This window comes from Cheilinus undulatus, linkage group 8 (assembly GCF_018320785.1).
Source record: "Cheilinus undulatus linkage group 8, ASM1832078v1, whole genome shotgun sequence".
In the NCBI taxonomy this organism is placed as follows: domain Eukaryota; kingdom Metazoa; phylum Chordata; class Actinopteri; order Labriformes; family Labridae; genus Cheilinus; species Cheilinus undulatus.
The window spans coordinates 50,064,098-50,136,186 of NC_054872.1; the positions used below are offsets into that span (position 1 = coordinate 50,064,098).

At 40.7% G+C, this 72,089-nt stretch overlaps 1 long non-coding RNA gene across 1 annotated transcript; it reads left to right on the plus strand.

The window, feature by feature from the left end:
- Positions 1-625: 625 nt before the first annotated feature.
- LOC121514024 lies at positions 626-31,903 on the plus strand. The gene is made up of 4 exons (XR_005992245.1): positions 626-884; positions 5,332-5,591; positions 16,996-17,266; positions 30,201-31,903. It is a non-coding gene; the product is annotated as an uncharacterized LOC121514024 (long non-coding RNA).
- The last annotated feature ends 40,186 nt before the right edge of the window (positions 31,904-72,089 follow it).

Consider the following 72,089-nt stretch of genomic DNA (forward strand, 5'->3'; position numbering starts at 1 on the left):
AGAAAATTTTTTTTAACTGATTTTAAAACTGATTTGTTGTTGCAAGCTTGAAAAATGTGAGAGCTACACATTATTAAACCTTATTGATAACTTAAAGAGCAACCAGCCCTGAACTGTGGGGTCAGGGGTCTTTAATGGTTAAAACAGTCTTTTAAAATAGGGTACAAGAATGAAAGTGATCCCATTTGACTGCAGGGACTTCTTCTGATGTAGGAGTCCAGTGTAGGAGGAATTGAAGTGTGACAACCAACCCCAGTCTCCCCTATTACCACTAATTAGAACATTAATTATGAGCCCTCTCATCAGACTGTGATTGAGAGAATAAAAGTCAGTGTTTTCAGTTTAGTCCCGGGTAAAAATGAAGAAATGCACCACGTCCAGTGCGCATTAATTGGCGTGATTGTGATCCATGAGAGCAGAGAACTTGAGCATCCATCCACGCTGCTCCTCCACCACGTCCGCTTCATATCTGAGAGGGTGGAGACAAAAAAGCAGACCTGCATCGTGTCATAAAGGGGAGGGTCTTGGTGGCGGTATATGTTTTTAGAGCAGGCATGTTTAAGTTCATATTGCATCTGACAGCGAGGGATGGCGAGCGTGAGGGAGGACGCGGGGTAGAGAGAAGAGGAGGAGGAGGAGGTGGAGGGGAGAGAGAGAGAGAGGCGAGATCCACCTCCGCGCGAAATAATGGGGATGATAATAAAAACTGGGGGGAAAACCCGTCCGAGGGAAGCTGAATGGACGGAGCCAGAGAGACGTCACGGGCAGCCGCAGCCATGAAGACTGAGCGCTCCAGCCTCCAGCAGCTCACTCTGTCTCCATCTGCCGAGCCGCTCGCTGCTGCTGCTGGAGAGAGGACGCTGCAGAGACGCGCAGACGACGGCGTGAGTATGAAGCACAATCTGTGTTTTCTTAGGAGAAAAGGAGAGGTGAGGAGTGCGGGCGTAGAAATGTGAGGAAAAACGCGTTTGCGTCCGCGTTTGCTTAGCTGCACGTTTAACGGAGCAGGATGCGCGTGGATGTTACAGCAGCACGAGGGTGAATATCAAGTCCTCAGCTCCACATTTCATAACATTCCTGATTTTGTGTCTTTTTCTGTCTTGATGCTGTGAGAATGTAGAGTATGGATGCATATTTGATCCAGAACAGCGGCTGTTTAGACGTGGAAACATTACGCAGCACAAAAATGAACATTTGGCCTCTTATTTAAAGCTCTAGTTTAAATTTAAACCACAGTAAGGCTTGATTGGGTAACTTGGATTATTCATTTATAATAATTGAAGTGTAGCAGTGTGCATGCAGAGTGAAAGGTCACACATGAACATGCAGAAACAAACCTGCTCTCTGCCTCAGTGATGCCAGAAAGAAACTTGTAATTAGACGAGCTTCTGGCTCCTTTTTCAGGGAGAACTCTTTTTGTTTCTCTGCCTCAACGACGCATTGTGCACTTGCTTCTTATGCGCCATTCACGGAGCCACAAAGGCCAAAAAGGCGCTCCCAGACCTGAGTTTTCATTCCTCATTCACACACCTCCAGGCACTTAGCAGGGTCACTTCTAACCGGGTGCCAGTCTGGCACCAAAACCTGCCACCAATGTGACATGATCACCGTACAGGGGACAAAACCTGCCTTTTCTTTCTAGTCCAAATTAAGCCTCGCTGTGGCCATGTGGCTCAGATATGAGGATTACAGGCCTACAATGCATGCGTAATAAGACAAAGTGGTGGCGTTCACACCCATAGCTGGCGGATAAAGGGATCACAAGGCCAAAAAATATCCAGTCCACACGTGTGCGCGGACTACGAGGCCTGTGCCGAGAACACGTGTGCGCCCCGCGGACGCACCGGGGGAGAAATCTGTGACTGTTGGAGCTTTGAGGGCAGTTTTAAGCCAAAAAATAAAAAAAACTGGGATTATGCAACGTTTCACATGATGAACATGAGAGTGTATGGGGGTCAACGTATGAGGAGAGGATGGATGTGGAAATGGAAAGGGACGTGTGCAGAAGAAATAGGCTTATTTTAAATCTGGATTAAATATTCTTAAACTGGGTTACACAAATGTGGTGGTTATGTTTAATTTGATGCTTCAGCTAGTTTTAAAGAAAGGCAGACTTGTTTGTGCATTCGCAGTGTGTTTTAAAACGGCAATTTTCCTGCATTATTCCATAATGTTCCCGCATAAAAGGGGAATTTTTTACATTATGTTATTAGGACGACTTTATAAACGAACTAATCCTGCGCCTTTTCACAGCCATCATCACCTTTTTCTGTTTATGAAACATGTTTCATTGTGGGAGCAAAATGCGCTTCATTGACTGTCTTTACTCCTATGGAGGGCTTCAGCAAAATGCCAGTTGGGCCAATTTGGCCCCTCGGTGCTGCGAAGTCCATTTGAAGAATAAAATGATCGTCTCTTTATTCCAGGGTTCCCTGGAGAGACATTCAGCGGCCTCACAACACGTGACTATCTGTAGGTACCTGCTCCTATGTCACACCACTGAATGACCTGCAGAGGTGGAAATTTAGAGCTGGATTAAGGCGCATATATAGTTTATATTTGGATAGATAATAATCATAAAATAAGAATAGTTTATCCTCTTAATGTGCACTGATTTAAAGTCAGACAATTAAGTTTTAAACTGAAATACATTCACAAGAATGACTGTGCCTAAATCGACATAAATATAATAATAAACCAACCACAATCAAACTTAAAATCACGCTTGAATTTTGATTTAAATTTCAAGCAATTCATCCTGAACCTTTTGTTAATGATTTACACACGCCGTCATGTTCAGCTAATTCTCTGCTCACACACCAGTGTGGCTGTGAAGACTGTGTGTGTGTGTGTGTGTGTGTGTGTGTGTGGTGTGAGTGTATTCTTCAAACATGAACTCCGTGTTTCCGTGCCCAAAAATCCACAAATGAACCTTTTTATTTCAGTTTAAGGCGTGCGTAAAAGACTTCACGTCGTGCGTAAAAGTCGTGCGTAATTGTCTTAAAACACAGAATCCACTGTATAAAATGGCGTGGTTTAAATCATATGATAGGCAATGAGGCTTCATAATAGGAATCAATTTCTTCCTAATCAGCTCTGCACCTTGGAATAAATTATTTCCAATTAGAGGAGCCGGAGTTTTGACGTCATGCACACATTTGGCCAATAGCAAAGCCTTGCTGTTTTTGTTTGAACAGTGGAGAGAAAGAACCTGCAGCTCGCCTTAAAGTCTTTCTTTTTTTATTATTTAACTGGTGAGTGGAAGAAAATTACGAGTCTCTTTAAAACTTTCGTAAGAAAACTTTAAATCTCCAGAAGCAACAATTAAACTGAATTCATGGCGTGAATAATTTCCCGGGTTAAACGCATCATGAAAGGCGCACATTTTGGTGATTTAAACCCTGAAGAAACATATTGAAATTGTTTCAATTTATTAAAATTATATAAGAGCAGCAGAGTCGAGAATAAGGCTGTGTTAATGAAAGGGACTATTAATGATAATAGGGGGAATAAGTGCAATCTGCATGTAATTATCTTTCTCTTTATCCAGCTTTGAAATGGTGGAAATATAGATGATCTTAAAACGAGTCATAAAGCTCACAGCATAAGTCTGCAGCGATTAAAAATGTTAATGTGATACTGCAGCATTCCAAAGCAAAATTATATTATGATGAATTAGTCATAATACAAAGGGGGATAATTGTTTTCTTTGAAAAATGCAAGCTAAAAAATATTTTAGAGATTAGAGAACAACAATAACGATTTTTAAAATTTTGCTGGACATTATCCCACTTTAAAATAATTTAAAAAATAATAAAAATAAGAATCAAAAACATGGAAAATTATGGCAGGATTATTTATAATGAGAAATAAATAAAAAAACCTTTAAATAGTCTGCTGTGCACTTATTATAAATGATCTAACCTCCTTTTCCATCTCTTTTTTGAAAACTGCTGCTGTTTGCATGTTTGTGATCATGCATGTTGTATCCTGTTATAATTTATAAAAACATGAAAGTTCCTACATCAGGGCTGTGAACATGTGAGACAGCTTAAGGGCCTCGCTTTGTCCTTGTGGATCCAAACAAAGCACCTTGACGAAGATCTGTGCCACGGTGGCAGCCTTCTGAACACCTTTATTTAAAAAAAAAAGGAAAGCCAGCTTTAATTGAGACAGTAGAAGAAGACAAGGTGCTTACTGTAACCTGGAGAGAGAACAATGCCGGTGGGATTTTGCCAACATGGATGTAGCTGTCTTTGCTAACGTCTTGTCGTGTTCAGGTTTGGGGAAAGAGGCCGAGAATATTCCGCGCCTCGCCCCTCTCTCTCTTAATATCTCTCCATCTTCCCCTCTGCTTTCCGTTAGAAGAGCTTTTCTTGGTGGCGGTGGTGTTGGCGGGGGTGGAGCCTGCCACAACAGGGATCTGGGCACACAGAGCAGCTTTAATTAGAAGGGGCCTTGTGCCATGTGCTACCACGGCATGTGAGAGGTGTATGTGTGCAGCATTGTCTCCTGCACATGTGAAGAAGCGTTACATGTGTGATTCGCTGTGTTTTTCCTGACACATTTGGATGTTTTAGATATGCACTGAGGCTGACTGAGCATGTGTTTTTATTTGAGTGGACATGCAAGGAGATTTTGCCTTTACATGCATGTGCTAACATCCCAAAACTCCTGCTCTCTTTGCTTGAACTGTGTACTTTAACATCAGATAATGTAAATGAAGACAAACCAGCTTCTTTCATAGTCAAACAGTCAGGATCTTTTAATTTAAAAATGCATTTGGGCCGTTGTGGGGGGTGGCGTTTGAAGCCATCACCCTCCTATGGAGAGAGCCAGCGTGTGAGGGTGGATGCGCCATAGGAGCGGGCACTGGGCCGAGGAAGGGAAAGATGGCGCCACGGCTGGTTTGGACTGGTTTAGGAACTTATGTACATTTTTCTTTTTTCTATTGTACTGATTGTTTGACTTTGGGGAGTTTTTGCAAAAGAGGCATTACTCAAGGGCCAATCGAAGCCTTCTGTTTACAGAGAGAGGGTTCTGATTGGCCAAGTGGTTCAAGGCGGGGATAAGGGGCCACTCGGTGACGTCACAAAATGAATGGTTGGGACATTTAAGGGCCGCTTTAGGTTGAGTGAGGAAACAAGGCCCCAAGCCAGGAGAGCACACTCTTTGTTCAGAGCTGGCGTTGACTGCTGTTCGATTTTTGCTCAGTGTTTGCGTAGTTAACACGGTTTTTAACCCCTTCTTTGGTCGGTGTGTTATCACACAAGTATGTCAAATCTAAAAGACAGAGGCAGGTTTTATCAGTAACTTTCCATCTGCTTTTAGGTCAGAGCTCGGCCCATGTCACGCCGCCTGCAGCTTGAGAGGATGGGTAGCCTTAGGGGTTGGTTGTTATCTTTGGTTATCTAGCTGTATGAGTGATGTACATTCTTCATAAAGCTAGATAACCGAAAGTAACAAGAATCCCATTACACTCCTGAAAAGGCATCAAGACCCCAACTTCCTTCAAGAAAACGCAAGAGCTGGAACACGAGAGAAGAAAGCGGATGGATTTAGAAGGAGATTGGAGCCAAACTTTCAAAAAGGTAGGACCTGTGTGTGTCAAAGCCGTTAGATAGCGCTAATATTATTCTAAGGTATTGTCTATATGTGCAGTTTTAACCCATCACTAACAAGAAATGCAGGGCAACATAAAATAAACGGGACATGGCCATTCAGAATCCCCACGGCTCCCTGCAGCCAGTGGCAGTGATCCATAGCTGTACGGATGGTGCAACAGGATCACTTTTAATCTAATAAGCCCCATGATCCTTGTGTGTGGGGCTGCATGCAGGGGCTTAGCCATAGTATCACATGGCCAGGAGTGACAGGCTTGCAGAAAAAGACCCATGGGTGGACTTTGACAAGCAGTTTAACAAGTCGGTATTGGCTAATAAGTTTGGTAGCCGGTTTACTCAATGCTCTATTCATGTCCAGCTTTGGCACTCGCATCTTTGGCATTAAGAGAACATGCAATAGGGGAAGAATGTGGGCCCTTTATATCATAGGAGCTGCATACGGTGCTATGAATTATACATATGTTCTGACTTGGATGGGATTGTGTGAGTTAAGAATGCTCCCTCCGAGTTAATCCGGGCTCCCAACTCCCCGCCGGCACCTAAGACAAGAATTTGTTTGAGGCCAATTTTGTTAAGTTAGCCGTTGTTGATTTTTTTTCCCCCTCCTTCCCACCTACTCCTTTCTCCCTTTGCATGAAAAGATGTTTGATTTGGGGTCCTGGCTGTTGTTTGATTTGACGTGACAGTTGGCTTGGTCGTGAATGGGCCGTGGCAAAGCCTCCATTGCAGGAGGCGCTGCCATGTGGAAAGGCCTGATGGGATACCTCTGAATGCTGCTGTGTGCGCACAAGGCAAGGCGAGGGGGGGGAGTGGTCGAGGGGCAATCAAGCAGAAAGTGCCCCCAGTGACGAGATCCATGAGCAGGAGACGGAGAACAATCTGAGCCTGGAGGTTCTCTGCACCGGGCTCATGGTGAGGAGTAATTGGTCAATCAGATCTTCAACCTCGAGGCCTCTGATGGCTGATTGAAGGTGTGATTTCTTTTCTGCCCATCAAAGCTAGAGGGTCACTCCTGCTGGGAGAGGCCACTAAGGATTGTTCCCAAGGTCTCAAGGCTTTGGAGCTGCACGGCTAGCAGTGAACTCCAACTGGAATACATATTCCTCATGGCAGTTTGCTGTCCCAAACATCACCTTCGGCTTTGGATATATTCAGCAAATTTGACAAGGCTGAAGAGAGATTCCTAAAAGCTTGTGTGCCAACCTGAACTCACAATGTCAATCTTTTCAAGCCCTGCAGTTGTGCCTGCCTGCCTGCCTGCCTGCTGCATTGCAGGTGCAGAGTGTGACATTTGAGCCCTGGGCTAAGCTAGAAAAGAAGAGGGACGAGGGTTTTGACAGGAAGTGACAGACAGAGATGTCGTCTTCTTGGATCATAAGATTTTTGGTTCTGCGTTGTGCCATTGCTCCAAGCTTGACATGCATAGGAAGTTTAAGCATTAGGCAAATGCCTGGGGCCTTTTCCTCCGAGGGGCCTTAGATGTAGTCACTTCAGGTGTGCATCAAATATGAGATACACTGTACATCTAAGATTGCTTTCAATGATTAAGGTGTGTATTTTGACTCTAAATAGGGACAAGAGGGAATAAAATATCATCTAAACAAGGTTTTGACTATCCAAAAAGAGTCCAAAGGAGGACTCCTGACCTAAAAAAGAACCAAGATGTCTTCATGTCAAGCTAATGATAGGCATGTAGATCCCTGTAGACGTGAAACGGCATGCAATAAGTGAAAAAAAGTCGGAAATGGGGCAGAAGAATGATATTATGATGTGCTAAGTGTGAGTCATGTTGCTCTTTTAAGAGATACTGTTGGCTATTTGGGAATTTATCTCTCACATTGGAGTAAGTCTTTGACCTCTCTAGCTTTGGTACTGGAAAACAAATGCTCCAAAATATTCTGTCTGCTCACTGTGATTGCTTTTGGCCAAATGGTGAAGGGTCTTGTATTTGTCGTTGCCCACGGCCTCCAACTGACTAAAAACGGCCCTTTTGGCTCGGCTTTGTTCTGTAACAGTTAATGATACGTGAATGGTGCGCTTGTTTATCCATGCAGGTGCCAATTTAATATTTAACACGTGCAGGGTGTGCAGATTTTAGGTATGGTAAAGATACGTCAAACACTTTTGGCATTTTTTACATGTGCATTTGGGCAATATATCTATTTTTAAAGATATATCAATTCTATATAGGAAGGATATCATTGTTTATGGTGAGGCTGATTATGTCAGGCCTGCTTGGTAAAAATATTGATTACTGTAAGAACCATTAACAGCAATATTCTTACTCACCACAGTGTAATCAATATGGAAAGTTTCTTTTATTTATTCATTTGATACCACTGCAGTGCAATTAGAAATCCTGGATTCCCAACATTGGACTTTTTCTGTTTTAATGTTAGAAAACTGAGGTGAAAGTCCTGCACATGAGCTAAACTGTACAAAAACATTCCCATTATGTCCGTATATTTGGGTTAATAAAATGTTTCATACTCCCTAATACCACGTGTTTAAAAAAAGTTTTTAAAAATCTCCATTATTTTGGTATCAAAAAGGACAGAACTGCATGGTATTCAGTCAGAAGCTCATGCAGTTTCTTTCATAGAGAGAGCAATGTCTAAATTGCACAAATATGTTGGCAACATTTGGCAAAATGGGTGGAACTGGCATGGCGGGAGGCTTTTCTCACCAGCTCTGCCAACTTTGCCAAATGTTACCCATGTTTGCATGCAATTTAGTCATTTTTTAAGAGTTTGCATGCAATTTAGACATTGTGTAAGACAGTGATACTCAATGTGTGGCTCTTTTGTGATGATTTGTGGCTCTTTTATGTCTTAATTTGAAACATTATTTCCATTTTTGCCACTTCTTTTTGACACTAGTTCGCTTTTTGCAATTTTTGCCCCTTTTTTGCCCTTTTTGCCACTTAAGCTGCCTTTTGCAATTAATTATCACCCATTTACCATTTTATCACTCTTTGATGTGTTTTGCCAATTTTCCTACCTTTTCACTGATTTTCACTCACTTTTTTTGGCATGTTTTTGCCACTTTCTGCCCTTTTTTGCCACTTTTTTCTCCCCATTTTTGGCACGTATTTTTTGTCACTTCTCATCCATTTTTGACACTTTTATCTTGCTTTTTGCTTTTTCTTGCCTATTTTTGCCACTTCTCTCACATTTAAGCTGCTTTTTGCAGTAAAATTCCACTTAATTCCCATTTATCCACCTTTTTTTCTGATTTTTGCCCATTTGAGTCACTTTTAACTCATTTTTTGCCCCCTTTAGACCATTTTTGCCACTTCTAACTCATTTTGTTTGCCATGTCTCACCTATTTTTGCCACTTTCACCCCTTTTTTGCCACTTTTCCCTCAGTGTTCGCCCCTTTTTGCCTATTTTTGCCACTTCCCACCCATATAAGCTGCCTTTTTCAATTAAATGCCACTTTTTTTTTGTCCACTTTCCTACCTTTTTTTGGATTTTTGCCACCTTTAACTTGTTTTTTGGTCACTTCCCACCCATTTCTGCCATATTCTGCCCTTTTTTTTTTTACCACTTTTCTCCCAGTGTTTGCTGCATTTTGACCACTTTTGCCACCTTTAACTTATTTTTATCGCTACTTCAAGCCCTTTTTCTACTTTTCACCACTTAGCTTGTGGCTCTTGCAAATGTATTTTTCAGCAATTTGGCTCTTTGGTTGAGTAACACTGGTCTAAGAGTTTGCACCCAATTTTTGGTAAGTGGACAGGAAAATTTTAGTTGTGTTTGACTTCTACTTTTGCTGCTGTGGTATCAAACAGTTTTCAGTATGCTTTGACTTGTACTAGAGAGATACCAGATTTACAATCAGGATCAGAATTAGCTTTATAGGCCAAGTATGCTTATGCAATAAGGAATCTGACTCTAGTCACAGTAAATATGACAATAAAATTAAGAAATAATGTAAAATTGAATATGCACAAACTCATGTTTGATAATTTAACTAATATAAAAGTTATGCATGAATGGTATGGTTGCAAGGAGTGCAAAGGGTGCAAGAATGCTCGGTAGACACGATCAAAGTTGCTTATTTGGTTACTGCGACATCCATTTGTCTGTTCCTTTACAAAAGAAATGCCCAGATAGAAACTGTGTAGCTCTAAAGCACAGAGACATGATTCCTGGCCCTTGTCGCCCAGCCCTGGTTTCAGCTCTGAGGCTAAATGGGAGCTGAAGTCTTGGACAGATTGTGTGTTTGTACCCTAAGCAGTGCCCTGGGAGACTCATGTCATAGTGCAAATGCTTTGTGCTGCTGGCTCCGTGTGTGGCACAGTTATATCGCTAACACTCCACAGTCAGCGATGGAGAGAGCATCTTCGCTTCTGCCTGCCTGAAAGTGGCACAGAGATCCCTAAAAACCACCTCAGGGCCTTTGCTCTCCCTCTTTCTGTGTCCCATGGCGGAGTCTGAAATAGAAAGGGAGCACGGAGAGAAAGGATGGAGGAGGAGGAGGAGGGTTTGTCTTAGCTTTCACGCACTAGGCAAGCAGATTTAGACTCCAAGTGTCAAATAGAAAAACAGCCATTGTGGTCGGGTCCTACTTGCCCCCCCACCAGTAGACTTTACAGTCAATAGAGCTAGTCCACTTGTCACTGAGGGACAATGCACCCCTTTGCCTCCCTTTCACCCCTGCCGGGTCCGAGCAGCCAGACAGTTTTGTGAATAAGACCCAGTGATTCTTGCCCTCTTTTCTCTGCCTCTCTTTCTCTCGACGGAACACACCAACCGGGTTAGGAAAATGGCTTCACTGTTGGGCTGTAGAAGAAGGCCAGACCCTGTTATTTTTCCGCATTCCCTCTCCCCCCACAGGGACATGAATGTATCTTACAAAAGTCAACGGGCCTCCCCAGACAAAGGAGATTAAGTTTGGCAACTTGGCAGTAACAGGTGTACCGTGCTCGGACCACACGGGGGGCGGCTGACCCGGCGCTCCGTCTGCTCCCAGTTGTCGGAGATAAAGATGAAATTTGCTTTGTGCTCTTAGACGACAAGAATCCTTCAGACCTTGTCAGTTTGGAAGTTGTAGTCGCGAGGTTGTTTGGCCTAGCTGTCTAACACCGGCCTCTTATCATTGTCACTGCTTTTGAAAAAGCAGCTCGCTATTTGCAACATTTCTCCACTGATTTGCCAAGTTTTCTCCAAAGGGAATCTGCGGATATCTTTAGATCTCGAGCAGTGCTCACCCAAGGGAGCAAGTTAAGGGTAAACAATGCGGGCACACAGAGGAAGAAAGAGAAATCAGAGGGAGCGCGGCACAGCGCTGAGGCATGAATACATTTTCACATTTAGAAGTGAGACAGTGATGTTTTAAGAGGGGAAGTATCTTTCAAAGAGAATGAGTGAAGCCTTTTCTATCTCGGTATTTTCAACCACAATAAATCGAGCCATTCAGCAGCAGAATAAACAGAGACACTTTCAGAGCCAGAGCAAAACAGAGCATGCATTTGTTTGTTTCAGTCGTTAATAAAGCTTTTACCGAGAGCCTCGGCCCTCAGAAAAAAAGCCCATTCTGCTGAAATGACTTGGCAAAGCATCCGATGGAGGGTCTGTTCAGACTGAAGCTGCTCCCGCTGCCATTGTCTAGCTCTCTCTCACACACCTACGAGTCCACAGTGAGCACACAATTTCATTGTTGCGTGAGCTGTTAATATCAGAGGCTTCACAATAGAGCCCATTCCACATATTTGCATAAGGCACTTTTCCAACAAGGACCCGGAGAGGGCTTGAAAGCTGGCCCACTCCAGTGCCAATGGCAAAAAAATGTCAAGTGCCAATTAGGAGAGGTTTGCCACCATTCAGCAGTACCCCACCCCTGTAGTCCTTCCCCTCCCAGCTTACCCACCCCAACTCTCTCACACTCCAAGTCGACCCTGTTTTTACCACCTTATTCCAATTTCACTCGTAGCCTTCCCCTACTGACACCCAGAGACAAAAGCTGGCTCCCTCCTCGGCTGGCTAATGGAGGATCCTTTCTGCTCCGCTCCCAGTATTATCACAATCAGACAGCGCGCTCTGTTCAGCGATTAGTCAGCTTTCTTTGTTGATTTCTTTGAATGGACGGGTTCACGAACCGTGTGGCTTAACCTGTGAGATATGGACTCCACCTGCCAGGGAATATTGAAGTAAGCAAGCTGGCCACATTGTGCTACGTTAGCTTCAGGCTGAGGGGCTCGTAGACGCAGGTGTTGGTACTTGAAGGAAGGATCTGGATGAAGATAGGTGCTTGTTTACAGTAGGGTTGGGCGATGTGGAGCAAAAATCACATCTTGATTTTTCTTTTTCTGGTCAAAATACCAGAATTATAAACTGCAGCATGATTCTGATAAAAAAGGAACACCTGCTTGATCCACAGCAACAAAAACACATCCTAGAATGAAATATCAGCAATTTTGCCTTCTAAAAATCTACAACTAAATACCTGCAATCCGTCTCGATTGCAAAAATATAAATGCGCAACATTCAGAAACATGGATGAAACTGGAAAGCCGCATTCATCTCCTGTTCAACCCACTCTCCTGAATGTTGCCAACATTTTTGTGCAATTTAATCAAAACTTATTCTCTTTAAGTAAGACTGAAGATCATGACACTTCTGCCATTTTCAAATCCACCAGTCATAAAAATGAGATTTTAAGAGAACAGAACATTTGGCAAACTCCACTTAAAGAAGCCGTGACAATGTTTTTGTACAATTTTGATTAGATAAAACAGATTTATGTAGTTTAGTCACTTTGTAGCAATGTGCCTGCACTTTTATAAAAAAAAAAAACAATTTGCATGTCTATAATTTTATTTTTGCTGCCTCATGTCAAAAACATATCAAAGTTGTTGGATTTTCCAATCAAACACCGTTTACATTGGACAAAAATGTTGGCAACATTTCTCTGGTTTTGTGTTTTTTTTTTAACCCATTGGTCTTTGATATTTTTGAAGCACATTGTATTTAAGAGTATAGAATAAATGACAAACTCAATACGCAAAAATGTTGACAATTTTATGTACAAACAAATTAAAGAGCGTGCAAGAGCTTGATTCCATTTTTGTTTCAATAATGATTAAAAATTCCCCATATTTGTAGTCTAGGACCCAGAATATTGCAAACATCAAACTCCTAAACTGTCTGCATTGGACAAAAACGTTGGCAACATTTCTCTATATATTAGCATTACCAGAATAATCTCTACTCTTGACCAAATCTTCAATTTTTATAATGCATCAACAGGTCAATAAATGTAATGATATTCAGTCAAATTTCACACCAAAGGAGAGAATTATTGTTGACTAACTTTGGCAACGTATTAGTGCAAATTATTCAGTACTCTTGATGTTTCTTTAAAATATAATGGAAGATAATCAGTGTTTGTTTGAACCCATCGGTCTTTAAAATACTGGATCTTTTTGAAGCCATTGTATTTAAGAGTATAGAATAATTGACAAACTAAACATGCAAAAATGTTGACAATTTTTTGTAGAAACTACAAAACTACTAGAGCGAGCAAGAGCTTGATTCCATTTTTGTTTCAGTAATGATTAAAGTTTCCCCATATTTGTTGTCTAGGACTCAGTGTTCATGTTGTTGATTTAAACTATGATTAAAACTATTCGTCAACAGCCTTTTTTCCATGACAAAAACTAGACTAAGACTAACAGAACAGATCTGTGATGACTAAAACTGACTAAAACTAAATATAGTTTCATCAAGATAACTAAATTTAGATTAGAATGTAACTTAGTTTTTGTCGGACATTCAAAAACTGTCATATTTCTCCACTTTGGGTAAATCTGTCAAAAAACAATGCACCTCTCAGCTGTAGAGAGCAGGGACCCCAGGTTTGGCAGGGTGCAGAGAACACACTACCATGATTTGGTACCAGATTTAGGCAAGAAAATAAATGCTTGGACTAAAAGTAAAAACTAAAATGTGAGGATTTTTTATGGGCTAAAACTAGACTAAAACTAAAAAGGGATAGAAATGACTAAAATGGGACTAAAACTAAAAGACATTTTGTCTAAAGACTAAGACTAAAATTAAAAATAGCTGCCAAAATTAACACTGCTAGGACTCAAAACATCCCTAACATCAGACTCCTATACTGTCTACATTGGTCACAAATGTTGGCAACATTTCTGTATTTATTCAGGTTGTCTTAATGTTCTCTACTCTTGTCTGAATCTCCCTGATTCAAATGATCAACAGTCTCAAAACACCTGAAATGTAATGTCCTTCAGTCAAATCTTTAATAAAGAAGAGAACAATCAAGTTCTGAATTACACAAATACCTTGGCAACGTTTGGCAACGTTTGGCACTGGTGAAAGATAAACGCCAAGCCTCAGTCTTCGCCAGTTTTCCCTACTTTTTGATGACACGAACATTAGAATAATGGAGAGTAGGAAATATTTTGCCAGCATGAATATGCAGAACTGTTTACAATGTTTTTGCACAGTTCAGACAATTTCGTATTTTTTCTTCAAAACCGAAAAATTCTTAATCTTGGGTGTCGAAGATTTCTACTTTAGGTTACCACTGGTATCAAACAGATATCTGTGTGGTTTGAGTTTTACTTGAATCAGAGTCCGACACAACGTCCAGGTTGGACAAAAACATTGGCAACATCTCTGTATATAAAAGGTTACCCAAATCTCCATTATTCTAATGATCAATACCATCAATAAAATGAGAAATACAATGATCTTCAGCCATTTTTAATAAAAATGTTGCGAGTTCTAAATTGCTTTCATGTTTCGTGACCATTTCAAAAAGTCAATTGAACAGCAAAGGCCAAAGGAAAGCCTCATTCTTCGACAGCTTACATCCTTTTACTAACATTCAAATAATTGATGAAGAGTAGAGAACATTTGTAATCTTATTAAAAACACATATCCAGTGTTTTGCAAAATTTTGGCACTGTGAGTTTTCTGCAATTTTTCCACAATCAAAAACAAAAACGCCTGGTCTATGGCATCAAATCCTTCTTTTTGTTGTGCCAATGTATAAAAGATAAATCAAAGTCCTACACAATGTCCACATCATACGTCAAAATTTCCTTTACCCTTCATTAACTAACCAGTATTACAATGATTGATGGTAGCAAAAGTACAGAAATAAACACCCTCAAGTCATATTTTTACCAACATAGAGAGCAATCAATGTCCGAATTGCAGAATTACTTTGGCAACATTTAGAAAAAGACGGTGGAACTAGCCAAGAGTGAAAGAAAGCCTCACTCCTCGCCAGCTCCACACACTTCTCCAAATGTTGCCAATGTATTTGTGCAACTTGGACATTGCTCTCTTCCCTTGGTTAAAAATTAGACTTAAGATCATGAAGATTTAGCTTTTTTAATTCCCTTAATTATAAGATAACAGCGATTTAAGTACATTTCTTCAGCCTTCATATACAGAAATGTTTCAAATGTTTTTGCACAATTTAGCCAATGTGTAGGAGTGTGTGTGCAATTTTTTTATAACCTAAACCAAAAGAGCCTGATCTTGGGTTTCAGAATGGCATAAATAGGTTTAAATTTTGACAGGTTTTTACTGGAATCAAGCACGATGTCCAGACTGGGCAAAAACACTGGCATTTTCAACACTAAGAGGTTTGCAGGATGTGTTTTGCAGTTTTTGATCATTTAAAACTGCCTTATATTTAATGTCATGGGCTTCTATTTTGTTTGCCATTGCACCAAATGGATTTCGAATTTGTTTGATTTTTACTGGACTCAAACTCCTACATGCTGTCTCGATAGGACAAAAACATTTCTGCATATTTAGTTAATCACTGTTGTCCAAATCTCCACTGTTTTAATGATCAGTGGTACCAAAAAGCATAGAAATGTTGTGATTTTAACTCAGATATTCAGCCAGAGTAGACTGAGAGAGCCTGATCCAAATTGCAAAAATACGTTCGCCACATTTGGAAAAGCAGGAGTGGTGATGAGCAATGGTTTTGACGCTAGTTACATCCATTTTTCCAAAAGTTTCCAATGTTTTTGTGCAATTTTGACATCCTGCAGGAGGTTACATGCCATTTAAATCATTAAAAATAAGAAATGACCTGATAAAGGGTCAGAGCAGATTGAGAATGCCTGATCCAAATTGCAAAAACACGTTCGCCAGTGTATTTGTGCAATTTTGACATCCTGCACAAGACTTTCATGACATTTTTAATCATTAAAAATAAGAAATTACCTGATAATGGGTGTACAGGACTTTTTTTGTGTTACAAAGGTATCGAACTATTTGATTTTTACTCATAAAGACTTCTAAAATTAGTTGAAATATATAGATTATTCCCCATTTAGACTAAGCATTTCAAAAATGTGGTCAATAAGCATTTTTGTGAACAGTTTTCTCTGTGCATAAGGCCTGGCATCTTTTTAAGCATCATAAACTATATCAGTAGAATCTATATGGTCTTGCACAATGCTTCTTCTCAAAATAAATCAGTACATCTTAAAAACTGAGTCCCAGCTTACATTCAACCTTCTAATGAGTGGCTTTAAGCTAGTCCTTGCATGCAGAAACACAGAGCATCCTATTATGAGCAGTTAGTGACTGTCTGAATGGAGAGCGCAGGCTTTGAGTCAGCTGTTAGGGCTAAAAGAAATGCACAATAACCCCACAGTGAGCTCTGACAAAGCTACATCAGACTCAAGCTAGCTTAACTTGTGTCAACAGTGCTGCACGGCTGCTGGAAATGCAGCATTATTATTTCCCCTAATGCTTAGCCGCGGCTGCCACATGCAAAGTACGAGATGGCAGGAATGTAGAGCATCATCATCAGTGCCCTTGAATTTACGTAGCGGGGTGTTTACATGAGCCGAGCCTGCGCTACAAAAGGCACAGACTTCAAAAACACCAACCTGGTTTTCTGTAAAATGACAAGGGTGCAGCAAATTAGAGGAAAAAAAATGAAGTCGTAGACACAATAAAAGAAGGTAATCGTGTTTGTCCAATTGGGCTACCGTTGTTTTCCTCAGAGCATTTACCTAACTTACCGCCTCCTGCCACTCAAAAGGATTTCTCTCTTGTCCCCTTTTTTCTCTTTCATTCTTTCATTCAATCTCTGTGTCGAGTTTTTTTTCTTTCCCACCCTTGATTCTCAGATGGTTGGATCTGATTTGCATGCATTTGCATAATGAAAGTCATTTGCATGCTCAGGGGCAGACTGTACCATGAGAACAGACATGAAAAGGTGCGTGTATACATGCATTCATGTGTGCCTAGCTTGCGTTTCTACGTATCCGTGAACTAAACACGTGCATTTTGGCGGTTTAAGTGTAAAAGTGGAATTTTCCCTCATGCCCTCTGATTTTTCCCCTATCTGTTTCCTGTGCAGGCTAACCACCAGCAGCACATCTCTGAAGGAAAGCTGGCAAAAGGAGACTGAAAAACAGAGAAGACGGAGGAGGAGGGGTTGCTGTTGATTCTGCCCTCCCTCTCTGCTCGCCCTCCTCTGCATCGCCTCTTCCCTCCTCCTCCTCCTCCCTTCCTCCTCCGCTCCATCCTCAGCAGACTGCCCCTTTTTCCTGTACAGCGAGACGCAGCCCGCGCCACCATCTTAGAGCAACACTGGCATGAAATGGAAGTGGAAAGACCAGTCAGTGCAGGTAACACGCCAAACCCACCGTGCCCGCCATGTTGCATCTCTCCATCGGCGCCACCCCCGACCCTCCATCCTGTCTTCTTCCCGCTGTACCCTCGCCCCCTTCCTAAGGCGAACCTCCGTTTTTAATCACCTCGGATATTTTTGTTAATTGCATCCTTCACACGGATGGGCGGAGGGGAGGGCGAGCTGATGTGGGCGGAGCATGTCTTGTATGAGCGTTCATATTAAATCACTCTGCTCTCAATGCCTCTCTCAGGAGGCTTTCAGTGGGCATCTGTCCTCTGCAGCGCCATGTTTTCTTTCCCGTTTGGGAATTCTCGTGCCATCCTTGCATGCGCGTGCCCCGACGCGGCGGCAACAGCGGCTTCCATTTTGGGTATACGATGCAAACCGAGACAGTTAAACCAAGCAGAGTCTCAGATCAGACCGCAACATGGTTAAAAACTTAATTTTGTTTTGGTTATTTTGGTCATTTTTTGACATTTATAACCCAATTTCACTGGTTAAATGACAGTAGATAAACATTAAGGTATTACTATTGCATTACTATTTGTCTCAGCTCCCTTTAAATTCATATAGAGCATTAAAAATAGATCTAAATATACATGTTTGGACTCTTTGTCTAATCAAAATCTCAGTCACGTTACATACTTCCCAGACAGAGCTGCACACAGGAATAAAAGAGACGCTAAACTTTTAGATTATTTCATAATATGCAGTTTTTTTTGCCGTTCTAATGATGCTATCCATGCCTCCGTAGCCCTTACAGACGCCTCTGTAGAGAGCCTGAAACATTGGTGACTATCTGGGGTTTTTAGAGATCAAATCCACTCCTGTAACTCTAATATTGAATGTCTTTTTATCCATTTTTAATCAGCTAGCTTAGCACTAGCCATCATAATGTTTACCTACAATGGCTGTCGTTGCATCATGCTTCGCCAAGCTATGCTTTACTCTCAGATCCTGCAGGAGACGCCCTGAAGAGCTCATAATAGAGAGAAAGAGAGTGTGTGATGTGGCCCTCTGTGTCTCTGCAGACAGGAATAATGGCTCAAATAGAGACAATACAAAGAGGCACTAGGACTTTACTGTGAACATGTGAACAACTTTATCACAGTTAACTAAAATTAACTAAATAACTAAAATTCAAAAATCATTTTAGTTAACTGAAACTAAATCAAATATAAGCTTTACCAAAAATACAAAAACTGGCTAAAACTGTATAGCGCGCTTACAAACCTAAAATAAAATAAAAATGGAGACAAAATATCCTCAGTTTTAGTCTTTGACACAACCATACTGACTGGCACTGACACCAGTGTCTGGGGAGTGTAAAAATGGCCCAATCTGATTGGTTAAGACTGCACAAAGTGGTAGTTTTATGTCTGGAGTTGTATTCAGACTGGCCTGTTTTATATATGTTTTTAAAAATGTATGACGCTCACTCAGCCCCGACATACAGTGCTTAACAGATTTATTAGACCACCATCCACAGTAAAGTTTATGCCACAGCTGCCCTAAATTAACAGCATTGGTAATTACCAAAATCATTTTTAATGTTTCTGCAATGGTTAATGCACCAATATGTAGAAGCTCTTTAACCCAAATGATATTTTTAATGCTAAAATGTAATTATTATTGTTATCCATGAATTTTCAAATTTACTGATTTACAAAAAAGTGAAAAAATAGTAAAGCATATTATTATTTCTTGATTAATATGTCAAATTATAGTTATTTACTTGCATTCCTGAACAGAAAAATGATTTTTAGAGGTTGAATGTTATGCTTGATTAATTTCTGACTTCTCAGAGAAGCCCAGTGAGCCGGCTCAAATTTGGGTGAATTCAGTTTGAAATCCCTCATTCCAGTTCAAAATGGTAAAATGTGGAGATCTCACTGAAAATGAAAGAGTCCGCATTAAAGCACTTCATGATGCAGCTGTGGCATAAACCTTACTTTGGGTGGTGGTCTAATAAATTTGTTAAGCACTGTATCCGTAAAAAAACTAAAACTAATAAAACCTAAACTAAAACGAAGCATTTTTGCAAAATAAAATCTAAACTAAACTAACAAACCAGCAGTTTAAACAAACAAAAACTAAACTGAAATCGAACACAGAAAGGGAAAAAAATAAATAAATAAACCTTGCATGTGAATATAGTGAAGACTTTCAGTGAAAGAATGATTTTTTTTTTCACTTTTTAGTCCCAAAAAGATAGGAGAACAAGTTTGTACAAAAAAAACTTTACCTTTATCGTTAACTGTGTGTCATCGTTAAAATCTTTGAGTTTTTGATTAGTTCTTTATTTTGTCTCTATAGTATATACAGTATATACACATATTCTTAAAGCCCAAGCTAGTCCTGATAGAAAGGATGTTTAGAGCTTGACTGTGCACCGCAGGACTGATGTTATATAAGCGTCTTAGGACAGAAAGTCCTGGTTAGACTAAATGGTTAAAAAATAGCTTAGGGCTTGAAGGGTTAAATTCTAATCTTAGGCCAAGTTCAGACCAAAGGAGGCGTTTTAGAATGTAGCTGCTGACGAGTGCAGCTAGAATCAGACGACATTTCCTGCAACAAGTGACAGACGGCTGGATGCAGGATGTTGCAATATATAAATCTTGTTTTGATCGGGCATAAATGGCACAAAATATTTGTTTGAAGTAGAATAAATGATTGCATCTGTCACACTTTAGCCCCTGACTTCTCTCTGCCATCAGATGTGCATGTAAGCAGGCCGTGTGGCACTATATGAAATCATGCATGAGAAATTAAAGGCTGTAAGAGCTAAATCTGTCAGGGGGGAGATTTATAACCCTTAGCAGATATCTTTGTTGTAACAAGACTGAGCTAGCAAAGCATTCTGGGGTTTATATGTTCCGTAAAATTGCAGTGCCGCCCTACAATGGAGGATTTAAAGATGAATCTCTCTCGTACACCCGTGTGTGAATGTGCAGTAAAGTCTCTGTTATAAAGACAGATTTATTGTGCAGTAACTAAAGAAATAAATCGCTTTAAATTGAATGACTGTGATGGTTGTCTCCTCACGTCACAGTGGTGGGCCAGCTTCTAGAGCGTTGCAGAGCGGCTCGTTGCAAGCATTTCAATCTGCATTGTTGCAAATCTTTAGTCTGAACACATTACTTCATTTTCAGGCTTCTCCTGAATCTGGTGCCAAATCTCACTAATGTTCTGTGTGCACTCTGCTAAATAAGGTCCCTGCTTTCTACAGCTGAGAGGCTGAGGAGCTACAGAGATGTTGTGTTTTGACAGATTTACCTACAGTGAACAAATATCACTGATTCTGAATATCTGAGGAAAACTAGCAGTCTCATTTAAGTCTCCTCAATGAAAACTAATCCTTCTTTCTGTTGAATTTTTACCATCAAAGATATATTTTTAGCTGTCTTTAGTGCCGTCCTCCTCATGGAAGTAAAGGTAGTTGACTAGTCTTGGTTTAGTCGATGAAATAAACACTGGTGATGATATCCATGAGCCACTATTCACATCCCCACACAGGGAACACTGCAGGGTCTGACAAAGCCGGCTGATAATAGAGAGGAGATGGAGAAGAAGTGACAGAGCGGAGACCTTGATAGGAAGAGTCTCAGCCCTGGAAAGCCTCTCTTTGTGTGAGCGGCCGGTGTTGGAGGGCCGTGGGTGCCCAGACAAGTCGAGCATTGTTCTCCCTGAGCGAGCTCGTTACACAGCGCAGCATTATTCTGACCGAGGAGCTCGCAACTTTGAAAACCGCTTAAACCAAAACACCAATTAGCATCGGCTGGGCTTGATTAAGCAAGGCAGTGGGGTAAACAATGCACGCCATTGTGCACGCAACAGAGAGACCTCCTTTTGTTTGTGTGTGTGGTGTGGAGGTCAAAGACATGACGCTAATGCTAGCTTACAGTATGTCCATAGGGCTAGAGGAGAGAAGCTAATAACCCCTGGGGGGGCGAAGGTGAGAGGAGGGAAGACGGGAATTAATGAGGAAGTAAGAGTCCAAGGTTACCTTACCAATCCTAAATCTATCAGCTGATGTTAGAGTGCTTGATTGCAGCAGAATCTCTCGCTATCTATCAACTATTTCTCTAGTATTTATGCAAATTAAACCACAAAAAAATCCAAAAGTCTTACAAGTATCATGCCAGACTGTGACTAGAAGAAACTAGCATCATAGCTTTGATATTTTCTCAAAGTTTTATGTTCATTTCTGTAATTATTCTGAATTTTACCCCTCTAAATTAAGGTTTTTAAGACATTAAGATGTAAAAAAAAAAAAAAAAAAGCCTTCCGCTAACATTAAGGTAACCTTAGATGAGTTGTAGTGTCTGTTAAGTTTGATAACTCTAGTTTAGTGGATCTTAAGTGGTGGGTCAGGACCTAAAAGGGGGTCTCAGAGATTTTTCCAGTGTCAAAAAAGTTTATGTATGAAAGCCCAAAGTGAACACACATCCATTCTTCTTATTTTGCTTCATTTTCCTGTCATAACAAGTACATTTCAGATATTTTCTCAAGATTTGAAGCTAGTAATCGCTTTTAGGATAACCAAGTTTGTTCTCCTAAGATAACGAGGGAGTTCCTCAAGAAATTACCAGACTTTCCATGCTATCTTTGGAAAAGGGATTTAAGAATTGTCATTTTAACTAAATAAAAGTGAAATGATGCTACAAAAAGCCTTAGTGAGCAAAGAGGTTGATGCATAAGTTAAATGAGATGTAACTTCTCTGCAGCTCTATTTGCAAGCTGGCAGTATTGCAAAGGACTGACCTGTCATCATAACACTCTATGCAACAGAATCTCATTATTTATCAACTATGTCCCATTTTATCTGCAAACAAGACCATAAAATGTCCAAAATGTCTAAAAAGCATCAGAAACATGGATCAAGAAAATGGAAAAATGCCAAAAATCAAGTCTTTTCTCATATTTTCTTAAAGTTTGGGGTTTATCACTATAATTAGTCATATATTTTCATCATTAAACAACAGAATGTAAGAAAAGAAGCAGTAAAAAGTGTCTAATCCTGGACTACTGGAGGGATATTTGATGAATGGTACATTAGTTGAATCTTTAGTTGCAGTGAATAAAAGTCCAGTTTAATAGTCATTTCAGCCATCTAAAAGAACAGCGATGCCACATAAGACATTCAAGAGTTAAAGGGCAGATGCATGAGTCAAATGTAACACAAGATATTTTGCTGTTGGACACCTGCTACCATCTTTACACTCTAAAATGATTTATTAACTCTTTCCCAATGTATTTAAAAAACTACACCAAAAAATGTCCCAAAAAAAAAAAAAAAAAAAAAAATCCAACAAGCGTCATGTAGGATCATAACTAAGACAAACACTCATTGATATAACACATACTGATCTCAAAGAATCAAAAATAAGAACTTTTTCTCATATTTTCTTAAAGTTTTGGGCTCATTTCTATAATTATTCATATGTTCTCTCAGTAGAATGGGTTATCAACCAACATTAAGGCAGCAATTCCAAAAGTTCATGCAGGACATTTAACAGTGCCACCAAACTTTGAGAGAACTTTGCTAAATGTTTGCTCAAGATATCTGAATACCTAAAACAAAGGCCAGAAAAGATGCTGATTCAGATCTTGCTCTCAGCTTCACTTGTGCAACCCTGGGCAATGAAGAGAGCTAGATCCTTCATTTTGCCACGCCTCCCTAGTTTGAGAAAGGGTTTTCTGGTGTTTCCTCCATCAAGGAAACAATTGGGCACTGAAAATTAAAAATGATAACTCAGAAGTTTTTATTAGAGTTAACTATTCTGGACGTTTTGAAAAAAAATCTAAAAATAATAGGCAAAATGCATTAGCAAAGGACGTGACTGTATCTTTTACCTATATCAAAATACATCTGAAGAAAAGGGCCAGAGTTTGGGAACCACTAACTGTTATGGTGATATTAAATAATATGAAGCACCAACTCAGTTTGAGTTTCTTGTTGCTAAGACTTAAAGATATGTTAGAGATGTTGCAGCAGTGAATAAAAATCAAGTTTTATGTCATTTCAACAAGCACAGTGGTGCTACATTAAAGAAATACTTCAACATTTTGGCAAATTCGCCCATTGCCATAATTCCTAAAGTCTTACTAACAGGTTTGTTTCCTTTAGTTGTCAGTGCAAGCTGTTTTTAGATCGGCAGGTGAGATACTAGCTGGTGTGTCAACACAACGCTATGAAATCATGGAACATTATGAGGCGAAGTTGTTTAAGAGGAAAATGCAAATCCGGAACCAGACTACAGACATGGCTGCTGGGCGGCGTGATTTCAAAAGCTGTAAAAGTGGTTTACTCAAGAAAGTAGTTCTGAGTATTTGCTTCATGTGTCATAATGTTACATCATTACGTGTTATTATTTCATAGCGTGGTGAATGTACAGGTCACAACTTGTCCACGAGAGCGTTTTGGAGTTGTTGGATTGTGTATTTGATGATTTTGATGAGGGAAAGCCGGAAATACCTTCAGACTCCATTGTGTTGGCAGAGCAGCTCCCATCTCAGACCCGCCGATCTAAAAATAGCTTGCACTGACAACTAAATGTAACAAACCTATTACTGAGACTATAGGGATTATGGCAATGGGCGAATTTGCCAAAATGTTGAAGTATACTTTTAACCTGGCACGCCAGATGGGTTTGTTTCACACATCCATCTGGTAAACTTCCGATAGATGGTGTTTGGGAAAGGATGGAGCCTTTGAAAAAAAACTCAGAGGGTGACTGGATGAACGTTCTGTCTGCCACATCTTTAGGGCCAATCAGAGCAACAAAACACGTGACGTAGCCGCTACCGAGAGTAAACTGCATAACGCGAACCATGGCGACTGTAGACATGTCAGTACACGACTTTTGTCGTTTTTGAAAAGAAAACTCAATTCTTTTCTTTGTTCTTCTTTTAACGAAGAAGTGTCGTCAGGTTCTGATAAAACTGGCGCTTTAGCAGCATCCAGGCTAACGTCTTCCACCATATCTGCACCGGCCTCTTGTTGCTGCTTGCATACGGCACACTCGATGCTGATTGGTCCTGTCACTTTCTAACCAGACCCAAACAGTTCAGATGGGAGCTCTGCAAGATGGATTCACCTGTGAGAAACACAGAAACGGAGGAGGTGGACTTACAAGTTAATCAAATGCTGCATTCTGATTGGACAGCTCCTTGTGTCAGTTATCATACACTATGGAACAGAATCCCCCACTATGTATCATTAAGAGCTGCTCAGTTATGGCAAAAATCACTGATATGGTCATTAAGATCAAGATTATTTAACATGGTTACTCCCTGATTTCACAGCATCTCCAGTGCATGCATTTACAGAACTTAAACATTCTTAACACTATGAAATATCAAGGAATGAATGAATATGAGTTAGTGAAAAAACATAAATAGATGCAATAATAACAGAACAAGTGTAACAAGGCATGTGGCACAGTAATCGTTTGATTGAAATTTAAAGTGGATTAATTTCCCTGCACTAAAATAAACTGTTTTCCCAGATTTTCTTCACCATCAGTGCTGCCAGTTCTCAAATGAGGTCATGGCGAGCGTTCTTGTGGTGTATTTTCTTAAACATGCAGCTTTAAACGCAGAGGCGTCGCTTGGCTTTCCTGAGAAGTGCTGCGGTAACTGTGTCAAACCCAAAGCGCGCTAATCACGGCCAGGCCTCCGTAAACAGGTGGTAGATTGAGCGAAAAAAAAAGGGGGCCGGGGCCATTCTCAATTTACTGTGTAAATTATGCAGAGCCCAAAACAATGCAAACAGTAGACAGTGGAGTGGCTGGCGTTGGCTAATGAGATGATGAGAAGCCTGGGAGGGCTGGGAGCTGGTCGTGGTGAGGGGGTGGGCGCAGCCAGCAGCTTGTGTCTGGATTGTGTGAGAGAGAGAGCGAGGGTCTAGTGGAGCTTCGGGCGAGGGAGCAGACACCGTCCCGTCTGCACAGACCCCATCGTCAGCTCCCCTCCTGCCCAGACTGGGAGCTGTGGAGGGAGGGGAGCAGGCAGCTGGGGCACCCCGCCCCCCACTGCTCCTGCAAGAGCACCAGCCTTGGGAACCTCTGTGGCAGGGGTTCCTGCAACACTGGCACGTAAGGGGGCCCCCCAAAAAGTCTGGCTGCAACCCCCACAGCACCATCTCCCCCTGTTTGTCTCCCCATCCACCCCTCCTACCGTAATGTGAGGCTGGGGGCCTGGGAAGGACTTCAAGTTCACGGCCAGACCTCCTATTGAGCTGACAGCCTGACTGTTTGCTCAATTCGGCTCGCCATTCAGAGCCGTCCTGGAGGAGGAGGGGGTGACGGGGAGGATGGGGACACCATAGCACGGTGATAGCTATTCATTCTGCAAAGGGGGGAGACAAGTAAAGAGGTGGGGGTGGAGGGGAGTGAAGAGGGATGGGGGTGCATAAATAAAAAGTGAGGAATCCCGGCTCAAAGTTTGCTTTGAGCAGTGTGCGCCTCTCTCACACTCTTTTACACTCTTAATTACCGGCGCCTTCCACTTTTCTCCCCCCAATCTTCTCCCTCCTTACCCCTATCTCACACACACTCCTCAACACACACACAAAATCACAATCATTCTCATCATCCGCTCTATCCCCTGGTTTTATTGGGCCACATGCTGAGGCTGTAAATTTACCATTAACAAGCTTATTCACTGTAGTCCTCTCAACAAAACACGACCATGATGCCAATAACTCAGAGCCACACCAATACACCAAACCGCCTTTTACACCTCCACCCGGACAGGAAGCCCCTCCCACCTGCGCTCCATCCTGTCACCTATTCAGGGTTCCCACTCCTCGTTATTCAGGACATTTCAGTGATGATTTAGCTGGTATGACAGAAATGCATCATATTTACAATATGTTCCTTTCAGAGGAAGTCTGATGCAGGTAGACTGGTGGTTTATCTATCCGTCCTGTGTGCAGAGGATGCTTTCCCTGAGGAGGAAGGCACAGGTTCAAATCCAGCCGTTGGCTTCTTCCCTGTCTGTCATAAGCCCCTCTTTCTTCCTAGATTCCAACCATTTCTAGGATCCTATCTCTACAATAAAAGCCCGCAAAAAACAGTTTAAAAAAGAGACTATGGCTGCAGACTATGGCTATAACCATCACCCCCTGTTATTCAGCTCAGTTCCACTGATTATGGCATCAATTTATCAGACAAAAACTTCTACTTTATGCAGCAGTGGATATACAAAAGAGAGTATTAAGGAAATAAAGGCTACACAAAGTTTTCAATACTGCACAATCCAGTGCAAAATGTATCTAAATTATCAATGCAATAATGCATTTTTTGAAGTCATATGTCGGTGTTGCATCATTCAAATGCCGTCTAAAATGAGCTTTCGTCAATCGAACTGTCAGCTGGGGTGTCCAAACTTTTGCCACTTTTTGCCACATATAGAAATATATAAGAATGGTGGGGCCACTTTCATTTACCGTATCTAGAAATATATAAGAATAGTGGGGCCACTTTCATTTACCGTATATAGAAATATATAAGAATGGTGGGGCCACTTTCATTTACCGTATCTAGAAATATATAAGAATAGTGGGGCCACTTTCATTTACCGTATATAGAAATATTTAAGAATAGTGGGACCACTTTCATTTACCGCATATAGAAATATATAAGAATGGTGGGGCCACTTTCATTTACCGTATCTAGAAATATATAAGAATAGTGGGGCCACTTTCATTTACCGCATATAGAAATATATAAGAATGGTGGGGCCACTTTCATTTACCGTATCTAGAAATATATAAGAATAGTGGGGCCACTTTCATTTACCGTATATAGAAATATATAAGAATAGTGGGACCACTTTCATTTACCGCATATAGAAATATATAAGAATGGTGGGGCCACTTTCATTTACCGTATCTAGAAATATATAAGAATAGTGGGGCCACTTTCATTTACCGTATATAGAAATATATAAGAATAGTGGGACCACTTTCATTTACCGCATATAGAAATATATAAGAATGGTGGGGCCACTTTCATTTACCATATATAGAAATATATAAGAATGGTGGGGCCACTTTCATTTACCATATATAGAAATATATAAGAATGGTGGGGCCACTTTCATTTACCGCATATAGAAATATATAAGAATGGTGGGGCCACTTTCATTTACCATATATAGAAATATATAAGAATGGTGGGGCCACTTTCGTTTACCACACCATGAGGATATTAATGTTATTATAGTCTAATGTAGTTTAAGATATTCTGATTGAGTGTGCTCATATGGCTAGTTAGTGGTTGACCAGGCAAATAGCTAATCGATTTAGGATTTTGGGGAGCCCAATCAGATTTCAGGGGGCCCTTGTTGGCCCTGGAATGCTATTGGTGCTGCACGTTGCTCAATCAAACAGGCCATCATAAATCAAGATATTGTTATAATTACGGTTGCCAATATGTTTACCATTCACAGAATTATCCTAGTTTAGTAACAAATTAAAAAACAGATCATTAAGTTCTTCTTGTCAAAATGTTTGTTTACAGAATTAGCATGCTAGCATCTTGTGCCACCTAGCACCATCTTTGCTGAAACTTAGAATACATGTGAGCAAAAGCTTTTAATGTGGGCCCTTTTTCATTTTAGTTTTTTAAAATTTGCAATCAAAAGTGGACAGCAGGCCGAATAAGGCCCAGGGGCCATAGTTTGGACATCACTGTGATAGAGGCAATACATTTTGGGTGAAGTAAAAGCATTTTTTAGAATAAATAATGGTCATTGGGGACAACAGAGTCCTGAGGCAATTTTTCAAAAATGTCAGGTTAGTGGTCATTAGAGGACAAATCTAATAAGCTCAACATTAAGCTGATGACTTTATTTGGAACATGAATCCACATTTTAACTTAGAAAATAAAGTTATAGGTTTAAAGAGTGTCTGCCACTTTTCTTCCAGCGCTCCTCTATTGCACTCCTCCGTCGTTTTTAGTGATGGGAATTTGGACTCTTTTTAGTGATTTGGGTCATTTTGCTCACCAAGAAGAGTCGGCTCTTTTGGGTCTCAAACGACTCTTCATTTGGGTTCCAGTGTGGCTTCATTTGACCTGCCAAAATTCAGCAATGTCATGATATATGTTTGATATCTGTGCAGGTATTTTACCCCAGTTACCCCGTATCTTTCAATTAATGAAAATATGTTTCCTAAAATTATATATTGGGTCGGATGAAATCTGCTCACTTGCTGGGCTGTGTGACTGAATGAATCATTAATGCGTGGTATGCATGCACAAAATCATCCCTACTAGTCAATAAAGTAACACACAGACACAGACAAAATATGTAATTGTAATAATAAGAAGAAAAAGAAGGCGATTAAACAGCTTTTAAACAGGATCCGCATCTTATTGTTCACATGAAAGAGCCGGCTCTTTGAACCGATTCGTTCATATACGACACACCACTAGTCCTTTGGGGATTAAAAAGCATATCATATATAATGGTTTGGACTTTTTTTTAGGTAAAAATCCAATTCCTTGGCCTTTAATCAAACAGTTTTACGTTTAGTATTAATGATGCAGACAGGACACAATGCAAAGAACAACAATACACAGTTACCCTACAAAACAGCAGCTAAACAAGGCAGAAGACAACCATAGAAAGCTAGACTTCCATCCATCCATTTACTACACGGCTTATCCTGTTGAGGGTTGCTCGAGCCTATCCCAGCTGTCATTGGGCAAGAGGCAGGCTACACCCTAGACTGGTCACCAGTCAATCACAAGGCTGGGCACTCTCACACTCACACCTACGGGCAATTTAGAGCCACCAATTAACCAAACAAGCATGTCTTTGTTGGTGGGAGGAAGCCGGGGGACCCAAAGAGAACCCATGCATGGGGATAACATGAAACTCCATATAGAAAGGACCTGACCGCTAAGTGGACCAGGGACCTTCTTGCTGTAAGGCAACAGCCATGCAGCCCCAGTATCCAAATACTCATGTTTGTAGCTAGGAAGCCTTTCAGGACCTGAGACTAGTTTCTACTGTTTTCTTATCTACTGCCATTCAGTCTCAAGGCTTGGGTTCTTTCAATATAAACAGGGGCGAGAGCAGGAAGTGATGTTTGACTGCTCTTTAAAATAACAGAGGTGTAGCCTGGGTGGGTGCTACAACTCATGGTTTAAGGTTGTTTACAGCGTGTAGCTTAGGCTATTCTTAATGCAACTGTCCTTAAACTACACCTTTAATCCCTTACAGATGACAGTGTTGTCTGTTTTGGGGTAATCTGATATGAAATTAGGAGAATAATTGAATAATTTTCCAGGACATTCCACCTTTTCTTTCCTTCTACATGCATTTTCCATGACTAGGTTTCCCATGGGGTCCCTGCTCTTCCTTCCTCCCTCCTGAAAACACCATGGATCATGATGCTAAATGCCACATTTAGCTGGATGCTCGCTACTAACACAGGCGATGCTGATTAAAACGACAGCTGTTGATTTCTGTGTCGTCGGTTCACTCCGCACCCACTGACCCGATGTAATATTTTAAGTTTCTTCTCGTCTGAGCTGCTTGAAAATGCAACAAAAAAAGGAAGGGGACTGCTCGCCTTCTGAAGTCCAACTCAGCCTAGCTTAGAGTGCGTCACATGCTTCCTCTTTGTATTAGCAGCTTGTAGCGTACCAGGCTCCCGTTAAGGCCTTTCAACTTCAGCCTCAATCCCTCATCAGCTGCTGCACGGAGCTGCGCTTACCTCATGATTTAGGGCACGGGAGAACTGCCTCCATAGGTTGTTTTTTTTTTTGTTTGTTTCCAGGACAAGCCTTTTTTTTTAGTCCGTCACTGCATGCTATAATTGTTGCATAATTGTTTTGACATTCAAAATTGTGCGTTTGAGTTTACTCAGAGGAATTAAAGCTGTATCTTAATGTCATCTTTTCTCTTTGCAGGCGTTGATGCAGGCTGATGTGAGGCTGACGAAGAAGAGGAGCGGTGGGACTCGTCATTCTGCAGCATTTTGATTCTTTTCTGCAGGGACTCGACAAGGAAGATGTCCGACTGTCTGCATGACCCATGTCTTGATTCTGGGACTTCTCTTCAATATTGCTCTCTCTTTGGTGATGCATATTTGACCCAAAAGTCTAGCAAGAGATGAGCAAACATCGCAGACGACTCGGACTTTTGAAAATGATGCTGAAGGGAAAATATCAGTCGCTTCAGTGGTGTATGAACTGTCCCTCAAATGTGACTTTTTCAGATCTTTTTTCTTATCTGTTAACCTTCATAGAGTACTATTTACACATGTAAACGTAAAAAATGTTAAAATGGTGGGAAAATACTCAAGAAAGAGGAAAAATTGTCCAAACTTGTGACTTTTTCTCATATTTTTGTTCGGTTTGTTTCTAATTCCAAGCTAAACAATGATATTGATATGAAGCAGTATGCATGTCCTTATCTAACATGTATTTGTTGAGTTGTAGCCCACGTTTAGTTTGATTTCTGTTCAGTTGTAGTTGCTAGGACTCAAAGACACGTGAATGTGAGACCCACGGCAGCAGTGAATAATACTGCACTGTGATTGGACAGCTCCGTGTGTCGGCTGACACAATGGCGAAGGAGTGAGCTGTCGTCTTTATACTCTATGCAACTGTTTCATCTTTTATTTTACTTCTTCTTTCTTTTAAATCCCAGCTGGGTGGAGTCCTTTTCATCCTCATCGTCTGGATTTTTATTTTTGGGCTACCAGTTTGTCGACATTTCTTTAAACATCATGAAAAGAAGCCTACATTTCCCGCCGTTAATGCACAGAAATGACAGGAGTTTGTGTGACAGATGACAGAGAACGGCTCCTATCAATCTCATATTTGCAGCCTTAACAGGCTTTGATTTGCAGCCGCAGTCTGAGCAAACTCACATTTAATATTCCCGATGGCAGAAGTGTGTTTGATCAGCAGGAAGTAGCTGCACACATCACGCCACACTATTAAATCCTTCCCAGCAGGCTTTGCAGCTGGGGTTCATAGCGGTTACCTGCCTGTGTGTGATGATACAGCTCGGGTGAGACATGACAAATACATTGGCTTCAAACACCGCCTTAATTTCCTGTCCTTGACATTAGCGCGCACACACACACACTCACACACTCAAATGCAATAAAGCGAGCACTATCGCAGCCTAATTCATTCTATATTAATTTTCGGGAAGTGGCAAATTTTTTATTACGATTGATAATCTATGCAAATCTTTTAAATATGACTTTAAACAATCTATGTCTGCGCCAAGCTTTTTGCAATTGATTCAAGGGAGACTATCTTGGCCTAATTTAGAAAATGTATTCTTTTGATAATCATGCACATCCCAGTGCTCGAGACAATTACTTATCTGCCTGGATAAGCTTGAAATTATGTTTTTAATCTTTAGCAGAAAAAAGTCCCTCTTCTGATATCATAAAAAGCATGAATTGTGGTTGAAAATAATTAAATGGCTTGCACTAAATCTCTTAATGCAGATCAAACATATCTATTCCGCTGTGCTTTCTGCAGAGCGTGTTTTAAAGAAGCAGCGATGTTTGCAATCTGTGGACGAATGTTCACCACATGTGCCTTTGTATGGAAACTGTTGGACTATTAATAAAAGTTTACACTGAAAACAATGGAAACATGGCTGGTGTTGGTTTGTTTTGAAGAAACCAGGGTCATCGAGTGGTTAATGAGGAGGTCTTTACTTTGAAAGCGTTCAGAATTAGGGCTGAAAGACTGAAAAAAACTGCACATGCATTGTAAATTGTACTGTAGGGAAAGGAAAAGAAAGTAGGCTTTGTTTTTGCAAAATATTCCAGAAAGAATGGGCACAAACGTTTGCATAGCAGCCAGAGTGACAGAAAAATAACCAGCAATATAAGTATTCCCCTCCTTGGATGTTTTACCCTTTCATTGATTTAATAAATCAGTCATGGTCAGTATAGTCTGGGTAATAAAACAATTTTAATGTCAGAGTGAAAACAGGTAAGTGACTGCAAAAATATTCACCCCCTTCTAGTCAGCCTTTAGTAGTCACCTTTGGCTGCAGTCACAGCTCTGAGTCTGTGTGGATAGGTCTAAGTCAGGCTCAAACATCCACTTTTCTTTCAAAACTGCTCAAGCTCAGTCAGGCTGAACGAGGAGCAGGTGTGAACAGCCCTTTTCAAGTCCAGACATAAATTCTCTCTTGGTTTGAGGTCTGGGACTCTAGAACATTCCTCTTGTTGTCTTTAGACCATTTCTGTGTAGCTTTCTCTGGATGCTTCGACTCTGTCTTACTGGAAAATAAATCTTCTCCCAAGCTGAAGTTCCCTGGCAGACTGAATAAGATTGTCCTCCAGGATGAAAATATGACATTTCATTTCTACGCTGATGATACGCAGCTTTATTTACCCCTGAAAACCAGAGCTTCCAACGCCTTGGGCCCACTGCTGGACTGTATCAGAGATATTAAAGCCTGGTTGGCTCTCAATTTTCTTAAGCTAAACGAGAACAAGGCTAAAGTCTTTGTCTTTTGACCCCATGGCGGCTGTACCAGCCCCAGTGTAGATCTGTCCACTCTTGAGTCTTATCTCAAAGACTGCAAAAAATTTGGGGGTGATAATGGACAAAGATTTTAAAATGGATTGACAGATAAATGCAGTTGTACAATCCAGTTTTTATCATCTTCGTCTTTTAACCAAGGTCAAGTCCTTTTTATCTTTTAATGATTTTGAGGTTTTGAGGTGCTTTTATCACAACTCGTCTCGATTATTGTAATTCACTTTATTTTGGTGCCAGCCAAACCTCTCTTAATCATTTACAGCTTGTTCAAAACGCCGCAGCTCATGTTTTAACTGGTCGATGTAAATTTGACCATATTTTCCCCATTTTAGCATCTCTTCACTGGCTTCCTGTGCGTTATAGGATTGATTTTAAAATTTTATTATTATCTTTTAAGTCTCTAAACGGGCTGGCTCCTCCCTATCTTTCTGACCTTTTAAACCCCATATTTTATCTCAGACTCTCAGATCCTCTGATCAGTGAATTCTGACCGTCCCAAGGTCAAGGTTGAAGCTCAGGGGTGACCAAGCCTTCTCAGTAGCTGCGCCAAAGCTCTGGAATGCTCTTCCTCTTCATGTTAGACTGTCCCCCTCTCTGCCTGTCTTTAAACCAAATAAAAAAGCACTTTTACTCCCTGTCTTTCGGCTCTGCTTGAGAATGTGGCTTTTAATCCTTTCTGTTTTAAATGATCCATTTATGTCCTCCAGTTTTTACTTTTGTCCTGCATCTGTGTTTTATTGTTTGTTTTATTGTTTTTAATTTTTACTGTACAGTACTTTGGTCAGCATTTTGTTGTTCTTAAATGTGCTTTATAAATAAATTTGGATTGGATTGGATTGTATTAAGCTACCACTTTCATTTCACCCTCCACCTTTACAAGCCTTCCAGGGCTGGCTGCTGAGAAGCAACCCCACAGCATGATGCTGCCACCACCGTGCTCCACACTGGGGATGGTGTGTTTGCGGTGATGTCCAGAAAGCTCCATTTTGGCCTCATCACACCAAAGAACTTTCTTCCTCTTAACCATGGAGCCTCCCACGTCTTTTAGTTCAGATTGAATCTGAGTTTTCTTCAACAGTGTCTTCCTCTTCTCTCCCATAAAGCTCTGACTGGTGAAGAACCCGGCCAACAGTTGTTGTCTGCAGAGTCTCTCCATCTCAGCTGCTGAAGCTTGGAACTCCTTCAGAGTAGTCATAGGTGTCTTGGTGTCCTCTCTCACTAGTCTCCTTCTTGCACGCCCACTCAGTTTGTGAGGACGGTCTGATCTAGGCAGATTTACACATGTGACATATTCCTTCATTTCTTCATGATGAATTTAACTGAACTCTAGGGGATGTTCAGTGCCTTGGAATTTTTTTTTTATCCATCCCCTGACTTAGACTTTTCAATAAGTGTTTCAATTTCAATAAGTGTTCTTTTGTCTCCATGGTGTAATGGTAGCAAGGAATACTGATGAACCAGTGACTGGACCCTCTGGACACAGATGTCTTTATACTACAATCACTGAGACACATTCACTGCACTAAGGTGATCCCCATTTCACTAACTGTGAGATTAATAGCACCAGTTAGCTGGATCTCAGTTGAATTAGGTCACTTTAACAGAGGTGAATATTCATGCACACACTTATTTTACATTATATTACTTTATTTTATTGACATTTCTTTGTAGATTTTTATAGGCACTGTACTCAAATAATGTAAGAAACTGTGGTTAAAAAAGCTCAGTAGGATTATACATGCTTAGCCATTAAATACAGCTCAATGGCTTGTTAATGGCTGACAAGGCAAAAAGACAGTCATTTTCAGGATTTGGGGGAGCCAGTCAGATTTCAGGGGGCCCTGTTTGGCCCTGGCTACCACTGGCTCCGCCCCTGAAATGCTATTGGTGCTGCAATTTGCTGCAATAATCTATCAGGACATTAATAATCAAGATATCTTCTCGTCAAAATGTTTGTCTACAGAATCAACACGGTAGAAACTGAAACTAAAAAGTACAATACAGCTGAGCACATGCTTAATCATCTCATGTGGCCCATATTTCATTTTATTCCTAGAATTTGCTGCAGGCTAATCAAAAATGGACTGTGGGCCGCATTTGGCCCCCGGGTCATAGTTTGGACACCCCTGATGTAAATGATCTCCTTCATGTAAATCTGCCACATCATTGTTTGTTCATTACGATCATGTCTTTTTAGCATCCTTGCATCCTTTGCACACCTGGCAACCCTATTAATGCAGATGGACATGTTTACATTAGTTAAAATACCTAACCAGAGATTTTACATATATACATGTCAAATGTTCTACTTTTTAAAGTCTGTATTTAACTTTAAATTTAATTTTTAATTCCTGAACATTGAAGGGAAAGTTACCAGTCAAACTCTTTGCTGCGTTAGCAAACTTAGAGCGGATTCTGTTTCTCTTACAGAGTTCGGGTTCGAATCCGGCCTGAGGCCCTTTACCGCATGTCTATCGCCAGCTTTCATCTCTGTTTCCAACTCTATCCACTATCCTCCTCTTTCAAATAAAGCCACAAAAATGCCCAAAAATAAACCTTAAAAAAAAAAAAAGAATTTTTTTAAAGAAAAATCCTGAAAATTTCAAAGGACAATCCCAAAATCCAAATTCCCAATCCAGTTCCTCCAAAATTCAGTAATAAATTTCCCATATTCCCCTGAACCCCCCAAACAAAAAACTCCCCAAAATATACATATCCTCTTAATTTCCATTAAAAAACTTGACAAATTCCGAGCAAATTCCCTTAATTTTTCCAGCATTTCAAACAAATCTCTTAAACTTATCTCATCAATTCTAATACCAAAAATGATCACTATAATGTAGAGAAGAAAAAATGTAATGTCCCCATATGTGGACGCAGGGTCTTAGGAGGTTAACATGTGACTAAAAATCAATAAGATTTTGTACTTTTGATACCAGAAATCACAAAAATAATGGAGATTTGATCACGTTTTTAAACACAGTGTATTTGTGAAGATAGAACATTTTGTTAACCCCAATATAATGAATGTTGCCAATCTTCTTGTTCCATTTAGTCAGTGTTTAGGAGATTTTCTGCCATGTTTTTATCCTCCTTGCTGTGTAAGCAAACCTGATCAGTAAAGCTGATTTAGATTCTAAATCTGGCATGTTTCTAGTAAAAGTCAAACCATGCTAACACAAATAGAAGTCTTAAGGCCCATTTCTACTACATTTCTTTTTCCTTTTACGTACGAAAATGTATACGTCCTTTTCAAACAATGTTACCGTCACTACTTGCATACTTCCATGCGTCCTTTATGTTGGCATGGATGTTAACCAATACATCCACCGGGGGGGCAGCCCAGAGTCAAAAGTTTATGACGACAACAAACTCAAAAACAAACATGGCGGCTGTGGAGGAGGTATTGATAATGTGCCTCTTGCATATGTTATGAATTCTTAGATTTTTAAGAAACTAGATTACTTTTTCCCCACAAAAACTCAGTGAAAATTCCCCCTGCTCGTTTAGGCAAACTTGTTGCACCTGAGGTGGCTGCTCCCAGCTGAGAGCTGTTGGTAATCAGCAGGGCTGGGAGGCTATATAGGGGGCAGGCTGCTGCTCAGTTTGAGTTGGGTTTTGAGTGTGTGAGGGTCAAAACCATCAGTTGGCGCTCTCCATTTGTGTTTGAGTTTAAGAAAAAAAGATAGTTTTGTTTCAGGGTTTTTGGTTTGTGTGTGAGAGGGAAAATCAAAAATATTTTATTTCACTTACCCCTTATTAGAAAATGACTCCCACCTATTTTTGTTTATGGGTCAGATTTTCAGTTCCTCTATCAGTTTGATAGACTTAGTGGGTGGCAGTGTGGAAACATAATCCCCTGCCACCTTTTAGAAACACTAGACCCATTTTGTTTTGTTCATGCAGTTTTTGTTAGTTTCCCCATTAGTGACCTTTCTTATAAAACTTGTGTTTTCTTGTGGGGGAAAATGTAACACATAAAAGACAAAAACAGAGGCAGCGTTTCTAACCAACTTGCACAACTTTTCCTCAAAAACTTCTGCCATTGTTATTTTTTCTCCGTGTCTCACTAGAGCTATGTATCAGGTAGTGACAGCAACACTGCCTCCACGGTTTCCGGTGGTACTGCTCCGTATCCGTAAGCCTTATAACCTTGCAAAGCAGATGGATACGCCCGTTTCCTTGTTTTTCACGTGCGAATCCATCTTGCAAAGCTCCCATCTGAACTGTTTGGGCCCGGTTAGAAAGTGACAGGACCAATCAGCGACGAGGGGCAGTACTTTGAGGCGCAGCAGAGTCGTGACGTTAACAAGCAGCAGCAAGAGCTGGTGCAGTTATGGAGGAAGAGATTAGCGTGGATGTTGCTAAAGCGCCAGTTTCATCAGAACTTGACGACATTTCTTCGTTAAAAGAAGAATAAAGAACAGCAGTGAGTTGTTTTCTTTTCAAAAACGACAAAAGTCGAGTAGTGACATGTCTAAAGTCGCTATGTTTTTGCGTTATTCCTCAGTAGCTGCGCACACGCAGCTCGATAGCGGCTATGTCACGTGTTTTGTTGCTCTGATTGGCCTGTACAGGTGTGACAGAACGTTCACTCAATCACCCTCCAAGTTTTTTTCAAAGCCTCTGCTTTTTCTCAAACGTTTCCTATTGAAGCTTTCACCCATCTGACGTGTCAGGTTATAAGCTTGATGGAAATGTGCAGAAATACGGACGAAATGAACACAGAGCACGGACAGAAGGCTCCGTCCGTATCCTGATCTGTATTTAACGTTGAGCACAAATGGGCCTTAAAAACATCACTACTGGGAATTTTTTCCTTTGCAAAAGCCAAAAGTTGCAGGTAATTTTTTTAAACAATGTCTGAATTTCACACATGCACTAACTTTCAGAAAAGTTGGTGGAACTGTTAAAGAAAGACTCCCTCCATGCTAGTTTCACCCATTTTTATACACACTGCCAACATATTTGTTAATTTAAAAAATTAGGGCTGTTAACTTCAACCTCCTGAGACCCTGCATCCACATATAAGGTCATTACATTTTGGCTTTCCTTCATTATAGCAATCAGTTTTAATATTAGAATTGATGTAAAAAAATATCCAAATATGTATTCAAGGATAAGGTATTTGCTTGAAATGCTGGAATAAGTTGCTATTTGGATATTTAAGGGAATTTGCTTGGAAGTTATCAAAGTATTTTTATGAAAATGAAGAAGATACGTTTGTTTATTTTGGAGGGTTTCATGGCTTTGAATTTATTTAAACATTTTTAATGCATTTTCATGGGAATATGGGGAAGTTATTACCAGATTTCAGGGGAATTGGATTGGGAATTTGGGTATCAAGATTCTTCTTTGAAAACTTTTGGAGAATGTTTTTGAAATTTTCCAAGAAATTTCAGAGGGAATTCACTTGAACATTTGGGGAATTTGCATGGATTTTGGGGGATTTTTTTTTTTAATTGAGATTTTTCAGCTTTATGAGGAATTTTCTCTGAAAGAGTTGAGGACTATCTAAAGAACTATTTGGGTACTTTTCATTAGATATTTTAAAAATATGTTTAAGAATTTTTTTTCAAAGACATTTTTTTTAATTATTGTGTTTTTGGGGTTTAGGAAAGGAAAATTTGAAAGAAATTCCGGTTCAACAACGAGACTGATATTTTAACTTATCAGGCTGCATTTATCCCAAATAAGTGGGAGAAAATAAAACTGCACTCCAAACAAAGGCTCAGGTCTCAGGAGGTTAACACAGTAACGCTTGTGATTAATCTTTTAACCTTAATGTGTTAAAAAATAATAACACAATTTAATCATACGACTAAGTTTGACCACAACTGGCTCCTGTAGTCCTCCAGCGTGGATGTTTACGTGTCTGGAGGTGAAGAGGTGAGAGGGTCAGACACAGCCAGCAGTGATGAGTGAGGAGACAGACCCAGGTCTGCTTAACGGTGATTTACTTTTTAAAAAGCTGGAGAATTTTAGTGAAGATAAAACAACACTGTGGGTATATGCTGCAGGGATGAACTGTCTTTAGCACAACAAGTCTGACTCCAGGCAAAGCACATCTTTGCTAATGTTAGCAAAGACGCTAACAACAACACGGGATCATGCCATGGTCATACCTCTCTGTTCAGCTGCTTCAGGACAGTTTTCTTCTTCAGCTGCTCAGATAAATGCTAAAAGAGCTCCAAAACTTTGAGACAGTCCTGTTTGTTAACAATATGAATCCAGGGTAGAAATCCACGGTGGAATTGAAGTTAATTATCAAACTTTACCAGCTGAAGACGGATAATATGATGCCTTCAGGTAACCTCAGTAACTTAAATGACTGTGTTCAAATGTCACATAAAGATGGGAAAATGTAGTTTTTGATGAGAAACTTCAATAAATACAGTGTGAATCTGTCTTCATATTTGAGGGAAATACAATAGATGTGACAGACTGAATCCTAGTTTTTAACTCAAACACTACTCAGCTAAAATCACTTGGAGTTCAAATATTTGCCCTTTAATGTGCACTTTAATGTGCTGTACATGGAATTAAAAGAATGAAAAAAAAAATCCCTTGACAATAACAACCTTTAAAAATCTAAACACATAAAAAATACTTAAACTATTTTTTTAAATGATGTGATTAATCATGATTAATCATAGCGTAGTGATGTGATTAACTTCATTAGTTTTTTAACCAAATAACAGTACAAAAATATTTATTATTTATAGCAGTGTTACTCAACCCTGCTCAACCAAAGAGCCAAATTGTTGGAAAATACCTTTGCGAAAGCCACAATCTAAGTGGTGAAAAGTGGCAAAAAAAAAAAAAAAAAAAGGGTTAAAGTGGCAATAATAAATAAGTTAAAGAGGGCAAAATGGTCAAAAAGCGGCAAAAAGAGTGAAAAGGGGAAAAATCAGCATAAAATGACAAATACTGGGTGAAAAGTGACAAAAATGGGGGAGAAAAAGGGTAAAAAGTGGAAAAATTTGGGTGAGTAGTGACAAAAATGAGTCACAGATGGCAAAATGGTCAGAAAGTGGTTAAAAAATGAGCAGAAAGTGACTACGATGGGCAAAAAGCAGCAAAGAGTGGCAAAAACTGCTGGGAAAAATTTCATTTAATGGCAAAAGGCAGCTTAAATGGGTGAAAACTGGGAAAGAGTGGCAAAAAATTACAAATAAGGGCAATGGTAATATACAGAAAAATTTTAAAGTTGACAATTAAAGTCAACTGTGTAAGTGTGGGAAACAAACGGATTAATGAGACTTGCAATGGATAATTCCTGAGGTCAAAGTTTCTCTTTATTTAAGGTTTTCTGGGGGAATGATAATTCAAATTAAGACATAAAAGATTCTCAACATGTGGCTGATTTATAGTAACATATTTATTATAACAAACATTCAACATCATCACTCCTAAATCCAAAAAAACAACAGCAACAGTCCCACAAACACACTTCTGACTGGTGAGGAGGGAAACAGACATAAAAGAAAAAAATCCTCTAAACCAGCATTACTCATCCCTGCTCAACCAAAGAGTCAAATTGTTGAAAAAAACATTTGCAAGAACCACAATCTAAGTAATGAAAAGTGACAGAAAAGGGGTTACAGTGGCAATATAAGTAAGTTAAAGGGGGCAAAATGGTCAAAAAGTGGTCAAAAAAGGCTGAAAAGTAGGCATAAAGTGCCAATAAATTGGGTGAAAAGTGACAAAAATAGGGAGAAAATGTGGCAAAAAAGAGCAGAATGTGGCAAATTTGGTTGAGAAGTGACAAAAAGAGTTGCAGGTGGCAAAAATGGTGAAAAGTGGCAAAAACATGACAAAATGAGTGAAAGTGACTACAATGGGCAGAAGGCAGCAAATGGTGGTAGAATGGGCAAAAAGCAGCAAAGAGTGGCAAAATATTGGGAAAGAAGTGGCAAAAATAGCAAAAATCAGGATAAAAGGGTCAAAAACCAGGGGGAAAGGGGCAAAAACTGGATAATAGTGGCAAAATTTGACAAAAAGTTGCAAAAAGTGGGCTTAAAGCAGTAAGAATGGATTTTAAGTGGCAAAAAATTGCAAATAAGGGCAATGGAAATATATTGACAAAAAATAAAGATTGACGATTAAAGCCTACTGTAACAGCATGGGAAACAAAATGACTAATGTGACTTGCAACGGATAATTTCTGAGGTCAAAGGTTCCCTTTTATAGGGTTTTCTTGGGGAATAATATTTCAAATTAAGACATAAAAGGGCCACATGTGGCTCTTTAGCCACGTGTTGAGTATCACTGATTAAAACCCTTTTGTCAATGACACAAAAAAATCCAGATTATATCATCCATGCTGATCCTGTTAAGACACAAACTTCCACAGTGGAAATGTCCATCAGCAAACAGAAGAAGGAAGCGACAATGCACAATGCAATCAATGCAAACGCATTTAAGATGAGTGCAAATGTTGCTAAAAGGACCCCACGTTTCCTCCCAGCTGAGCCGTAACTTCAAATTATTTGTCTGCAGTTTTTCTGTGTGGATAACTAAAACTAGTTTCCTCAGACTGACTCAGCAGCAGAAGAGAGACTGGTAAAAGTAAGGAGGAAAGTGAGGAATAAGGCGCTATTTATTTGTGCTATTTAGACATAGTTTACACTAGTTGGTCAAAAATAAGACTGAAAATCAGTATGATTTTGATTCCACAGCTCATTAGAGTTTAAGGGGTTTGGTCATTTTTGAAACACATGGTATTTTAGAGGATGTAACATTTTGTCTGCCCTGATTTATGAGAATGTTACCAATGTATCTGTGCAATGTCGGGACATTTTCTGCAACTTTTGACCCTCCCTGATTATGATGTGCAAAGCATACCATCTCCTCTGCAAAAAATGTGGCACATTTCAGGTCAAATAAATGTTGCAGCTTCTGCGATTTATAAATTGCAAGGACATACTGCAATCTAAACTAAATTTGCCTTATTGTGAATGCAGCAGTGTAAATAACCGTGCATGGAGGAAGACAAGGCTCTAAATATACCCTCGGCTGGCAGCTTTTCTTGAATGTTTTGCTTTTGAGGCCGTCAGAGAAATCAACAAGAATCACATCCAACAAAATGTTCGAGCCAAATGAAAAGATTATCACAACTCCTGTGAGATCAAACAACCTCCAGCAGAGATGTGGGTTTATTTTCTGCAGCGTTTGGCATCAAGAGGAGAACAGTGGAGCTCTGTTAATGTGAAATTAATCAGTGCAAAGACTCCTCTGTAAATTCTGACCTTGTTTTTGTTGCTTAAATGAATAAAAACCTTCCAAAAATATCCATTAACCTGATGTCGTTTCGAATTTAGGTGAAACAAAGAGCTCGGCGGCGCTCTCCTCCTGTATGATCCGGCCTCTGTGTGCCGTGCAGAAAGCTTCCCCTGCGTGATTTGCTGTCTGACACCACATATGGCGAACGCGCCAACACCGACATATGGGCCCCTCACAATTCATTAGCATTGTCATGTAAAAGAGGGAAATCCCACTGTAAAACAAATGAAATGTAACCCTTTACTGTACAGGTTGATCACGCAGCTCTTTTCATTTATTCCTCCCTTTTATGGAGTCTGGTGTAATTCGATGAAAGAGGTTTTTTAACGCAGCCCCCATGGGTGTCTGCATCCTGCCGAGCTTTTACAAGCTGCTCTCCTCTTGTTTACAGCCGCGCTGCGCGTCCAAATGAGCCGTGGTACACATAAACAGCAGCTCCATGTAAATATTACAGTGGCCTTATTAACCAGGGCAGTCTGCAATTACATTATGTCCCCGGCGTTTACATCCAGAGCGCCAGCACCGGCCCTCCGTGACAACTCCCCTCGCCCTCAGTGTTTCTTGGCGGCGTTACGGCCCCTCATAATCTGATTCACAGTTTTTGTCATGCTGCCAAGAGGCAAGTTGCATTAGCAGAGCTCTATAGGCCTTAATGAACTGAGTGTCAGTGTTAAGCACACTAGAGCGAGCTGGAGTGACGGCGAACAAGCAGCCTGTCATTTGCAGCCATGTTGGATCAGAGTCTAACTTATAGCTGCTCACACTTTGAGGTTTGTCACATCTCTGGGTTAAAAATGAACCCTCTACACCTCATTACTCTGCATATTTGATCCTAAAAGGACAGGAAGTCCCCTGTGTGGACGGTGGAAGGGCGTGGCTTGTTTAAGGACGTGAAGCACAAAATGGCTGTTCGCTATATCTTGAAACCGAGGGGATCCGAGTCCAAGATGGCGCCGCGGCGACATTAACGTCCGATCGGATCGTTAAAAACTGAAAGGCCACAACAACGTTTGATGGACGTGTACACAAGAGCCGGTGTCAGAGGGGGTCCGAAGTGGGAAATGGCGGTTTTTGGTCCACGTCCAAGGTCGAGGAACTCGGGTGCTGCTCCTTTCACTAGTTCCTCAGGACGGTCATTGGTATGCAGGAATGCTCCCCCAGCAGGCCATTCTGTGTGTGATTTTGGAGGGAAACTGTTTGGTGGCTGTGACAGAGGATGTGTGTGTCTTTAGATCCCAGCGTGGTCAGTGCCAAGAAAAAGTGGGCGTCCGTCCAGATCTGTCCACCTTTTTTTTTTTTAACCGCCTCCCGGGTAACTGTGTTCGCCGAGCGACCACAAAAAGGCCTCAGATGCTTCAGAGGAAACTCCGTCCTGTTTAAACAGAGTCCATCTTTTCTTTTTAATGTTTATCATCATATAGAAGCTGAATCACACTGTAGACCGGAGCCAGATCCTGGACTCAGGTCCAACTTGAGAGCCTTCCAGGGTCAACGTTTAACCTTAAACTGTCGACCTCACTTTCACCAGGGTATTAAGGAAAAAATCTCAGTACTGGTGATAAATGATTTTTAGAGTTGAAAAAGTCAAAGTGATGAGTTTAAAGGCTCAGATCTAAGATTAACGGTCAAACCTTTCAGATCAAAAGCTCAAAATAATAAATTAAAGGTCAAAATAATGTTTATAAAAGAGCAAATATATGAAATGGACAGTCCAAACCATCAAAATATGTGATAAAAAGTCAAAAATGTGAACTGAAAAAGGTCAAAATATGAGCTTAAATTACATACATATTACAATATTAAAAGTTTAAAATATTAGTCAAAATTTTGAATTGTGAGCCTTAAAGTTCAGAAAATGGGATTAAAGTTCAAAATTATGGTTTGAAAAAGACAAAACATGAAATTAAAATACAAAATCACAAGTTTAAAAGGTCAAAATATGAGATAACATTTTAAATTGTGAGCATAAAAAGCAAAAAAAAAGGGATTAAATGCCAAAATTATGACTTAAAAAAGAATGAAATTAGAATACACAATCACAAGTTTGAGAGGTCAAAATTTTAGTCTAAATTTTAAATTGTGAGTCTTAAAGTTCTGAAAATGGGATTAAAGCCCAAAATTATGAATTTAAAAAGACAAAATAGGAAATTAAAACACAAAATCACAAGTTTAAAAGGTCAATATATGAGTTTAAATTTTAAATTGTTAGCCTAAAAGGTAAAAAAATGGATTAAATGCCAAAACTATGAATTAAAAAAAATATATGATATTAAAACACAAAATCACAAGTTTAAAAGGTCAAAACATGAGATATAATTAAAATCAATAGTTTAACAGGTCAAAATATGAGTTTAAATTTTAAATTGTGAGCCAAAAAGGTAAAAAAAAAAAAAAAAACGATTAAATGTCAAAATTATGACTTTAAAATAACATATGAAGTTAAAACACAATATCACAGGTTTAAAAGGTCAAAACATCAGTTTAAATTTTAAATTGTGAGTAAAAGGTCAAATATGTGATTAAAAAGTCAAAATTCTGAATTAAAAATGTCAAAATATGAAATAAACAAAGACATAAGTTTCAGTTGTACTTGAAAAATTAAGAATATCAAATAAAAATACAAAAGAATTTATTTTCCACGTCCTGAATCTGTATGTAATTATTTACTTGTAACTTTATCAGTTTTTCTGACTTAAGGAGGATATTTTAAATCATCAAGGTTAAATTTACATTTCTATACTGGGGGAAATCTGCAGAGCTCTAACTGGTGGGCCGGCTATAATGAAATATGAAATGATCTTGAGTATAACTGTACCAGGGGCCTTGAGTTTGACACCCCTGCTCTAGATTTATGTTGAATGTTGAATTTATGTTGAATTTCTTGAATATAGTTTATTAAAGCTTTGCTGCTAGAAACTCAATCAGCCTCAGTCAGAGTTTCCTTACATTTGTTCTTAGAGAAACCTACGAGGGATCCACGACATGTTCTCTGCTAACTATTCTCACCTGTGCTCTTAAGTCTCCAGGTGCTCGTAAGCTATAAGCATGCACACATTTATGCAGATTTATGCCCATATAAGGGCATGAGGCTGCAGGGAAGTGTGCAAACACAGAAGGTACACAGGAGTAAGAGAAGAAGTAAATTACCAGTGACGTCTGAAATGTATCTGTCAGTAATATGAGTGTTTTAGTTATTCACGTGAAACTCAGACTGTAAAGATGCATCATTAGCAACAGGTTGACCCAATTTTTAAAAACTAGCTGCAATAAAAAAGTCTCAGTAACTTATAACTACTGGCTATGATGTTAATAGACTACAACATTTGACTTTACTGTGTAAATAGTTTTATAAGAGAACACAAGTGCCTGCTCTGTCTTTGGACCATCTTTTCATTCACATGAATCAGAACTGACCTGTTATCCATTATTTATCCACAAGTATTTCTACAGTTGTACATTTGTGCATTTTCTCATCTGTAAATAAAGCTATATAAAAAAAACAACAGCAGCAAATGAACAAGTGTCCTCTACCTGGACAGAGCTCTTGAATAGAAACGTGGTCATATGGTCAGGGACTCTGTCACGCCCAGGTTTTGGGCTCCAGATCTGCAGATGGATGCTGCTCAACTTAACCTGCCAGAATATTAATGAAAGGAGAAACTGCAGCAACTTTCTAGGGAACTTTTGAACCCAAAACAAACCTGTTAAGATACGTTTCAGTACCATAAAGAGAGAAAGAGCTGCTAAGAAGCTAATGCCACTGATCCAACACAGCTTTGTAAACTGCTTGATGACTTTTGAACTGTAAGTCATAGGCTTGTTTTTTTTCCTGTGAAGGTTTGTGTTGTGCCTTTCTAAATATGTCCTCCATGCATTCGTAACTCTTACAGAACACTTTCTAGTGAGCCCAGAACTCGGCTGACTTCCTGGGGTCTCTGAAGACAGGGTTGTCGTATACAACAAGAAGCGACACAGTTTAGAAAACAATTTAATAACTTTTGAACCATATGTCGTAGACACTCTTTTTTTCCTCTGAAAGCTGGCCACTTTCCCGTTCGTTTGCTACCCTCGATGTCTCCGTAGCCATTAAAGGCGCTGTTGTAGCGATCCCGAAACTTTAGTGACTTTTCGGGGTCATTAAATATTAAATCCACGACGTAAGCGTCTTTTTGTACATTTTAATCCATTTTCGATCATGTACTTTGGCTTTCTTCGGTGGGCAGCGCCATATTTGTTGAGGGCAACGTTTCGATGCAAAGCATTGTGGGAGTTGTAGTTGACCAGTTGCTTCTCTACTGCATAAAGGAATGGTACAAATGAATCTAGCTGCAAAAAGGTGCATGGAACTTTTTTGTATATATGTATATATTTTGAAAACCGTTAGTCACAGAATGTTTATTTTTCACTGTTATGTCCCAAAGAGATGGGAGAGCAAGAAAATGCTTTGTCACTTTTGTTTACTGTGTGTTATCAATGAAAATCTTTGACTTTCAAATTCCGATTTGGTTTTTTATTTTGTCTTTAGAGTCTTATAACTTTTTCATAATTCAAGTGACATTACTGTAGTAGATAAATTCTTAAAGCCCGGGTTGTCCTAAAAAAAAAGGTGTATAGAGCTTGACTGTGCACCACAGGGTTGATGTTTCACAAGCTTTTTAAGAAAAAAGTTCAGGCAAGACATGATGGTGAAAAAATAGCTGTGAGCTCTAAGGGTTAACTGAACAGCTGGAAGTTTCTTCCAGCAAGCCTGCTGTGGATGTTTTCTTTTCCAGATATCAAAAACTAAAACTATTCTCTCTGCCTTATATGTACATGAAATGCAAAGTGTAGAGTAACAACCTGCTGACACACTTGTGACACATTTTCCTGCGTACAGTTGATTCACATAGAAATGCTATCATGTCCTGATGTTTATTGAGCAGATAGTTTTGTTCATCCTGAAGATGTGGATCAGAGGTGAGGCCCGATCTTTTCACGGCCGGTTCACGAGCTCTTCTAAAATACGAACGGGACCACAAGGGCAGGTGAGGACTTGACCTGAATGAGTTCATGCAAGGAATTTCCAACTGATGCAGCTTTCTGCTCCATACGTCTCACAGGGAAATATTTCATTTCAGCACAGATTTGATCTGAAGGCTGTGGTTGCAGCTTTGCAGATTAGGATTTGACATACAAAGGATCCTTTTATGAATTAGGATGAAATGTTGCAGATTAACAGTGTTAGTGGTAAGGCTGATTTTGCTTTATGATGCAGCACTGACACGCTTTACATATTAAAGCATCAAATAATAAACGCTGTCACATGCTGTCACACCTGCTTCTGTCTTCTACAGTCTCTTTCTGTACATGAGAAGAGTTTGGTGAGATTTCTGGTTTTATCAACCTTTTACCTTTAGATTTTATCACTACTATGCTTCAGACTTCATCATATTTATTCTGTTGCTTTATATCAGCAGTCATCAACAACATTTATACAAGGGGCCAGATTTTGTCTTTTTGACTTTAAAATGAACTAAATTAGAATAAATATTTTGGTGAAAATTACATGTAATTGTACCAGTATGTATATTTTCTTTAAATATTAGAGTAATTGTTAGCATTAACATTAGGATCAGTCCCTACAGCCATGTTTACTCATGTTGTTTTAATTAAAAAGTTTTTTGTGTGCTTGTATTTTTGAGGAGGTTTTTTTTGCTTTTTATGCCTTGATAGTGTGAAGGACAGTGGATAGAGTCTGAAATTGACGTAGACACGTGGGAAAGGAGCCACAGGCCGGACTTTAACCCAGGTCAACATTACATGGTGCCCGACCTAACCTAGGTCAGTGATCAGCTGGAGACCCAGGGGCCACATCAGGCCCCCCATGGCCTCCCATCTGGCCTCCAGAGAATTATTAAATTCAGAAAACTTGAGAAAGAAAAATATGGCATGCTATTGTTTAACTTTTTTTTAACTTTACATTCAAATATATCCTTCAACCTAGCCACTCAAACAAAAAACACACAAGTACTGTATTTCTGTAAAGGCCCAAACATACTCGGGCAGAACGTCTGCAAGGCCCGTGTGCGCAATGCTCAAATATTACGACTGCGCGGACTCCGCTCCACGTACTAGTGATGCAAAACACTGCTCGGCATGTATTTTTACCACTCTTTTTTACACCCAATTTTTCCCATTTTACCCACATTTCATTATCTGATATGCCAATTTTTGCCAGTTTAACCAATTTCTGCAAATATCTGCCTATTTTCTCTTTTTTAGTTAACACTTTTTGCAAGTTTATAGCAATTTTTCAATTCAATTCAATCTTTTCACCAAATTTCCACACATTTTTGCCAATTTAAAGACGTTTCAGCCACTTTTGAACTCCCCTTTAACACTATTCATGCAGATTTTTTCCCACTTTAACCCATTTTTGCCATTTTTATGTAATTGTTGCCACTTCTAACCTTTTTCTGCTTCTTTTAAAATCCAATTTCACCACTTTTCCAATTTTTTTGCCATTTACAAGCCATTTTAGCAATTTTTAACCCATTTTACTTCTTTATTTTCAACAAAAGGGATTCACGTTTTTAATAAGGTTATTTGCTACACAAATGATTAAAAAAACATCTATTTATTTGATAAGAGTGGTTATTTTATCAGGTTAGATATAAATTATGGTTATTACAACTTAACTGTACAGTGGATCATGGTTTTGCTGACCTCCATGGGCCCCCAGTTTGGCTGAGCACCAGAAAGCTCTCCCATTTAGCCCCTTACAGGGGACCTTGTCTGCAGATGACTATCTTGAAAGTGCATTGCCGTGTTGTTCCACCTTCAGGTACAGTGGGGGTCCCCAGTCTGTGGCATTTTTATTTGGGGGTCGTGGGGTGAAAAGGTTGAGAACCCCTGTCCTAAATGACACTGACATGGTTATTACCCTTAGTCGATATTCCAGATCAGGTTTATTTAGTCATTTTCCACAAGTTGCATGCAGCTCTGATTTTACCACCAACCTTTAAATCCACTTACACCCTGAGGTAATTTCTCCCAGCTTATGTGTTTCTATAATGAAGGAGGAATTCTAAGAGGAGGTTAGAGAAACTTTGCAGCTCAGGCCTGATGAGCTCCACGTCCGGATCACTGAGGATGCTTTTCTTCGAGGCGAGAGCGAGAAGGAGAGCTCTGTTGTGGAATGTCAAGTAGTTTGGCCAGGCCGGGTGACTGAAGCGGGAAGTGATTTGACTAATGTTTTCCCTTTCAGGGTGCTCCTCTGCACCACGTCCCCCTCCATCCTCCCCAACCGCCAAAACCTCCCCAGAAAACTTTACGGTGATGTCATTCATATGCAAATCAGGCGTGCTTTCAGCGGCTGAATGTGCGTGCATGCGTCTGTGAGCCACCCTGTATGCTTGTGTGAGTTGCTTGAGTGGCTGATTCCATTACTTGAAGGACCATTACACTTGCCTGTCAACAGCCAAAAGACCTGAGAAAAATTAGCAGATTAAATCACTCGCCTCCTCTCCTCCTCCTCCTCCTCCTCTCTCCTGCAGCATCCAGGACGTGTCGCACCACTGAGGTGTTTTGACAAAATCAGAAACTGTAATGTACGTCCTTTGAAAGCTGCATCGCTTTTTGATCGGTGACAGGTCCTAATTTTGGCGACAAATCTCTCAAAAATGACAAAAAACTCTAAAAACAATGATAATGGTGCAAGACACAATGAGGGCAGAGCTCCTGGGAAAGCGAGTAGCTGGGAGGTAAAATCCTGTAAACAGGGGCAACTGCAGCTCAATGAGGTTTAACAGGCCTGTAGAGGCGGTTAACAGCAGCGCACGGGTTACAGCACACGTTTATTAATGGAGGGGGAAAAGTTCAAGAGTCAGAGAGCGTTCATGGGTTTAAAGGCTGAAACAGGGAGATTTAAACCTGCAACCTTTAACATGAATCTTCATGTTTTAGTGGAACTTTTTTCTTTTAATTCATCGCCATATTTGTGACCTGATGCATGCATCTCTTCTTAGTGTTACTGCTATCAGTATTAAAATTTTATATTTTTCCATTTACTCATTTTATTTTCTATCTATGTAATATTTAAAGTGACCCCTTTAAAAAGCAAAATATTTTTTAAACATTTCTGCATGCATTTGGAGTGACAAACATCCCTCATCTTAATCAGCAGCAACTTCCATGTTCTGCAAGATAAAATGAATTTTTTCCTCATATATTTTCACAGCTGCAGAAATATTAACCTACTAAGACCTGCACTTACATTTGCATGAATGCATTTTTAGTTTCTCCCACTTACTAGGGATAAGTTAACCTTGCAAAGCAGATGGATTTGCTTGTTACTGTGTTTCTCATTGGTGAATCCATCTTGCAAAACTCCCATCTGAACAGTTCAGGCACAGTTAGAAAGTGACAGGACCAATCAGCGAGAAGAGGCCGGTGCAATTATGGCGGAAGAGATTAGCGGGGATGCCGCTGAAGTGCCAGTTTCATAATTTCTTCATTAAAAGAAGAACAAAGAACAGCAGTGAGTTGTTTTCTTTTCAAAAACGACAAAAGTCATGTACTGACGTGTCTACAGTCACCATGGTTCGCATTATGCAGCTCCTCTATGAAGGTGACTCCTCGGTAGCAGCTATGACGTCACGTGTTTTGTTGCTCTGATTGGCCCGTAAAGATTTGACAGACAGAACATTTATCCAACCACCATCTGAGTTTTTTTTTTTTTTCCCAAAGGCTATTAAACAGTCAATACCCCCCAGTCCTGATATGTACTTACACATGCATATGCCTTTTTGAATGAACCTCCTCCCCCAGACTAGTCCATCAGAGATCCTCCAGTGATGATCTCCATGCTGATTGGCTATCGCAGTGTTGTGATTCACTTGATTTTAGATTTTTCAACTCTAGCGAAAAGGCAAATGAAGCAAACAGCAGGTTGAATGCATTTGCATTTACTCAATCTGTGCAATTCTTGCCACATATTTGCAGCTTTTGCGCTGCCTAAGGCTTATGTTAACTTGAGCAAATTATTTTACTCACGTCTGGTGTGGACATAACATTCGACCACATTTCTTTATCAAAGCAAGAGCAACGAGCCAAACTAAGGCTTTTCATGCTAGGATGGATGTTTTTTCTCTTTTCCCAGCCTGCTTCGCATGGATTTGCGATCATTTTGGGTGAGGTTAAGTCGTGCTGTAAGCTGGCGTACGATGGCTGCTACTTCTAAATCAACTGGTTGGATGTAGCTGTAGAAAAGTGTCAGTTTTATTAGACCTGGGCAACATTTCTTTATGAAAACAAGCAAAGAACCACTCTGTAAGCTTCTCTTGGCTGAGAAGATTTTTGTGCTGCATAGGTTTTACCTAACCTGACAAGCAAGATGGATGTGTTTCACACATCCATCTGGGAAAGCTTCAATAGGAAATGTTTGGGAAAAGGCAGAGACTACAAAAAAAACTGAGTGTGATTGTATGAACGTTCTGTCTGTCACATCTCTATGTGCCAATCAGAGCAACAAAACGCTATTGAGCTGCACGTGTGCAGCTACCAAGGAATAACGTGAAACATGGCAACTTTAGACATGTAAGTACTCGACTTTTGTCGTTTTTGAAAATAAAACAATTCACTGCTGTTCTTTGTTCTTCTTTTAACAAAGAAATGTCGTCAAATTCTGATAAAACTGGCGCTTTAGCAGCATCCATGCTAAGCTCTTCCACCATAATTGCACTGGCTTCTTGCTGCTGCTTATTTACGTAACGATTCTGCTGCACCTGAAAGTACTGCCCCTCATCGCTGATTGTTTCTGTCACTTTCTAACCGGGCCCAAACAGTTCAGATGGGAGCTTTGCAGGATGGATTTGCCAGTGAAAAACAAGGAAACGGGCGTATCCATCTGCTTTGCAAGGTTAGATTTTATCCACACCATGCTCCACCCTTCATAAACCATGACAGGCTTCGAAGCAGAGCTGTGCATGCATGCAACCTCATTCTGTTTTGTCGCTCTGATTGGCCGGTGATGAATGTGATGGACAGAATGTTTGTCCAATCACCTACCGAGAAGTTGAGAAAAAAGTCCTACCCTTCCCAAAGTCTTTCTACAGGAGCTTTCCCAGATGAACGATCATGCAATGGAGATATGAAACAGTCTCTGGTGGGCCAGGTTAGGAAGGGGTGGCCAGGCTTAAGTCCAGGATGGCCACAGCCACCCCCTGAAATCCATGTGGCTCCTCTCTCAGCTCTGCTGGACTCTAGAGCTAATTAAGCTCATTTCTTGCCTTCATTGGTCATGATGTAGATGCCATATTACAATTAAGAGGGTCTATATTTAAATGCATCAGCTGCCCTTTAGGATCAAGAGGCATTTTTCTGTGCAGATCAGTGAAAACATGAATATTTGGACTGTTTTAGCCATCATAGTCACACGACAAACATAAATCCTTATCATAATCTTGCATGGGACTGCAGAGGTCACACCTAGTTTTACTTATCATGGGATGACAGGAATCCAGCGAAGCGTCTCCATTCAAAAACAAAAGAATAAATCCCAGATCCCAGAATGTGGGAATCAAACCCCCTCGGGTCAGATTAGCATTCTGGGAAAACAAAATTCCCCACTGGGGCGTTCGCTGCAGACCAGATGGGTGTACCCTAAAAAAATCAGCCACACAGGGGGAAGTGAGAGGAGAAGAAGAAGAAGAAGATGGAGGAGGGAGTGTTTGAGGAAGAGGGGGGAGGTGGCGAGAGAGCGGGCGCGAAGAGTTAATGCCGACAGCTCAACAAAGGCCGCCACCGCCGCCGAGGGCAGGGAGGAGCACGGGAAAAGAGCGAAGGTCAAGGGGACCTCGTGGGGGTTCAAGTTCAAGGTGGCTGTCAGTGTCTGCATTTTAAGAGCCGCACCACACCCTCCCTGCACTTATACTTGTATTTTCAACAACAACCACACCCCCGCTTCGCCGTTCAAACATTAAATCTAAAGCGCCATTGTTTCAGAGTGACTCAACGAGGGCCACACGGAGCAAAAGGTACAAGAAACAAGCAGCCATAGGTTCTTCTGGGAGGCGTTCATGCTAATTCCTGCATGAGTCTGTGAACCTGAGGCCTCCTCATGTCGGCTGTTTTGTCCTCTCGCTGGCTGTGGGTGGTATCGCTGGTGAAGAACAGGAAATGTTCAGTGACTTGCATGAAATGTGTTTTATTCAGCGCTCTCAGACGATTCAGAAAGCAGTCTGTCTGGTGTCTGGAAGCTTTTACAATATGTAGACGTCGAGTCTAGACGACAAGTAAAGGAATGTTCTGGTTAATTTAAGGAGCTGATTAACCCTACGACAGGGTAACCCACAGAAACTGGAGATACATTTACTCTTAGAGATGCTTTAATCCATTGTTCCATTTTTTCTGGAATACTGCAGTTCTTGTTTTTTAATGACATCCAGTCATTTTTCCAAAGTAGTCTAAAGTGGGGTACACACTACAAGAATGGGACAAATTTAGGCCGGATTCCCTCCTCTGACCAAACCAGCAAAGGCCTGATGATTGCTGTGATGTCTGGGTTTGGTTGGTTCAGTTCCATGCTTCAGGAGGCAATAGGTTAAGTCTTGAAGAACATTTAATCGTGCACATTTAAGTAAACCATCCATCTATCTTCTTCCACTTATCCAGGATCAAGCCACGGTAGCAGCAGTTAACTCCAACATCCCTCTCCCCAGCAAAGTTTTGCAGATCCTCGTGACGGATTCCAAGGTGCCCTAAAGGCCAGATGAGATATATAATCCCTCTAGCAAGTCCCTGGTCTACCCTGGGGTCTCTTCCCAGAAAGATGTACCCGGCAGACCTCCACAGGGAGGAGTCCGGGTCAGTTGCCCAAACCACTTCAACTGGCTCCTCTTGATGTGAAGGACTGGCTCTTCTTCGAGATCCCTCTGGATGTCCGAACTCCTCACGCTATCTCTAAAGGCCTTGCACACCAGGTCAGTTTATTTCATATACATTTTTCATATGTTAAAAAAGAAAATCAAGCTCATGTTGTTCTGATCATGTTTGCACACTGACGCCGAAATTTTTGTCCGTCATATTTTTTTTCGGAAGAGGTTCAATTGTATACGAAATTTCGCATCAGTCAAAGTCATTCAAATGATTGATGATTCAAAACAATGCCCACTGTTTCCTCCTCGCTTGCTCACCCCTGCCCAACCTGTCCTCTCTCTCGTTTTCTCTCCCTCTCGCACCAAAACCTCACCGCAAACACCGTGGTTTACTCGCAATACGAAACAATTTCCCACATTCTACGAATTTTCACAGTAAAAGCAAAGAAAAATGCATCGGACCCAGCGTGCAAGGTCTGAGTGCGTGATGTTTTTTCCGATTACAGATTCGGAAAAAAAAAGCATCCGAAATTAACGGGCCCAGTGTTTGAACACCTTAAGGCTGAACCCAGACATCCTCCTGATGCATCTCATTGAGTAAATCAGCCCTAAAATTTGTGCATAGCTTCCACTCTAACATCTCTCCCCTCTCCTGCCAGCTGGTTTGGTTTTGTCTGGCTCTGCAATACACAACAACTTTCATTTCAGCTTTATGCTAATGAATTAACTTCCTCATTGTGACTCCTTTCTTTGCCACTTATTTTAAGGCAGTTTGTAGCAACTGGGGGCTTGGCCCCTCAGACTAAGTAATACGTATCATGCCCGAGCATGCATAAGCAAAGTCTTGTTTGTTTGACCAGTGCGAGGTCAAGCCCGGTACTCTTCCTAGGCCCTGGCATAGATGGAAGAGGTAGACTTTGGAATACACTACTCATGCATGCACAGAGTCGATCCAACACTTCCTTGAGGCTGTTATTTCAAACCATGGCAGAGAGGTATAGAGTAATTTTTCACCGAAATGACTCAAAATAGGGAGTCAGATGAGTAAAGTTGCTGTTATGTTGTCTGTGTCTCCACTGTGCCATCTCTGACAATCTCTGTGTCTTGTAAACTGCTAGTCATATGTGATCTGCATCATGTTGTATCTATACCAGTGATACTCAGCGTGTGGCTCTTTTTAGATGATTTGTGGCTCTTGTATGTCTTTAATTGAAATATTATTCCCCCAGAGCACCTTAAAAAAGGGAAATTTTGCTCTCAAAAATTATCCATTGCAAGTCACTTTAATCAGTTTGTTTCCCATACTTATACAGTAGGCTTTAATTGTCAAACATAATGGCAAACCTTATTTTTTGTCTGTATATTAACATTGCTCTTATTTCCATTTTTTGCCCCTTTTTTGCCACTTTTAATTCCTTTTTACTGCCTTTACCCCAATTTTGCCACTTGTTGCCAATTTTTGCCACTAATATGTGGTTTATGCACATTTTTGTCTCTTTTATGTGGTTTTTGCACATTTTTGGCATTATTATATGTGTGGGGTTTTGTTTTTTGTTTTTTTTTTCTTTTTTAAGATTTATTTTGGGCATTTTTGTGCCTTTACTTGATAGAGGAGGATAGTGGATAGAGTCGGAAACAGGGACAAGAGCAGGGGAGAGACATGTGGTGAAGGGCCTCAGGCCGGATTCGAGCCCGGGCCGTCCGCGTACATGGGGTGCGTCTTAACCACTCGACTGCCTGTGCCCCACTAATATATGGTTTTTGCGCATTTTTGCCACTTTGATGTGGTTTTAGCATTTTTGGCACTTTTATCCTGCTTTTTGTATTTTTGGCACTTTTATCCTGCTTTTTGTATTTTTGGCACTTTTATCCTGCTTTTTGCTATTTGCAGTTTTTGCCCATTTCTGCCTTTTTTCGCCCCTTTTTACCCTTTTGCTATTGACTGCCACTTTTTTTCCACATTTTGCCACACTTGGCTGTTTTCTGCCCATTTGTTCCACCTTGTTGCAGATATTTTTCCATTTTAGCCACTTCTCAGAACTTTTTTGCCACGTTTTCACCACTTTTGGCCATTTTTGCAACCTGTGACTCCTTTTTGTCACTTCTCATCCTTTTTTTTTGTCACTTTCTGCCCTTTTTGGCCACCTTTTCCTCCCCTTATCTATAAATTGTCCCTTTTCAACCATTTTTTGCCAATCTTTGACCATATTTGCCACCTTAACTTATTTTTAGTGCCACTTTAACCCATTTAGACCCTTAGATTGTGGCTATTGTAAAGGTATTTTTCAACAATTTGGCTCTTCAGTTGAGCAAAGTTGAGTAACACTGATCTATACTCAGGCATGGTTTGGCTGGAAGCAATGCAAGTGCAGGCCACCAAGGGACTTTGGAAGGGAGACAAGCATGCTTAAGCACAGTACGGGTAAAACTGGCAAAAGGATCTGGCTGCAGACCTCTATGGTGGGGTTTTTAGGGCTCAGCTGTTGCAGGCCTCTACAACAGGGTGACCTCAATCATAGGGCAGGAAGTGATGTACATTACCCAAGCCGGAGCCAGAATGACATACTGATTGATGTAGACTTTCCAATCCCTGTCAGAGGTTGCGGTAAGTGGCTATTTTTTACAACAGCAGAACCCAAGGTTAGGGTTAGGCCCCGGAACCCTGAAGGTTAGGGTTAGGGTAAGGTGGATGAAATAAAAAATAGCACACCACAAACGTAAGAAAAACCCAACAAGGGTTAGTATGTCACTTCTTGCCCCACAGTCAAGGTCCACCCACCATAGAGGTCTCCCCTGGGACTCAAAGATAGAGTAATTACATTTTGTAGGTCAAAGGTCAAGGTTACTGGGCCTAATATTTATCCTTTGCTTACATGTTTCTAAAGATGACAGGACCACAAGAAACCACGCTACAGCCTTCTTCCTAATGTGCTACTCCACTTTAGCTAGCCAGATGAATATAACCAGCAGATTACCAGAAAAAACAACAATATCACATGCAACCCTTCAAGGAAAAGTTGGCTGTAGCAGAGCACTATCAGAGTATGACGAGTTTAGGGAGATCACTCTTCAGTCCTTTGGAGCGGTCATGGGACTAAGTGCTGGCTTCCTGCTACCCATCAGTCTGCATCAGTGGCTCATGACCTGCTTGAGCTGGGTATGCAGAATTAATGAGAATTTAAAAGTCCATTATATGGATTATTTCTGCCTCTCTCATGTCAAAGGCTACATCAGGATGCCAAAACAATTCAGCACGGAGCAAAAAGATTTAATCTGTCTCCACCTTGTGGAATCATCTCAGCCACTGTGGAAAATATGGTTTAAACATTTGAAGACAGTCATGTGCATAAGTTTCAGGCATGTAGGGCACTAAGGATCCATTACAGACCACAACCAGGGGCTGGAAGCTGGCCCGAGTCAAGCTAGACACATGTTTACACACGTGTGTTGCTTGCCGGTCAAGGTCAAGCTTGACAGCATCAATTTCTTCTCCCCCTTCCCCCCTGGTAATACACCTGGTGAGTGCCGGTGTTTTTTTGGGCCTTTGCAACATCAACAGCATAGCCAGGGGCCCGTGGCAACCGCACTCCTAACTGGACGGTACCGTAGGCTGGGTCCAAAAGGTGTGGACTTCAGTATTTTTTCAACAGATTATTTTCCTGTGCCCCTGGTAATATGCAAGGACATCCAGAGCACAACTGGGGTTATGTCAATTCTCCTCCATGCCTGATGGTGCCCTCAGGTGAGCTTACCTGCCAGTCCTTAATTCAGCCTGAATTTTGGCCCAAAAATACCTAAAAGTTCTGCACAGTACTGCATATCCCAGCGGGTTTGTTTCAATAGATAATGGAAAAAATGTATGCATTAACTAGTATTCTTTTTTTCAAATAGAAGCAGAAGTCATATGCCCTAAAAGTAGGACAGAAGTAGACTTAAAGTCCAGAATAATTAGGTTATGACTGTATGATTCAAAAATTTAATTGCCCACATGTAAAAAAAAAAAAAAAAAAAAAAAAGTTTTTTCTAGTATCACTCAGCCCCAAAAAATAACTTTTCATCCACTATTGTGACAAAAAAAAATGCATTTCAAACAAGAACAATCAAAGTGATTTAATCCAGATTAAGGATCCGGTCAGAGACTTGCTGCCCTTGTTCTCCATAATGACCTTTCTTCTTGACTTGCTGCTTCAGCATGCATGTGAGTGTGCATGTGAGCGTGCATGTGCGAGTGGGGGCTGACATTACATCACTGCTGACTAATCTTGACCACGGAGCAAGAGTTCAAATCCATTTAATGAACTGGAACAGCACAAGTAGTCCCTCATGATTTAGAGCCCATTGAAAAAGGAGCGTATGTTTGTTTTCTCCTCTGTGACCGGGCGGAGGTCTGAGGTCAACAGACCACCACCGTCAGCCCATAAAACACCGACTCACAGCTGACCCCGTCGTCACCGCCGTAACCCCGGCACAAAGGGAGGTCAACGGGTAGGAAATGCGCGTCCCCAGAGTGTCATTGTTGGCCTCAAAATGGACCAAACAAACCGCGACGTGTCCACAAGTCGACCCCCGACCCCTCCGTCTGCTGGCCGCACACCCCCCGATCTGTGCCGCGTCATGTTGGGAGATAAATGTCTTAGCTGAAGCGTCAGGTCGAAGACTGAAATGAGGACAACAGGGGTGCAGGGGCACTTTCTCCAAGTTTAAAACACAGAACTCCAGCTGCCAAATAAAAAAGAAATCAAAGAAAAAAGTCACCATTTATAGCAAAATTACAACAGGAGGTTTGATTCAGTGCAATTCATTGGGTCTATTATATAAAGTTGATTACTATTAAAAAAATGGTCTGCTATTTTGTTCAATAAAAAGTCCAGGGCTTCAATTTTTGGTGATGTGTATTCAAACAGGCACGTAGAATAAAATTCAAATTAATTCTAGAGTAGAACTAGATCAAAATTACAATTTCAGCTGAAATTGCATGGGGATGCTGAGAGCTGAACTGTGGAAGAACTGCTGAAAATAGCCAAAAGCACAAAAAAAAGCTGAAAATAGCATAAAAATAGCATAAAATGACATAAAAGTCGCTGAAAATGGTATTCAGTAGCTCACAAAAGGATAAAAAAAATAGCTGAAAGTAGCCTAAAAAAGCTAAAAAATAGCCTTAAAAAAAGCTGTAAGTAGCTTTAACTCATTGGGCCCCAGAGTTTTTTCAAGAAAATATTCAATTTTGATATAAAGATTTCAAAAGGCTGTAGCTTGAAAGTGCTTAGAGATAAAGGCATACTATAAATGAGAAAAATCTTCAGTATGACCCAAACTTTGTGATGGGAGCAAATTCACTCATCTAATTTGCATATTCTGACATCACCAGGCAGCCTCCACCGCCATTGGCTGTGTGTTTTCTCCCTTCTAACATGGCTGCCCCTACCTCTGCTGTGTTTTCATTCCCTACCTCCGTCACTATTCACTGTGTTTTGACCAACCCAATGCCCCCACCCTGTCCCCTACCTCCCCGGCCACAGTGAGGCAAAGCATTGGCCTGTGTGTGCTGCTTGTGGACTATCATGGCGCTCGGAAACGCTGTCAGGTGCTCACAGACGCACCGTCAGTCTCACCCATGGTGTCCCCATTTCAGCGTCATGTCAGAGGGTGAATATTCCTCTATTCCTCACAGCATAGTGAGTATACGCGCTACAGTTCATTCTCTTTCTCTCCGTTACGCTCTGACTATAACCACGACTTCCTCGTCTCCTCAACCGGGGGTGGGTCTTTCAAAACTCTCTTTCTCCAAAACTTTGAATAGAAACACGCCCACAAATGCTGCTGGGATTGAAGTTACTCATGTCTGTCATCTCCTGGTGTAAAACAGTAACAACATTAGGCACCATATTTGCATCTAGAGCCTGTTTAATTCAGCACTGTTGCTTGTCGCAATTTTGCGATTTTGGCTCTGAAAGGGTTAAGACAGCTGAAAACAGTATAAAAATAGCTGATTTTGGCCTAAAAGTGGCTGAAAATTGCATTCAATGGCTGAGAAAGCATAGAAATAGCTGAAAATAGCATAAAAATAGCTAGATTTTAAAAATGAGAAAAGTTAGAAATGAGAAAAGTCATAGCAGTGACGAAGAAACTGAATTTTTAAAAGTTTAAACAGTGTCGATATGACAAAGTATGAAGGAGGAGATAGCCTCTACCTACCCACAGATCTCTACCTACTTACACTGAAAAAAATTATAAAAAGTGTTTGGGCCTTTTTCACCAGCCGTTCACAGGAATAAATTTGTTCTGTCAAACCTTCTCATTCAGTTTTAAGAGGATTCATTCACATAGCATTTTTTTTCTTTTTTTAAATTCCAAAATCATAATAATCACAATCATAATCATCGTAAACATAACTGCATAAAACATTAAGAAAAGGTGGGTACAAATAGGTTAAATAAATAGAGTTAATTTTGACAGCTTTTCTTAACTTTAGACAAGTGGACTAAACACAGTTATACCATGGTCTTGGTGAATACTTGATTCTGATTGGCTCTGGAAATTCCATTGGTGTCCATTAAGTTCTAATATATGGACACTGTCCAAATCCTTACACTGTTCCAAATTAATGCACAGCAGCCGTTAGCCGCTACTTCGTTAGGAGTAACTCTAGCAACCTGAGACAGTCATATTTTCTGAGCAGCGAGTACAGTGCTGCCAGCCTAAGAAGCCTGCAGACTGGCATCAACCGTCACTTAACTGACATAAATAAAATGACAGACTCCATGTTTAAGACCAGTAACGGAAGATGCTCTTATCTTCTACATCCGATGTACGTCTTGTTTCCAGGCTCACCTGAACTCTGAGAGGTGAGTGTCGCAAAAAACTCATTTCCTTCCTGTTCTGACTGCTTAAAACTATTTTTAGAAGATTCAAATAACACCTTGGTTCCCAACCTGGGGTCCGGGACCCCCTAGGGGGGGCGCTGGAGATCGTAGGGGGGGCGTGAGGCTTTGTCTGCTCTGAGGCTGCCAAAAATAGGTTTGCAAATATTGACTAAAACCATAATAAAGCAGTTATAAAGTAGTTTATACAAAGGTCTTTTGTTAAGAAAAGTATGCATGGACCTTTTTTAGGGTTATATCAGTGAAACAATCAAAATCTATGTTGATTTTTGGCAGCAGTGTGTCACTTTTTTTTTCTCTCTTGGGTCCTAGGGGGCTCCGCTTTTCTGAGGAGCATGTAGGGGGGGCTCCAAGGAAAAATGGTTGGGAAACACTGAAATAACACAAACAAAAGATAAGAAACTATTATTTCTTTGTAGAGCCAAAGGAAACACTTCTGATAAACCGGCATGATAATATCTGATAAATACTGCCGTGTCTCTAACGGAGAATCTGCACCTGCAGGGCACAGCTCCGTTAAGCGGGGTACACACATGAAGATAATCGGGCTGTTTTTGTCCCGATTTTCCCCCTTCCTGACCAAGGACAGCAAACGCCCGATTATCTTATGTCTTGTAAGATTATCCTATAAGATTATCCTGTGGTGTGGGGTGTGTTAAGAGTGAATTTGTCCTGATAACCGGCTCCGAAAACGGTCGGGGCCGACAATCGTAAATATTAAACTTGTTCAAAATCTTCATGTGTGGGGAAAGCCAATGTCATGACTCCGTGAATTGTGACGTGGAACAGAATGTAGCCAATCAAGAAGCGAGCTGACTGACGAACAAGGAAGCAGGCATAAATAAAAACAGGCATGGCTGACCTGCTGAAGCATCATAAAGTTCGGTGGGCTTCTAAAATGGAGGAGTTTGCGCTGTCTCCAGGATCTTCTCCACAGTCTTTCGTTTTTGTTTTTGTTTTTGTTTTTTTTTTAATAGTTTGGGATTTTTCCGTGAAAAATAGTCCCAAGAACACCATCATTCCCTCTTCTTGTATGTCCTCTTCCATGTTGTGTGCTGTGTTTTCCGGTTGTTGCTATGTCTCTTCTTCATTTTTGTTAGATCACGTGTGATCACACGAGACTTCTGGCTTGGAGGACGAGATTCTAGATCGGTGGTGGGACAGGATCATGATGTGTGTGGTGTGCTGTGTTGACATTATCGGAGCACACCACACACAGTACGATCAAAACTGTTCAGTGCCTGATTTTTTTATCTTCATGTGTTGGGTCTCTAACAGGTAAAAAATCTCTTAAGATTTAGAAAATCCTTATGTGTGTACCCCGCTTTACACGTCTGTGACCTCGTAGTGCAGGAGGGGGAATTATTCTGTTTCTTCAAACAGCTGGTCTGCTAAAACTAAGCTTTCTATCAGATGACTGTTCATGTAAACGTACAGGTTTATAGTCTGATCACAGATGACTCGGCCTTACTCGTCTTCATGTCTTTTCATTGATAAATCTGTTCAGAAAGTGCACTATTTTTTGTTTTACTGTGACTTTGTATCTATGGCCCATCCTATTTACTGGAGTACTGAATAACATTTACATTCCCTAAGAACGTTATGGGATTGGAATGACTATTCCAGTTATTAGTCAAGCCCTTAGGCGTTGCTAGTGGAAAGAAATTGTTGTTTTAGTAAAACTTCAGTAATTTTTAAATTATTTTCGTTGGTAAGTGACCATGGTAGAAGCGGGTTAATGCCCTTCGAGGTGTCCAGTTATTGGGGATTAATGCAGAGGAAACTGACATCTGGGCATTAACCCTTACTTATACAAGCTAATTTCAAAAAAGCTGGGGCGCTGTGTAAAATTTAAATATATGCAGAAGTCAATGATTGTCAAAACTCTTCAATCGTATGTTATGAGTTCTCTGGATTTCAAAACTGTTGGAAATGTTTGGTGTAATGTAAGCATCAACTAAAATAATACATGCAACACTGGAGGAGTCTGTTTTTATTGATGTAGACATTTCAGTGTGAAAATTCAGCATATTTCCTCTTAAAGGGACTTATAAAAGCCTCTGAAGCATCTGAAGTCTTGAATCTGCAGTGGCGATGTCTGAACTTAAATGTGACGGCTGTGACGGTGAAGCTCTTTGTGTTTCTAGTTTCTAAGCAGGTAAACATGCTCTATAGTCCATATGTGAATCCATTAGGGGGTTAAAATGTTTATGCAGCCATAAAGTGACATCTAATTATTTAATTTAAACACTGAGGTGTGACTGAAAAGCAGAGGATGCTTAATGGACTCAGCATCTTTTGTTATTTACTCTCACTGGCTGTTAATGTCGCCTCCTCCCGCCTCCCCCTCCCCCTGCTCCCCCGTCTCATTACGGGTCATCACAAGAATATGCACAAAATCACACATTACTGCATCACCTTCACACACATCACACACACAGGCGCGGTGGCAGTTGCTTGACAGACCGGTGCCATGCTCCACCTCTCCTCACAGCCTTCATGCTAGCTCCTGGTTACCTTGGCAACTGACGATGTGTGTGTGTTGGCACTGTGTCGAGCACGACGTGAAGACAGAGAGAGAGAGAGCGTCGAATGCGGATGCACACGCAAAAAACATGTTGAGGAAGCACACACACAAAGAGAAACATTAATTTATGGAGATGTGAGGAGAGCGGGATTAGCATCTCTGCTCCTGTTTCTGCACATCGTCCACTTCAGGAGAAACAAACCGTTTAACCACGCCGCTGAGCCAACGCGGTAGTTTTACCTCGAAATAAAAGCTCGTTTCATAAAACGCATTAAAACCAAAAACAATAACAGCTGTGTGAAGTGATTGAACGGCAGGAAAGGCACAATCAGCGTTAATTTAAAGGAGGTAACAGAGTGTAATTGACTACCGCTGTCTGCTAAGTGCTGGCAGTAATTTATGGAGACTGATTCTGTTGTGTAATGTGTGCATATTGTTATGGAAAAAAATTATGCATGGAATACCTTCAAGCTATAGCTCTGCTGTAACTTGGAGCACAAAAGGTGATGAATGGCTGCTGTATTAAAAGTTACAGGAGTCAAACATTTACATCCATGGTTGTTTTTAGCTGCTTGGCTTCTAAATGGAGAATAAATGAACACATATCAACATTTACATCACATTAATATGGCTTAGAATAAGCAGATATAAGTGTGCTTACATTTCAGGCCATTATCAGCTCAGTCTTCTCCTTCAACATCTGGGGGTGCAGCCTGACTATTTGTCCAAACACTCCACACGTGTGTCAGTATGATCATTTTACTGCTCCTGACTGAGTCTGAGGATCCTGGGAGTTCAATCATGAGCGTGTCTGCTTCCAGTGATTCCAGATCTTGTTTCCTGTGACTGAGTTCTGACATTAGCTGATGAAACTGAGCAGACCAGTGAAAACTAATTCTCATAACTGCGATTACTCTCATGCTGCACACTTTTAAGTCACATCAGTGTCTCCCTGCAGCCACAGTGGTGTAAATAAGTCCACCGCTGCTCCTTAACATCTAATTTCTCTTTAAAAAAATCACAGACGGCTCAGTGGACAAGTCAGAGGTCATCAGGGGCCGAGTGCACCAGCTGGATGATAATAAAGTCAGTCTTATCTCCTACATTTGACTGAATTCTAAGGTCAACTTTGCACAAAGTGCACCAAGTATAACACAGATTAGTCGTAGCTACACGCGGTCTTAACACGTGCAATGTTCGCTGACATTTGAGCGTTGCTCTCACTTCTTCCAAACTACCAACCTGGCACGCCAGATGGATGTGTTTCACACATCCATCTGGTAAACCTCTCATACACAGCATTTGGGAAAGGGCAGAGGCTTTGAAAAAAAAACTCAAGAGGGTGATTGGATGAACGTTCTGTCTGTCACATCTTCACGGGCCAATAAGAGCAACAAAACACATGATGTAGCCTCTGCCAGCTGTGGGAGGAGTAACCTCCGTAGAAACAGGACTGCATAACCCAAACCATGGCGACTGTGGACATGTCAGTACACGACTGTTGTCGTTTTTTAAACGAAGAAATGTCATCAAGTTCTGCTAAAACTGGCGCTTTAGCAGCATCCACACTAATCTTTTCCACCATAATTGCACCAGCCTCTTGTTCCTGCTTGCTTACGTCTGACTCTGCTGCGCCCTAAGTACTGCCCCTTGATGCTGATTGGTCCTGTCACTTTTTTACTGGGCCCAAACGGTTCAGACGGGAGCTTTCTAAGATGGATTTGCCATCGAGAAACACGGAAACAGGCAAATCCATCTGCTATGCAAGGTCACCAAACTACTGTCAGAAGACATAAAAAACATAAACCAAAGAAAACACACCAAGATGTCTTCGTAGAGCCCAAAAAGAAACACTTCTTCTAATCCAGCATGTTCTTGATAAACCCTAAAGTAATGGCCTTTTCAGTCAATTAAGCACCTCACACATTTATTTTGTTAAATAGTATACAACTATTTAATTTAAATGACAGCCCACTGAGAGAGGAAAGTTTTAAAATATTGGAGTTTACTCAGAGAAACCCGACACACCAGATCGACTGTTTCAAATATCTATCCCATGAATACACTTCACTTTCTTTTGGGAAAGCTCCCATAGAAAGTGTTTGGAGGGGCAGGATTTTTCAAAAAAATTCTGTCTGTCACATTCATGATGGGCCAATCAGAGCAGCAAGACAAAATGACATTGTGTGCATGCGGTACTTTTGAGCTGACAGGCTGCTGTAGATTGTTAATGGCAGAACTTCTCGGTGAATAAAATAAATGCACTGAAATTTAGTTTAGTGAAGGCGATTGTTGTGGATCATTTACACAAGGTGAGTCTGCAGATTTCTGACTCAACACAAGCCGTACAACACCACAACCCAGAGTGCATTGCACCAAACTGGCAGAACTACATGTAGATTTTTTTTTTCCAAAATGTACAAATGCATTCTCCTCAGGGCAGCATCTCAGCCTCAATCTTCAACTTTTTTTGTTCGTTTTTCACTGCAGCTCGAACCGGGACAAACGCGGACAACGTAAATCATTCTCCATGTTTAACTTTCATCTTTATTTATAGATAACCGTTCATAAAAGCGAGCAAGTAGGAGAAACTGATAATCTGCTAGTGCATTCAGAGGATTATGATGTTAATAACCAGTTAACACTTTCCTCATGTCTGGGGTCTTTTGTAATTTTTAAACTGGTTAGGATTTGAAAATCTTCTCATGTAAAGCCAGCCTGAGGTATCAGCTGGAAATGTTCAGATAAACCCTTACTCTCAGAGGGAAAAACATTTGGTGAGATGCATTTTCTCCACCATCAGCAGGAGACTATCACCCACAATGCACTTTGCTCTCTGTGATTGCTTTGTCTCTTTTTTCTCTGTTAGAAAAACACACTTCAGCGCTGGTATCAGAGAGCGGCCTCAGAGCTGCTGTTTGTCTGTCTGACCACATAATTACAGTTAATCACCTTCACCTGCTGCTGGCCTGCTGCTGGGACATCGCTCTAATTAGAGGCTCTGAATGAAAAGCAGCACGGCGACCAGGACGCAGACACGCTGACCTGGATGGATTTTAGGGCCTTTTCACACCCCGGCCCAGTGGACATTTCTAGAGGAACCTGAGCCTTTGATGTCTCCATATTTTGGTCCTTTTTGAACCCAGAACTGGCCTTGAAATGGCAAAGACTCATTTTATATTATAGAGTGTGCACTTAAGGGTGATGTGAGGGTTGGAAATACTGGTCATGGTCAATAAGGCACAATTTCAAAACATGTGAGTTCAATATTCCTTCAGCAACAAACTAAACGTTTTATGTACCACTGGATAATGAAAGCAACAAACTGCAACTCTTCCATCTCATTAAAATGCAGGAAGACTTGAGTCTTATTTCAATTTCAGAAAAATGTCCCTCAATGTCAAATTGTGAAGACTTTGAAAATCCCACCAGCTAAAGTGCATGGTATCCTATAGGGACAAGGCTGTAGATGCTCGTGATCTTGAGGCCCTCAGGCAACACTGCATGAAAAGCAGGCATGATTCTGTACTGGGAATCACTGCATGGGCTCAGAAATCATTGTCTGTCAACACAGTTGGCCGTGCCTTTCACTAATGACAGTTAAGCCAGAAATGTGGCTGCCCTCTTGGGGCCAAAGCTCATTTAAAATGGACTGAGGCAAAATGGAAAACTGTTCTGTGGTCAGATGACTCAAAAATTTGAATTATTTTTTGAAACCAGATGCCATGCCCTGCAGACTAAAGAGGAGAGGGAGCATCCAGCTTGTTCTCCTGGCTCAGTCCTAAAGCCTGCATCTCTGATGGTATGGGGTTGCATTAGTGCCTGTGGCGTGGGCAGCTCTAACATCTGGAAAGGAACTATCAATGCTGAAAAGGAGAGAGAGGTTTAAGAGCAGCATATGCTCCCATCCAGACAACATCTCTGTCCGGGAAGGCCTTGACTATTTCGGCAGGACAATGCTAAACCACATACCACATCCATCACAACAGCATGGCGTCACAGGAGGAGAGTCCAGGTCCTGAACTGGTCTGCCTGCAGTCCAGACCTTTCAGCTATAGAAAACATTTGGAGTATCAGAAAAGGAAAAATAGACGGGACTTCAGCTCAGAAGAAGCCAGTTAGCCCGTGTCAATCCTGATTGGCTCAGAGGCTGAAGATAAGAGATGAAGACATTGATGAGTGAAGCTAAGAGGAGAAAAAGAGTGGCTGAGGCAAAAGGAGTGACCAGGTAGTCTTGCAGAGCAGTGGTTTTCAACCTTTTCAGCCTGTGACCCCCCCCAAAATAAAGGTGCCAGATACTGGGGACCCCCACTGTACCTGAAGGTGGTTGAACACAGCCATGAACAATGAAGAACAGTCATGTGCAGACAAGGCTGTCCATAAGGAGGGATAAATGGGAGAGCTTTCTGGCACCCAGCCGACCTGGGGGGACCATGGAGGTCAGCAAATTCATGGTCCAGTGTAAAGTTAAGCTGTGATTGTTTTGATGATCGTGGTTTTAATGTTGAACCCAGAATGCAGAACCAGACACAATGAAGCAGTTAAATGGGTTTATTTTAGGGGAAACAGGCAGTGGTGGGAGGGGGGAATCCAACGGTGAGAGAGCTCCAGACGTGAGGTGAAGCCGAGAGATGCTGAGAGTGAATCCGGCGTGAGAGTGCGGCAGTGTGGCAGAGATTGGGCGGGCACTGAGGGCTCGTGGAGGCGCTGGAAAAGGCAGGACAAGAGCAGAGCTTAAGAGCAGGGTGGTGATTGCAGTGGACAAAAATTTCAGGGGGGGTACCGGACCCTGTCTGCTCTGACATTGTCAAAACTAGATTAAAATATAAGAAGATTTCTAATCCAAAAGGTCAAAATTTGTTTGGAAGAAAAATCCAGATTTTTGAGATTATAAAGTCTTATATTTACAGCATTTCAGAGTTTCAAAAGTCAGGAATTCACAAGAAAAAAATCCAAATTTAAAAATTTAAAAAGTCTTACATTGACATTAGAAACTCAAAAATTAAAAGTTTTTTTTAAATTCCAACATTTACAACAGTGTAAAGTCAAAAATGTACAAGAAACCAAAGTGAAAACAGTGGCCAGATATTGACATTTGGGCTTAAAAATCTTACATTGTTTTTATCTGGGGTTCAGGTACATTTATAGCTTTTAAAGTCATAAAATGTTATTTTTTTATTATGAATTAACTTTTTGAACCTGATTTCTTATTTTTTCTTGAAATTAGCCATTCTTTTTTTTTTCCAAGAGTGGCCCTAATGTCATAATAATGGATAGTTTGGACAAAGATCTTTAGACCAGCCATTATCTACTTCAGACTGTGAGATGATATTACTCTGTGTCCTAACAGCATGCAAGCATCACATATGCAGCATTTCATCCTTGCTATTAACACTGCATCCACAATTCTCTGCCCTGTTATTCCTCACCACATATGAAATTTTCTGCAAATAGCTTTGCATGCAAAACATTAGCAGCAGCAAATATGTTTTAGTATTAAGTTGAAGTAGGTAGGAATTTAAAAGAAAAAAAAAAGAAAAGGCAAAAACATGTCAAGATGTGCAGTTAGACAAAAATGTGAATGCTGGTTGAATCACGCTAATGCTGCTAAATAAAGTCCTAAAATGATGCATATGTTTAAAAATATCAATCAAACTTAGCGGTCTTAAAGATAAAGATTTAAATTTACCACAGAAAAGAGAGATAAAGACTTCAGACAGATGTGATTGGCATTTATCTTTTTTTGTTAAAAAAAAAAAATAGCGTGACCAAAGATTTTCTATCTTTTTGTTCGCCTAAACCACATAAAACTCCAGCCTCTTTGTTGCATTTTGTCCTCTGGTAAAAACCATGAAGTTTCACAATAAAACTGTCGAGGAAACATATTTCACAGCGCAGCAGACACAGCAGAAAACCAACCTTTTCTGGAGGATGTCAGTGTGTGTTTGGATAAATCAGGAGAGGCGTTTGAGACATAAAATCAAATATCAAATTAAACTCAAATGTGTGACTCTGTCAGAGATGCTGACGTTTTTAATCTTTCATCCTTGAACTCGGCTCCGTATTAATCTCTCCAGAATAGTGTTTTAGCAGCAGCCGGGGGGCCTCAATGGGGCCCTGCAGGGCCTCGCTGTGAGGCGGCGATGTCGATTTATTTGATCCCAGAAGGTTAGCTGTTATACACCTTAATCCACATGCACGCCTCCTCCCTCTTTATTCACAGCCTCTGATTGGATTACACCACGGCTCAGCCCGCCACGGTGAGTGTCTGTGTGTGAACCGCCTTCAGCTCCTTTCACACACATCATTCATTTCCACAAACACTCTCTCTGCCGCTCCACGCTTTAATCTTCAGCAGCTGATGGGATTGCTTATGAGCAGAATAAAAGTCAAATGTGGCTCACTTTTAAAGATAACAACAATTCCTTTTTACCATTTTTTTACTTTTATTTTTAGGGGGTAATAAATCTGCCACTGATGTGCACCTGGAGTCCAAACAATAAATACCTCCATTTTTCTTGCTATAAATCTTTATTTTAAGCATGCTTTTGAACCCCTCTTATCTATTTTAACATTTCGGTTTCACTCTCACCACTGTGCCCATGCACGTTTAAGCTCCGAAGTCTAGATTGTCTGCCGTGGCATGGACTGAAGTGGTGGGCTTTAGCATGGAACGACTGACATCCATGCACACCAGCATGGGTGCACAACACGCACGTGATCTATAAACACATCATCGTTCCTCTTAACAATCATTTTAAATAAAAGCGAAGTTTTAGAGTGCCATATCTGATGAAAACGAGTCAAAATAGGCCGCAAAGTGAGTGAAGTCATTGCCATCTTACATGGAAAAGAGCAATGGCCAATCAGGAAGCAAGTTTACTAGAGGAGAATGCTTTATTAGCCTTTTGGATCCACAGTGCGTGTGTTGATCTTATTAAATGACTTCTGAGGAGAGTCCATTTTTTGCACTTCAGGGTCTTGCTGCTTCTGCTTCTGCCTGCTTTATATGCAAAAAGAATAACTGCTCTATCTCATTTGGTTGCTATGAGTTAAAAATAGATATGCAACGGGAGCGACAGCTGTATAAAGCCCACAGATGCAGTCAGAGGGCTCAGAGAGAACATGCATGGGCTTGAGCTTAGTCGGGCTGGAACTGGAACCAGTATGAGCTCTGCTGTCTGTGGTTTTTAGGGGCGCTTTCACACTAGGCCCAGTTGTTTCAAACCGTGCTGTGGCTTGCTTTCAAACTAGCAACATCGATCCATGCCCGGGCCACTTGAATCCGTACTCAGTCTGATCCAGCAGGTGGCGGTATGCACGTAGCTGGTTTACAAACCCGCCAAGGAGGAGAAAGAAGAAGAAGAAGCTACCATGGCAACGACCTGGGTAATGACCTGAGCGAAGACTGTTATTTTTTTATCTGCAATAAGTCCGTCCTGCCACCATGGATGTTTTTTTAAATCACTTTTTAAGGTCATGTTCACACCTGATAGTCCGTGGACTCGGTCCGTTTTGGAACAGAAATGGCAACATTGTTGCACTTTCCTTTGGTTTGGTTCGCATTCACACTGCTCTCTTGGTCAAGCGGACCAAACCGTCTGAGCACCTACAACCTCTGCCCACTAGGGGCGCTGTCGCCACAAACAAACGGTGACATAGAAGAAAAGAAGTTGGGAAGTTTGGGATCAAGTGCACTCAGATCCGGGACCAGGCCCCTTGTGTGAAAGCCACCTTGAATGAATAAAAATTATGCTGCAACAGACTGAAGACGAAGAAATGCATATTTGTTTGAGACTCTTGTCCAACAGAAATGAACCTCTAAACACACTTCATCATCTCCGTCTGAGCTCCTGCAGAAATTAAACAATAAAGAAAAAATGTTGCTGAACTGTTGAAACAATCAGATTCATTTTTGAGATAAAAAGGTGCAAAATAAAGATATGGTATCAACTGCAGCTCCACTCTGAACCATCCTCTCTGCATTAGCTTTTATCAAGGCAAAGGGGAATTGTCATCAGCGAGGGGTGATGCTTTTTTCAACTGCAACTAAAAAAATCTCCCCTTAGAGTGGATTTTACATTAAATCCACACTAAGCGCAGCTGAAATTTGAATAATGGCATTTTAAAATCCTGTTCTGAACATGACCTTTTTCCAACATCATTGCGACATATCTAACGGCTGAAACCGAGTTAGCAAACTCTCCTGGAAGTGATTGATCTGCACGCTTACACTGAGCAAAAAGCCTAATTTTCTGCATGAGCTTTATAAAAACTCCACCAGAGAGAGGGAAAGGTCCAATAAAAAGGCAAAAATCAACGCTGAGCAGAGACTGAAAAGTTGTTTTGTTTTGATGAACTTGTCGGCGTCTATAAATGCTGCTCATTATGTAAAGATTTGACAGTTTTGTTCTCATATTCATGCTGTATAAATACATTTTCCCCCTCTCATGGCTCATACAGATGAATAGTTGCACTTGGTTGCCTAGGAATAAGATAAAACCAGAGAAAAAGAGCGACTGTGACGCACAGCTATGAAAATATAAGTGAATAGGTTGTCAAACGTTCATTGTTCTTTACAAAGCAAGAAAATAAAAAGCGCTCCACAGTCTGTGATTACATTTGAATCAAATCTTACAGAATTTGGCTGTTTATATCAAACCAGAGTGATGCAGGGAGGCAGACTGCTCTTACTCTGAATGTTTCTTTAACTCTGACAGGCCGCTTT